Below are 72,089 nucleotides of genomic sequence, written 5' to 3'. Positions count from 1 at the left end.
TCACAAGTAGGCCGAATTTGTTAACCTCACATTCTTTTATTTACTGTCAGTGTACTCAACCGTGACCCCTTGTTTACATTGATATTAGTTTAATTAGATTAAGACAGCTTGTCTTAAGTAGTTTTGAATTCACATTTTCCCCTTATCTAGAGTTAAGTCTCTTTTGCAAATTAGTTAAAGTGCATTATTTTAATTAGCTAGTTTTTTTTCTGAGTTTACGTGGTTCTTGAATTAGATTTGTTAATTTGTTTTATTTCATCGTAGTTAGATTTAATCCAATAATTTAAATCTAGTTGATTTAGATTCATGTGTTTCTTAATTTGAGTAGTTAGTTTGTCATGAGTTTGTTTCAAGGTAGTTAATAGTTTGTTACATATTAGTTTGTTACAAGTTTGTTAGAATCTTGTCTTTTTTCTTGTTTTGAATTGACAAACCCTAGTTTTAAAATTAGCTTTTTTTGTTTTGCTTCGTGTTTTGCATTTTTGTTTTACATGGAAGCGGTTGGACGTGCGGTGAACCCTCAAAAGTACTCTAAAAAAGACCCTTTAAGCTCTTCAAGAAAATCAATGCCGAAGAAACAAACAAAAGAGTACAACCAAACACAAATAAGTGATTAAAAGCTCGAGCATTGAAGACTTTTTATTTTATTTTATTTATTTAATTAATTAGGTCTATAATAAATTCATTTTTTTTTGTAAGCCCTCCGCATAGATAGAGCCATACTTTTATTTTAGTTATTTAATTAATTTATTTTATTTTGGCAATAAAAAATAATTTAGCTTTTGTGAAATACAAAGTATTTTATTCTGTTCTCTAAGATCGACCTGAACTCCACCACTTGTATGAACAAGTGTTTTATTATTTGGTGTCTGACTTGCATAAATCATTTTCATCAAAATTCTTTTTTAAAAATTTATTTCATAAAACTTACACCAAGACCCCTTAGGTCCCACCCAGATTTTAATTAGAACTTCTTGTTTATCTCCAAATCCTAACCCTATATGGTATGGTACGAATCAGGTCCAAGTCAAAACCAACATTGACACCCCTAGGTTAGGATAGGCAGCACCCAGCTTTCAAAAGCCTGATTTTACTTGGGAAAATGAGAGAGATCTTGGGATCTCTCTTTCCACCCCTCTCCAATCTCTATGGAATAAGAAATAGTCGGATCTTAGATCCAAGGATCTCCCTCGGATTTGAGATCCGTGGGTTCCTCACGGGATCTGGGTCAGACCGGGCCATGAATTACCCAGTGTCCACCCCGAGAAGAGTGGCATTGGCGTCATTTCCAAGAGAAGCAAGCCTGTATTCGAAATTTTGAAATTCGTCCACTGGCGCCTCTCCACTCGATCGATCCCCAAAACCCTTAGAAACAGAGAGAAGAGCAAGCAGACGCCCCCAAACACCCCCTCTCTCTCACTCTGCAATGGCGGGCCGCCATGAGAAGGAGAAGGGGGTCAATGTTCAGGTTCTACTCCGTTGCAGGCAGGGCCATGGGGATCCATTTCTGTTTCCCTCTTTGCTTATTTCGATGCCTTTCTTTGGATGCGGGATCGGTTTGATTGCGTTTTATAGTTTTCTGATCTTGTTGAGCAAAATTCTCAGGCCGTTCAATGACGAGGAGTTGAGATGCAATGCGCCACAGGTTATCACCTGCAACGAGTACCAGCGGGAGGTCGCCGTGTCGCAGAGCATCGCCGGCAAGCAGATCGACCGCGTGTTCACGTTCGACAAGGTCCGGCTTTTTCCCCTTTATTCCTCTTTCTTTGATGAGCTTTGGTTTGTTTCCTTTTCTGAATTAGGGTTTTTATTTGCTTAGATTGCGTTGCTGTGTCACCGATTGGGCGATTCCGACCTAAGAATCGATCTTGTGGTTCTTTGCCCATCATCGTTGTATTCTGTTGATTGCTGTGTTTATTGTTGTTGGTTTATCAAACGGACGCATAACAGATAAGGGAGTAGGTGGAATTGGGATTGAATTTTCTCCGGTGTCTGTCGATCAAAGGTTTGTTCAGAGGATGGCGTGAAGAATTGTTAGGTTTAGCACAACCTCCGGCGAGTTCTATTGCTTCAAGGTGTGCATTTTTGGCATGCTGATAATGCGCTAAAAGATCGACTACTTTAATGCCCATTTCAAAGATTGATAATTTGGTGTATATCTGTATAAAAGCGGGTGTGGGTCTATGGATAGGAGATGTTGTGCGAGTATAATCATCTGCCCTTAATGGGGTGTTTCAAGTTCAGCTCTTGGGGGTTCTAGATCTGAATGTTGGGGTTTGGGTCACATCTGTCTGAAACTCCAGCAGTTCTGGGTTGTTTGAGACGCACACGAGCCCTCCACTTTACATCTTTTCGTTTTTCTTCCAGGGTTTCTGTTATTTTCTTCGCTCTTTTTATGGGAATTGTGGTTCATCTTATGAAATTGGCTTCCAAATGCAGTTCAACATAGAAAATCTGATGAAGGTATATGAGTTTCTAGTTGTTTGTATTTGATATGTGGTCGCTGAGGCTTGGGAGTTCAAAAGGAACTCTTTTCTGTTATTCTCTGGTCCTGCATTTTACACCACATATAATGGAGCAATTCTTGCCAAAAGAAAAATAATGCAAATTGAAATGAATTGATATTGAATTTTTTATAGAGAAGGGCTAGAAATCTTTAGTTTTATGAACACTTAAGTTGGTACTAGTTTGGCTTTAATAAAGGCCCAACTTCTCTTTCTTTTGCAACAGGGATTGAATTGGGTCAATCAGTGGAAAGATACACAAAAAATGATGTTGGGTGGATTTGGAAATTCTATTTCATCAGGAATGCCATATACACAGTGATAGATGCATTACTAATAGCTCCTTAGGGTGCTTCCTTGGGCATCTTTTCATTGGTTTGGAGGAAGCTTTTAAGCAGACATCACTGTAAGTGATGAAAATAAGTTGCCGACAATCACGCTCTGGTTATGGCTGTGGATGCATTTGTATAGGGAAGATCCAAAACAAATCTATTGTAACAGACTGCCCATATTTATCTTTCCTTATCCTTGTAGTTGCCATACTTTATCCACTTACCTTTCGTGTATATCACGAGAGTCTATATACTCACTATAAAAAGGATGAACATGTCATGAGAAATGAACTGTGGAAATCATAGAGAGTGGTTGCTTTCGTGGATGTAGGATCTCAAGATCCGAACCACGTTATATTCTTGTCTGTCTTCTTGATTTTCTTCTCTAATATTTCTTCATGGTATCAGAGCGGGGACTATAACGTCCAACTTGAGTTGAAGTGTTCGGTGCATCATGGCTAGTTCAACTGAGTGTGCAACTTCTACTGATAACAATGGAGCATCGACCCATGAGAAGGTAGTAATGCAGGAGCAGGTAACCCCCTATCTCAAAATTACCTCTATATTGTTGAATGAAAGTAATTACATTTCATGGGCTAAATCAATGAGATTGTATTTAAGTGGGAAATCTAAATTGGGTCTTATTATGAGAAAGTGTTCAAAGCCAGAGGATACGGACCCTAAGTACGAGGAATGACAATCATCAAATGATATTGTTATGTACTGGTTATTGAATGCCATTGAATCAAATATTGCTGAAGATTTTCTATACTTCGAAAAGGCTCAAGAGATATGGGATTTTGCTCGAGAGTTATACAACGAGCAAAACACTATTGCCCACATGTATCAACTCACTCAGAGCATACATGAATACAAAAAGAATAATTTGCCTTTCAGAGTATATCTCGGGAAATTAAAGAGCATGTGGGACGAACTTGATGCTCTCACAAGTCCCTATAAGGATGTTGTTGCTCTAAAAAAACTTCGTGAACACGAGAAAGTGTTTCAATTGTTGGCTTGCGTAGGAGAAGACTATGAACATTTACGTAGTCAAATTCTTATGGCAAAAGAATTACCTCTGTTGGCCAATGTTTGTTCTGCCATCATGCACGAGGAATCAAGGAGAAAAGTGATGAACAAGAAGCCTGCGACAGAAGATCAATGTGATAAAGTAGTGTTTGCTGCTTCTGTGAATAAAAGCTCAAAAGTTGAATATGCTAAAAGTAAGGGACACAGGATGTGTTCACACTGCAAGAGAGAAGGCCACACTAAAAATTGTTGTTGGATATTACATGGTAAACCAACTAACATAAATAAAAATGACAAAGACAAGGATACGGGTAAGGCTTAGGCTGCTTGTGTTGAAGAGAAGGGCGATCAGGTTATGTTGAAAATGATCGCTGAGATGATTAGAAGCATTGGGAAAGAGAAGGGCGCATTCACTACTGAGTCTGGAGTGGAGGCATCGGCTTTCACCTCTCCCGAGTCAGGTAAGGCTCCTTCCAAGACTCGTTCACATGTATGGATAATAGATTATGGTGCTTCAGATAATATGGTCTGTTCGAAACCTAGTTTACATGATATTGAAGCTATTCATAATTATAAAACTGTTATGGTGGCAAATGGAGTCTTTGTTCCAATTCAAGGTACAGGTAAAGTAGACTTATTTGAAACTCAAATTGATGCTTCATATATGCCCGGTTTGACTTCAAATCTTCTCTCCGTTTCTAAGATTTCTCAATCTTTGAAATGCAATGTTATATTCTCCTCCACTGGTGTGACATTTCAGGACAGGTTAACAATGAAGATGATTGGTGAAGGCAGGATTAAAAACGACTTGTACGTGCTTGATCAAGAAGTGTCAACTCTCACAACCCAAGTTATGAATAATGGTAGTCTCATGTGGCACTACAAATTAGGCCACCCGTCGAATAAAGTTTTGTCTAAATTATTTCTTGAAATGTCAATTGATTTTCATATATGTGATGTGTGTCAATATGCTAAAATGACACGTCCTCCATTTGATACATTAGAGACAGTTACTAGTAAACCTTTTGACTTGATTCATGCAGACGTTTGGGGGCCAGCTCCAATCATTTCTTATAATGGATTTCGCTTCTATTTGTCAATTATTGATGATTTCTCGAAAGTGACATGGATGCATTTGCTCACGTCTAAAGACCAAGTATTTGAGAAATTTGAGTCTTTTTATAACATGGTGGCAACATAATTTGATACAAAAATCAAAGCTCTTAGAATTGACAAAGTGTCTGAGTTCAAGAATAAATACTTTGAGGCCTTTGAAAGTTCTACAGGGTTAGACCATCAATACACTTGCATCAAGACTCAGCAAAATGGGGTGGTTGAATGGAAGAATAAGCACATCTTGGAAATCACACGGTCTCTCATGTTTCAAGCTAATGTACCTAATTTTTTTAGAGCGATGCAGTGCTTACTGCATGCTATACTATTAACAGGTTGCCTAGTAGTCGGTTAAAGGGAAAGTCACCTCTTCAAATGTTATATGGGAAAAAGATTAACATAGAACATTTGAGGGTCTTTGGGAGCACCGTATATGTCTGGGTTGATAAAACAGAGAGAGATAAGTTGAGTCCACGAGCAAGAAAATGTGTTTTCCTCGAGTACTGTTCAAATAAAAAAGGCTATCGATGTTACAATGTTGAAGAAGCTCACATGTATATTTCACGAGACGTTAAGTTTGATGAAACAAATATGTTTTTCAAGAATAAGCAAACCGGTGCATGTCGACAAGGGGAGATAGCATTACCTAACATACACACTTGTGATGATTTGTTGATCCCATTTAAAGAGTATATTATGCAGGATGAACCAACTCAAAATGAACAGGTGATTGGTGAAGAACATAATGAACAATTTGCTGCTTTCGACGAGTTTGAACATGAGCCAGATTTGAGGAAATCTCAGAGAGAGATCTGACCACCAAGGTATCTTAGTGACTATATCACATATAGCTCGGTCACTCATCCAATTCAAAGACAAGTCTCTTATGATCGTTTTTCGAAGTGTCATGTTGCTTATCTTAGTGCTTTGGAAAATCAATGTGAGCCAGAAACTTATGATGAAGCCAAAAATGATCTGGTGTGGGTTAAAGCTATGCAAGGAGAATTAGACGCACTGCATAGAAATCACACTTGGGAAATTACCACGTTACTTGATGGAAAACAAGTTGTAGGCTGTCGATGGGTGTTTAAGATTAAGTATAACAACGGCAGTTCTATCGAAAGTCATAAGGCGCGGTTAGTTGCAAAAGGGTACACTCAGACTCTGGGATTGGACTATGAAGAAACCTTTGCATCAGTTGCTAAAATGAACACTGTCCGTATACTTTTATCTATTGCTTGTAATTACAATTGGCCTCTTTTTCAATTAGATGTGAAAAATGCATTCTTGCAGAAAGAAGTTTATATGAGACTGCCTCCAGGACATTCCTAAGAATCTTCATCCGTGGTATGTAAACTAAAAAAATTGATATATCGATTGAAGCAATCTCCTAGAGCATGACATCTGAAATTGAGTAAGGCCCTTGAGCAAATTGATTTTTCTAGATGTGCTGCAAACAATTCATTGTTTATTTACAGAAAAGGTGGTGATCTTATTCTGATTTTAGTATATGTCGATGATATCATAGTCACAAGAAATAATGTTGTCAAAGTTGATGAAACAAAGAAATTACTTCGAAAAAATGTTTGATATAAAAGATCTGGGGCGATTAAAATATTTTTGGGTATTGAAGTTGCCCATTCAAAAAAGGGCATCTTCATTTCTCAGCGAAAATATGCTCTGGACGTATTGAAGGAGACAGGCAAGCTAGGATGCAAACCAAATGATACTCCTGTCGAAGCAAGAGCAACTTGGGAAGAAGGTGAATCTGCGATTGATATTACGAGATATCAAAGATTAGTCGGCAGATTAATTTAGTTAACAGTAACACGACCAGATATAACATACGCCATGAGTCGTGTTAATCAGCACATGCACAAACCATGTCAGAATCACTGGAAGGCAGTAAATCACATCCTCAAGTACCTCAAAAAGGCTCTGGGACAAGGACTCTGGTATAAAAGAAATAATCATGTCGATATTGAAGGCTTTTCTAACGCAGATTGGGCCGGTGGTTTGGATCGTAGATCGACGACGGGCTACTGCATATATGTAACAGGCAATTTGGTATCTTGGCGAAACAAGCGATAAAGGGTGGTTTCCAGGTCTAGCGGTGAAGCAGAATATAGAGCTGTGGCTACTATGACGAGTGCAATTACTTGGGTAAGGACCCTACTAACAGAAATGAAGCTTGTTTCTAAATCTCCTGTTCCTATGTTTTGTGACAACAAGGCAATAATCTACATAGCAGCCAACCTAGTGTTTCACGAAAGGACAAAACATATAGAGATCGACTGCCACTATATCCGAGAGAAGGTGCAGAATGAAGAAATCCAAACACCCTATATCCACAATAACGAACAGGCTGTAGATGGATTATCGAAGCGGCAACTTATGAAGGCATTAAGCAAGTGGGTCTGTTTCAATGCATGTGCCCCACTTGAGGGGGAGTGATGAAAATAAGTTGTCGACAATCACGCTCTGGTTATGGCGGTGGATCCATTTATATAGGGAAGATCCAAAACAAATCTGTTGTAACAGACTGCCCATATTTATCTTTCCTTATCCTTGTAGTTGCCATACTTTATCCACTTACCTTTCGTGTATATCACGAGAGTCTATATACTCACTGTAAAAAGGATGAACATGTCATGATAAATAAACTCTGGAAATCATAGAGCATGGTTGCTTTCGTGGATGTAGGATCTCAAGATCCGAACCATGTTATATTCTTGTCTCTCTTCTTGATTTTCTTCTCTAATATTTCTTCATGGTATCAGAGCCCTTTCTGGAGCATAGTTAACAAAACTCCATTTGAAACACATCCTTTTCAGTAATTTTTTCAAACCGAATGAATCCTTATGTTCCTTGGGATGCTGATAATAGAACTGTTCTCGTGGGATAGATGCTTATCACTCAAAAAATTGTATTAACAAAGGCTTCTTAGAAAACTCCAATATGGATCCAAATTTTAGCAAATCTTGTTTTTGGGTCTCAGGTTCAAACTGTAACCTATCTCGGTTTTCAAGAAAAAAACAAGATGCTTATCTCCTTCTTTGACCTCATTTGATAAATCTAGAGTCGAATCACCGAACTTTTTTACATTCTTGTCCTTGAAAAAAAAAAACTCTTGCTGTATACCAAACATTTTAATCATGCATTATGATTTTTTGCCATTTTTATGTATTTCTAACTCTGTGGTCACAATAGAGATTCTGTCAAATTAAGCTGCATATATAATTTACATTGAAGGAATTTCAGGCTTTAGTGGAAGTTCTCAAGGGCTTTCTTCTTTAAACATGCATTACTCTTTTTCTTTGCTGTTTTTGGTTTTCTACTTCATTGTCGATGGTGTTCTCTTTGCCAGTTCAGCAATATCACTGCCCAGCCCACTTTATGCACATGATTAGGAAAGTTGCATCATTTATCACTTTCTGCATCTCACTGTATAATACATTGTTTTGTCATTATGTTATGTTGACAAACTTAATATACATTCTGTCGCTATCTGCTTCATGGGAAATTGGTATATTGACCTCTTTCATTTGGAATTTGGCATGCTTCCATTCCTTGTTTTTTATGTATGATTGATCAAAGAATGATAATTTCTGCACATATTTTTTGTTATGTAGGTTTTTGGTCCTGGTGCTCGGCAGAGGGACTTGTATGAACAAGCAGTTGTCCCTATAGTGAATGAAGTATTAGAGGGATTCAATTGCACAATATTTGCATATGGGCAGACTGGAACAGGAAAGACTTACACAATGGAAGGTGATTGCAAAAGGTCAAAGGTAATTTTGAAGCAAAAAGTTATCTTCATATGCCATCGTTTATTTTCTGTGTGCTCCTTAGTCCCAAATTTGATTCTTTGAATCACAGCAGCGCCGGTATTTTTTTCCTTGGAGACAATTCACAAAAGTACATTGCTTTTCTTGTTTCTGTGATACTCAGGGTGGAGAGCTACCTGCTGATGCTGGAGTAATTCCTAGAGCTGTAAAGCAGATTTTTGACACCTTGGAGAGCCAAGGGGCCGAGTATAGTGTTAAAGTCACTTTTCTAGAGTTGTATAATGAAGAGATTACTGATTTACTTGCGCCAGAAGAGATAACAAAGATTACGTCGGATGATAAGCAGAAAAAACCATTGCTTCTTATGGAGGATGGGAAGGGAGGGGTCCTAGTTAGAGGTCTTGAGGAGGAAATTGTGACAAATGCCAGTGAGATATTTTCCTTACTGGAGAGGGGGTCATCCAAGCGGCGTACTGCCGAAACTCTTCTGAATAAACAATCTAGGTACATTCTCGATCTAGTATCTGTGCAGTTATTCTTATGTAGATGCTTCCTTTCACTGTTTTTAATGTTGTATAAATGTTTCCTTCAGCCGCTCTCATTCACTATTTTCTATAACTATTCACATCAAAGAAGCAACACCAGAAGGTGAAGAACTTATCAAATGTGGGAAATTGAATTTAGTTGATCTTGCTGGATCTGAAAACATATCAAGATCGGGGGCTAGAGAGGTAAATTAGAGGGATATGCCATGCACTTTCTGATTTATTTTGCATTAGAATTTGGAGCTACTATGGTAGTAGAAAGCCAATGTCTTGCATAAATACCACTGAATTGGGGATGTTGATCATTTGCCAGCATTGCCTATTTTCCTCCTAAATTGCTAAACTTATGTAATTGAAGTGGTTGTTCTTTCTGATATCTTAAATCTAGGGTCGTGCAAGAGAGGCTGGAGAGATCAATAAAAGCTTACTTACTCTTGGTCGTGTTATTACTTCTCTTGTGGAGCATCTTGGCCATGTCCCTTACAGGTTAACTTGCTAGATCTGTGTATGCTCGTGTGTATGTTATGTGTCCATGATTGTGTGGGTGCACCTGCATGCATTTGTGCTTGCCTATGTGTGCATATGTTCACGTGTATTCTTTCTGTGGATGCACGCGTGTGTTGTGTGTCCATGCATGTGCATGTGTGCATCTGCGATTCTGCATGCATGCCGTCTATTGTGATAATCTGCTGCTTGACTGTGGTGTTTAATCCATCAGAGAGAGCAAGATTACTAGGTTGTTACGGGATTCTCTTGGCGGAAGGACTAAAACTTGCATAATTGCAACGGTTTCACCATCTGTTCATTGTTTGGAGGAGACACTTAGTACTCTGGACTATGCTCACAGGGCAAAGAACATTAAAAACAGGCCAGAGGTTGGAATCCATATTGCTTTTGACTTTGGTAATTATTATTGGTCGTGTAGTGGTTTTTTAATCTTTTTTTGCTCTTCGTTCCAACAATCGAGATGATCTTTTTCCCCCAAATGCAATGCTTCATTCTAAGTCGCATGTTAATTCGAGTGACTAGATTAGAGTCCCAAGTCCCAATTGACAGTTGCCTTCAAAATCATATTGCATATCATGAGTAATGGTGTTTTTGTTTTGGAAAATTTACATAACTGCCTAACTTTTCATGAAAATACGGATAACTGCCTGCCTTCTCAGGCTTTTAAGATAGACGCCTAACCTTTTAAGAAGTTGCTCGAGTCACCGTTTCTGTCAGTCTTCATCGAATTGCCTGTAGATAAACCTTAACTCTTCCTAGCTAAACATAAAAAATGACAAAGAATACCCTTTCCGCTTACTTTTCGAATTTTTTTTAGCCTTCGTTTACAAGTGAAGCACTGCCAACTACGATACTAACCCATGTTCCATGGCCATGCCATTTATTTAGAGGATTGAGGGCATCGTGTTAGGATGAATCCTCTCAAGCACCCCTAGTGAATAAGAGGGCAGATTATAACTCTTGACGATGTTGCCTTCGGGGTTTCCTTTGGCTGCCATTCAACCCTGCAATGAACAATACCCACTAGCCCTCTTGGTTGTTGCCATCAACCGCCCATTCAATAGAAAAACGAAAGACCATCTATGGCACGGATGATCATCCATGGTGGTTGAGTACTGTTTGTGCAAGACATCAAATAGATCCTTAGCAAGCAGCTTCAATGAAGAGAAAACCTCTCACCATCTACTGCCTTCACGAGAGAGAGAGGTGTTGTCTAACAATAAATCTTCACCCACCTCTGCTAGCTGTAGGCATTTTAACTTCAATAGCGAGGAACATTCGAACCTCAAAACAAAAACCCTAACAGCCTTAAATGAGTTATAGAGGTTGGATGACAGAAATAAAGGAAACCGTTGATCATTGGAAGGAGTAAGGGTACATCGGTATTTTTATATCAGAGCTAACGTTTCCGTCTCTATTTCAAACAAGGGGAAGCCGAGGCGTCCACTTGAGAAACTTCTCAAAAGGTCAGCCGTTTATCTCAAAAGTTTGAGAATGCAGGCTGTTATACGTAATTTTGTGATCAGTTAGGCGGACATGCATAAATTTATCCTTTTTGTTTTTTAAAACTAGAATTCTGAGTCTTCTTGGAGTTGGAAGTCCTGTTTTGTTATTTTAATGCCTATATTTCTCTTGCTGGATCTTTCTACTTATTTTTGCATGGAATTTATGCTTTATCTACATCCCTTTCTCTGCTATATTGATCCTTTTCTCTTTCTGTATTCTGGATCCATTGTCTTTTCCTACACGTGCTGCGGCAAATGCAATGGCTAGATTCTTTTGATTCTCTTTGATTGCTTTCTTCTGCTAGATTGCGTGGTAATCTACATAATGTGTTCAGTTGAAGTGCAAACTATTTTTTCACTTCTAACATGACCGCTGCAATTACATGAGATTGCATATGAATAACTCAGGACTTGGAAACTTGTTTTTTTATGTTATTTGATTAGTTTTCTAGGCACCTTTGGAATAATACATGGAACAGCATGGCCTTCAATTGGAAATGATTGTTCAGACATATTCTTGTTGATAGTTTAATACTGGCATTACTACTTGTTATTGAGTTCCATGTTAGTACTGTTTGTTGCTTTAGGTTTTGCATCCTTTGTTGACAATTGCAGCTTTTGTGAAAAATTTTCAGGTAAATCAGAAAATGATGAAATCTACCCTAATTAAAGATCTTTATGGGGAAATCGATCGCCTAAAATCTGGTAATTTTGCTGCTTGATAGTTTAGTTTGTGCTATTTGAGGTTGATCTGGTGGCTTCTGTGCTGTTGAAAGAATTGTTCCTTTGTTACGTGATGTGGACCATCATCATCATCAAGCCTTATCCCAACTAAACGGGGTCGGCGTTGTTATATGATGTAGACCAACAGATCTATTAGACTCTCACTGTTACCAAAATCTTTTGTTTGCTTTCTACTAGAGGTTCATGCTGCTCGGGAGAAAAATGGCATCTTCATTCCTAAGGAGCGCTACTTTCAGGAGGAAAGTGAAAAAAAAGTAGGTGGTGTTTTTCTTTTCTAGATGGTACATGGTTACTGTTGTGATTTTATCCAAGGTTGTAAAAAGTGCCTCGGTGCCTGTATCGGTCGGGCCCCAGAACTCTTGCGTTGCACTAACGACTGCTTCAACAGTAGGCAATGCTATTATGGCACGTTGATATTGTAGAAAGCCTTTTAGTTGTTAGGCCTGCTGGTGGTAACTTTTCATTAGCAGGAGTGTATATATATATATATATATATATATATATATATATATATATATATATATATATAGAGAGAGAGAGAGAGAGAGAGAGAGAGAGAGAGAGAGAGAGAGAGAGAGAGAGAGAGAGAGAGAGAGAGAGCATATCGGTCGTTGATGGCGTGCATGATCAGTGGGAGTGCTTTTTTTTACGTTTCCACCCAGACCTTTAGCGGCGGTCCAAGACCGCTGCTAAAGGGTCCAAAACTAAAAAAAAGAAGACTCACTCAACAGAGCTTGTGTCTGATTTCGACCGATGAAAGGGGTCCGATGATACCCTTTTGTGTGTGTGTGTGTGTGTATATATATATATATATATCCTGGTAAATTTGCTGTGTCAATTTTATAAATTTCTGCGTTGTATGCTATGATATTCGAGAATATGCTACAACCAACCAATTCATATGCATCTCGAGTTTTGTTAATATTTACTTTCACTTTTATATGCTTATTCTTTTATGAGTTCATTGCAGTCAATTTTTACTTTAGAATCCTATTTATGATCCAATGCTTGGCTGTTTTTTTGCAGGCCATGTCTGAGCGCATTGACCAAATGGAGTGTATGCTAGACTCTAATCAGAAGGTATGCTAAACCTTAATGTCAATCCTTGCTTACTATTTGTGTGTGAAATTGTGAAATACAATTTTGCAATACTTGCTTCATACCTTTTTGATCCTTCATGAAGCAAATAGAAGAATTGAAAGAGAAATACAATGCTCAAGCTGAACAGTCTCTTGATTTGCGGACCAAACTTGATTCAACACAGGTTTTTATTACGAGTATTTAATCCAGTGGATTAGTCCATCCAATACACTTCATTTAAATAAATTAACTTTTACTCCTGACCTTGTAGAAAACTTTTGAAGAAACGAAGAGGTTGCTTTCCATGGCTAAGGAGGGTTTGAGGAGGCAACAATATGCTCTTCAAGAGAGAGAATATGTTATATCTCAACAAAGAAAATCAGGTTTCAATTTTCTAAATAGTGTCCTTGAATATTTTTGTTTGGGAGCATTAGAAAAAGCAAATGATGATATTTACATATTTTTGGACAGAAAATGCTCTAGCTGATCAGGCATGCATCTTGCACTCTGAATTGGACAAATCAGTAAGAGATGTATCTGCATTGTTTGCCAAAATAGGTGTGTCACCTTTTTCGACTCATGGAGCTGCTTTCTCATACTTGCGTTCTCGCACTATTGTGCATGCTAGTAACTTCTCGCTGGGCTTGTATACTTTTGTCAGAGAGAAAGGAGAAGCTGAATGCTGGAAATAGGTCATTGGTTGATGAATTTAAAATGGAACATTTACATAAGCTTAATGAACTGTCGAGTATTGTGTATGCATCCTTGACTCAGCAAATGGAGTATCTTGAAGCTGTTGAAAAACAGTGTAATTCTTGCCTAGATTTACATGATAAGGTTTTCTTTTGTTTTTATTTATCCTTGAAATGTCCCTTTGAAACTCATTTCAGTATTTTGATACCTATATTACTAATTCATGTCAGTCTGAACTGGAATTGAAAAAGAAAATGGTGGCTTTGAAAGGTTTGTATGCTTCTCATCTGGAAGCACTGCAAAATGTCGTCCTGCTACATAAGGCAAATTCAAATTCTAACCTAGAAGAGGTTGCATCATTATGTGCAAGTAGCTTGTCTTCTGTTGAAGAGGTAAAGATTTTCCTGGTCGTTGCTGTTTAAGTTCTTTGCCAAGTGAATCCTATGATTTGGTTTGGTTTAGATACTTAATGTGGAGGCTGGAGAAGCAAACAAGATGTTCAAGGATATCCAAGCTACGTTCTCCAATCACCAAGGCGAAATAGCCAATTTTGCTAGAGAGCTGAAGGAGGTATATGGGCGTGTGTTGCCTAATAATGCTTTGTGCAGTTGTTGCAAGATATGGCACTGTCTTGTAAAGCTTGTTCTGAGTTTGATCCATTATTTTTTCTGCAACAGAGATCTCGTATGAGGATTGAGCTTATTAAAGAAGCTTCTATGACTACATCTGGATTTTTTGAGAGGCTGGGTGAAGAATCACGAAATCTTCATATCCATCTTTCCCAAACACACGAGGCATGCGTGCAAAGCATTGTTGATTTTCAAACGGCATTTGAGGTATAATTTATTCTAAGCATTTCATTGGTCGTGTGATTAGATTTTCTGCTTGGTTACATGTCCTGATTGGTGCACACTGCACAGGAACAATCAAGATTGGATGAAGATAAGCTGCTGCAAGGCATTAGCAATCTGATCTCTTCATCCCTGAATCAGAAAAAAGAGTTGGTATGCAATTATCATCATAAGACTCTTGTGCAGGATTGTCAACATGGTTCTTGACTGGGTTCTTTTTGTTTCAGGTGAATATGAGGCTTCTGAGTTTGAAGGATGCTCTTTCAGAGGAAAGGCTATCATCTCAAAAGCATGTGTCTGTGATAGCAGGCGTTACATGTGATGCAAAGCGAAAATGGGAGGAGTTTGCAGCTCAAGCTGATGGCGATGCAAAGAACACTGCAGATTTTTCTGCTGCAAAGCATTGCCGTCTGGAGGAGTATCTTCAGCGATGGTTAGTGCAATCAGGATTCTCCTGTAGAGTTTTTCTCCATTTCATGTCACTTACATGCTGTAAGGTAAGATGAGTGTTAAGATTAGTTTGTTCTTGGTTTTGGACTCTGCAGTGTTAGTATGACAGATGCAGTTTCTAAGCACTGTAGGAGAACTTATGACTCGGTTAAAGAGATGGGGATAAAACATATTTTGGCAGTGGAATCTCTTGCAAGGTTGGCAGTATATTCTATGTAACCTTTTCCTTTGCTATTCACCTGCTTCTACTCTAGTTTCTTTCAAGATTAGATACTTAAACTGCTGTCTCTGTTTAAAATTATTTGAAGTGACAAACTCCACCTTTTTTGAAATAAATTATGGTCACAATTATGAGATGTTAGAATTCAGAACACTGACCTAAATTCAAAAACTTCTATCAGCTTTTGTAGGCCATCATTTAGTGTCAATAAGATTATCCAAGAAATCAATAAAAGCTTAATTTTTGCTGAACATTTTGAAATTTTTTGCAGATATTTCTGTGCAAACTGTTTCCCTTTGTGCTTTTGTAGGTTCTGATTCTGTTCTTTTTCTTGATGTCAATTTGATATTTGTTATTTTGGCATTATTGTGCAGGGATGCAGTTAACTGCAACGAGATGCATGATGCTGAAGTATGCGCTAGCCGAAGTGCTGCTGAAAAAGATGTTTCAATAGAAACCGAGTGCCTTGTCCAACACATTGAGGGTGCGTGCTTATGTGTGATGCTGTGGTTAGTTTGTAGGAATTTCTAAAAGCAGTTGTTATCGGTTGAACAGGTTCATCTGAGAATGTGCATGGTAGATGTGGTGAGATGTTGTCAACTGCAGCTGCTCATTCTAGTGCTCTCACAAAGCTTCAGGATGATCATGGTCGCTCTATCCTTGACATTGAAGACGATTCAGAAAGATGCTTTTGCAAAAAATACATGGTTTGTCATCAACTCATCATAATTCATACACATCTCAGTGTAGACATGCCTAAAAAGTTTGCCAATGGTTGATGGTGCTGATCACTTTCTCATTACATTGTAGGATTATGAGCCAACAACAACAACACCGAGAAAGAAGGATGTAATCTTGCCTAGCAAAGAAATGATAGAACAAATGCGGACATTGCCATTTGATACATTGATTGAGGAGTTTAGTCATAAACATCCCTATGAGTCAGATGCGAAAGACCATGCTGTTAACGGTGTGCTTAAGGAGACAAAGTTTACATGCCTTGAGGATTTTGTGGCTGTTCTTGATTCTAGAGCACCGTTGAAGGAGTTAAACTGAATTGTGTGTTTTTTGAGGTGTGATTTAAATTGTAGCTATGTTGGCATAAAATCTGCAACACATTTTTTTTTTTGAGAAATTCATGCGAGTGTAAAATTATATTGTATTTCAATGAAGTATGGAATGTAGTTTTCATGACAAGGGTTCAAATTGTGATGCTGGCTTGAATTATAACAGGTCAATTATGGATCGTGTCAAGCGTAATCTGATACCAGATTCAAATTTCAGTGGCTTTGGTTCTGGATCCATGACTCAACTCACATTAGTGTTGTAGATCTTGATATGATTTGATGTACTGTGTTGATCCATTGAAAACTGGTTGAATATCATGATTTGCATGGTGAATATGTGAAATGGGTAGGCTTAGACCCTGGATTGACCAGGTTTCAAACATGCATATTTACTTGATTTCCACTTAGATCCAACTAGACCTGACAATAGTTCATTTTGGTTCTGACCAAATTTTGGTGTGTATTATTTGGATTCGACCATATGGGCTACATCCAGTTTAGAAGCGTCACTTTATACTCATTTGCACTCCTAGTTGGTGAAGGTTGGCTGAGAGAGAGCACATTGGAATCTGGCCATTGGATAGAGAATTGAAAAGGCATGTCATATTGATGACAATTGGATATTGATATGGTTTTGCAGTGTTTGAATAAATCCAGCTCATATAATTTTACATGCCAGTCTGAAAAAAAAATTTACCGTTTGATAATTTGCAAAAATATTTGAGCATGCCATTAGTGATACATGTCATAGAAGAATTTAACTTGAATAAAAAACGCATCACACTGCTATCGACCTATTTTAAACACTTACACCATCGCTACCCTCTAGTTATTTGAGTATAGGACTAACTATGAAAGCTATATATGAATTTAAATGCTAATACACTTTAAACTCCAATTTAAATTGCCAATTGCAATCTATTAAAAGAATTTTTCTTGGCCTATGCCAAATGAATTAAATGATTTTGTTGCGCTTCATATCATAGTGAGAAATATTAAAGATATTTTGAAAATATTGTGATCTTGTCATGATATATATATATATATATTATAATCTCGAACATACGAGAGTAAATAGCTAATATCTGAAAATACTACGATGTCTTCAAAATCTTGCCTATTTTGAAAATGTGATGATTCCAATATCACGATACTAATGCAACAGGACCGCCTTTTTAATTTTTTAATATATTGTAATAATTTTATATGTTTATTACATTTCATATATGTTTTAGAATTATGTATGTGCAGATATTTTTTTAGGTTTTTCCATTTCTTTAAAAATTTATTGCAGGAATTTCCCTTACTCAAAAGATCTCGACACAAAGATCTGTGACGATTCTCCAAATTTAAGAATTTGTCAGAGAAACAATACTGCTCATTCATGACATTCAAAAGTGCTATATTATTGCGTTATAGCAACAATACTTTCACATTCACCATGTAATTCATTGCATGACATTTCTGTGATCTGTAAAGATCTTCGATTTTTGTGAAAAAAAGGAACGCTACAGATCAAGAGCATTGTCTACTTTATTTTGACATGAATAATCACCGCTATGATGAGCCAAGTGTTACCAACCCTCAACCCATAATGACACGTTAAGATCCTCCAGGATGACATCACAATATTGACTCCTTCAATGTACCTGGAGATTCTACAAATGTAACAATAATTTCCTCTATTGAAGGCCAACTCGTCAAGTCCAGCTGCCATTCCTAAGATGGTGTAATCCATTCCTCAAATGTCGATATTCTATCATGATATAGTGTTATCCCTCAAATGTCGACATTTTAGGATCGTGTATGTAGCGTCATCCAACCGATTCTTCAAATGTTGATATTCTATTATGATATAGTATTATCCCTTAAATGTTGACATTTGAGGATTGTGTGTGTAATCTCTGTATAATTGAATATATATAATAAAGCCCTGCACTCACGAAAATTCGATCGAATGAAAAGTAGGTTTCTCTATTATCGTTATTGAGTGAGTCTTATATATCCATTATCGTCACTATTGTAATCTTTATATAGTATCAGAGCCTCAAGCTCATTCGAGCAATTCAATGGCTTCTAGCATTGCCGCAACCCAGTGGAATGTCGTAGCAAGTCTTGTATCAATCAAGTTGAACAAAGAAAATTACCTTTTTTGGTGATCTCAGCTTGAATCAGTAATGTTGAGTCAAGATTTTTTCAGATTTGTAGATGGTGCTTCTTCTAAACCCCTTGAGTTCAACCTCTCAGAAGGCAAAAAATAAGAGGCAAATCCCGAGTTCTATGTTTGGCACAAGTCCGATCAACTTGCCTTAAGTTGGATTAAGGCTACAGTTTCTGAGTCTGTACTTAGCTAAATCATGAGAACTAAGACTGCACGATAAGCCTGACTCATGCTGAAAAAATCTTATGGATCTCAATCATCGCTGAGAATCATGCTTTTGAAGAGGGATCTTACCTTAATTAAGAAAGAAAGCATGGAGATGGACACATATCTAAACAAAATCAAGTTTCTAGTCGATTCTCTTGCTACTGCAAATAGTTTTGTTGACGACACTGACTTGGTGAAAATCACTCTCAATGGACTCTCCATCTAGTATAAGAGCTTTGTCACCTCCATCACCACTAGCGCCACCTGTCACTCATTTGCTGACCTGTATGATCTTTTGATTAATCAAGAAATGAGAGTTACTATGCTTTATCCTAAGCAATAAGAAAATCAACAATCTTTCCAAACTGCCTTTACGGTCTCTCGGGGAAGAGGTCGTGATTGTGACTCCTATAGGTGTTGTTGGAACCCAAGTTGTGGTCGAGGCAGGGGACCCTCCGATAACTTTAATCCATCCTTCAATAACCCTCAATATCAATGGGGAGCGTTCACCTGTCAGTGTTGTGGTAAACGCAGTCATATAGCAAAAAACTGTTGAGATATTTCCAAAGCTTTTTCCACCATGTGGTTACACCAAGTAACAGATGACCATTGGTATCCTCATACTGGTGCCATCAATCACCTAACTATGGATGATCAACAGCTTGCAAACAAACCCCCCTATCAGGGCAATGATTTTATTATGATCGAAAATGGTAAGACGTGATCTATATCTCATATTGATGATTTGGTTTTATTATCTCAAGGCTCTAAGTTTGGTTTAAAAAATATTCTCCAAGTGCTCGAAATTGCAAAAAATCTATTATTTATGAGGAAATTCATGAAGGATAATGATTGTGTTTTCAAATTTACTCTCTTTGAATTTTTTGTCAAGGATCGGCAGACAGGCAAGATTCTTTTTCGGGGACAGAAAACCAATACAAGATTCTACCCAATTAAGGCGAGTGAAACTTCAATGATGACAACATATATAGGACCTTTAGCTTCGTTTGATTTGTGGCACCAGTGCCTCATGCATGCAAATAAGAAGATTATCTCTTTTCTTAAATCCAATAATGTTATTTCTTTTAATAATAAAAGCACTTCAGTTTGTGAATGCTATCTTGTTGAAAAAGCAAAAAAACTTTTATTTGATCATTCTCTGTTAGAGAGCTCACAACCTCTTGAACTCTTACAGACCGATGTCTAGGGCCTCGCTTCGATTGGCTCACATGAAGGGTTTTACTTGTACCTATTAATTGTGGATGATTTTAGTCGATTTTCATGGCTCTTTCCCTTAACAGCCAAATCTCAAGTATTTGACTTTTTTAAAGTTTTTAAATATATTGTTGAAAGTCAAGTTGGGTTTTCCATCAAATCCTTTCAATCTGACAATGGTATCGTGTTCATAAGTAGGGAGTTTAAAACCTATCTACAAAGCCATAGTATTTTTCATCGCTTGTACTGTCCTCACACGTCGGAACAAAACATACTGGTAGAGCGAAAGCACCAACATGTTGTGGATAAAGGTCTCAGTCTCTTAAGCCGTGCATCCCTACCCTATGTCTTCTGGACAGATGCCTTTCACACTGTAGTCTATCTTATCATCCGTTTACCCACTCAAGTACTTCATCGCCAAACTCCCTTCGAACGTCTCTAAAATCGATCCCCTGAATATCATCACCTTCGTGATTTTGGATGCGTATGCTATCCTCTTGTTACTTCTTACAACTTCACCAAGTTTCATCTGAAAACCAAATCCTGCATCTTTCTTGGTTATCCTCCTCGTCATATGGGTTACATTTGTTTTCATCCCTCTACCTCTCATATTTTTATCTCTCGTCATGTGCTCTTTGATGAGTTTCAATTTACTCCTCCTAGTCTTTCCTCTCTTATCTCTCCGTCTAGTCTTCCTCACTGGGTTATTTTCCCTATAGTGGTGTTAGTTAATCCCTCACCCTCTTTTGATTCCCCACTTTCTTCATCCACTCATGATCGTGTGCCTGACCCAACTGATTCCTCTTCTTCTCCTGCGACCTGTTCACCCGATTCCAACTTAGCTGATTTTGTTTCTTCTGACCCTGTGGCCAATTCTCTAGCGCCAGTACTGTTCGTCCCTACCTAGCCCATTGCCCGTCATACTAATCATGTTCATCCCATGATCACTCGCTCAATGACAGTCTCACTTAAAACCAAGCCTTTCTCTACGTCTTTGTACCCTATTGCTCACTCTGCAATTAGTGCACAACTTCTTGAGCCTAAGCCCATCACCTACAACTAAGCTATAAAGCATCCACACTGGCGTTCTTCTATAGAAGATGAATATGCCGCTCTCTTACAAAATCACACCTGGCATTTTGTTCCTCCACAACCATAATTGAATGTAGTAGGCTCTAAGTGGGTCTATTGCATCAAAAGGCATGCCGATGGTTCTATTGCTCGTTATAAGGCCAGTCTTGTTGCTAAAGGGTTTCATCAAGAAGAATGTGTTGATTTCTTTAAAACCTACAGTCCTATCGTTAAGCCAACCACCATTCGCGTGGTTCTATCCATTGCGATCTCCTTCAAGTGGCACAATCCCGAACTGGATTTCAACAACGCTTTTCTTAATGGGTTTATAGATGAAAATGTTTATATGAGCCAACCACCTGGCTTCGTGCATCCCCACTTTCCTTATCATGTTTGTAAACTTGACCGTGCTATCTATGGTCTCAAGCAGGCTCTGCGAGAATGGTACCAACGTCTCAGCTCTTACTTGGTTTCTCATGGTTTTATTATCGCTCAATCAACTTCACATTTTATTTTTCAACAGGGTAGTCTTATTATTTATATTTTAGTCTATGTAGACGACATTGTCATCACAGGCAACTCACCGGTCGAAATCGCTCATCTTATTTCGCGTCTTGGTGTGACTTTCTCTATCAAGGATCTCGGGCGACTGAGTTATTTTCTTGGCATCGAGGTATTCTATTCTCCTACGTATGTGACTCTCTCCCAGTGGCTATATACGCTAACTTTACTTCAGTGGGCCTGCATGACTGATGTCAAACCCGTTTCTACCCTTATGAACTCCTCCTCTAAGCTCTCCAAAGATAGCTCACCACTTTTTTAGGATCCTACACTCTATCACAACATCGTTGGTGGCCTATAATACCTGTCTTTTACTTGTCTCGACATTGCCTTTGCGGTCAATAAGGTATGCCAGTATATGCATCAACCGACTAATGCTCACTGGACAACTGTCAAAAGAATCTTAATTACGCTACTTAAAGGAGACTTTGCATAATGGCCTACTTCTTCAAGCCTCTTTGATGCAGAGCATCTAGAGACAAAAGCGGATTTGGATCCCAATCTAAATATCCAAACCTGTTCCGGACATCGCTACCCAAGGAGATCCACACGCTTACAGGACATTCGTGGTCCTAGTGGATCTCCCAGTTAGTTGATGCTCATCGTGATCCTTTTATTGCTTTGATTCCATTACGGAATCATATTTTTGGATTTTACTTTATCAATAGTTATTTCATGTATTTTTTATTATTTTTTTAGGAGCCGGATTCTACGGATCCGGATAGTTCTGGTACCCTGTAGGATCTTTTTGTGGTACTAGAGGGTGTATGGGGTCCAAGGGTAGTTTTTATTTTTTCGCAAATTCGCTTCTCTCTTGGTGTTGGTAAATGATTCAATTCACAGCCTATTTGGATCCGGATCTTGATCCGTCTTCATGAGGGGGGGTCCTAGGTGGCACCACTTTAGTGTGGTCTATCTTGGACCTCATTTGAATTCATGTTGACCAGCCCAAAGTAAAAAATGGACTGTTGGTGGAGTTATTAGCATTTGACAAAATCTAGGCTTGAACATTCGTTTTTGGTGCAAAGCTTGGGAAGACCAAGGTCTCTTTATTGTGGCTCTTCCCAAGCAACCTAAGCCCTTAACTAGGGAGGTAGTCCAAGGGGTGGGGGGCCTTGTTCAATTTCGAAATTGGTAGTGTGGCTGGTTCTAGAGTGAGAAAAATCAAGTTTTTGGTGTGGTTGGTGCTAAAAAGAAAGCTATCTTGGTGTGAAAGAAAAAACCGAACTTCATTTTTGTGTGGAAGGTGTTCTTGTGAAGATGTTTTATTCGTGGTGGCTGTTCTAAGTTTGTTCGTGGTGGTTGCTCATCCATCCCTACTGTTCGTATCTCTCTTGTGGCGTCGGTTGCTTTCCAACGACGAACAATATCGATTTCAACCTGGATATCTCTATCGGTTCTTCGTTCTATTTCTTTAGCTACTTTTATTCACATTTGTTGCAATTGTTCATGATTTGATATTGCTAAATTGTATTTGACCATTAAAGAGTTAAGAAGGCATGTTAGAAGTATTTTTTAATATTAAAACTTGTCTCATTTGATCTTAAGTTATTTCGGGTTGTTGATGTGTGTGAATGAACTCGGGTTCTTTCAAAAGGACCAAATCGCTATTACGAGATAATAGAGAAGTCTCTGATAAAACATCCGTATCGGACTCAATATTGAGCGGATTTTTGTGTTCTTTAGCTATCTGGAAAGCTAAGAAGATTTCCTACAACTTTGTAGTTGAAAGGTTTCTGCGATTCGTCCATTTGAATCCCTGAATCTGTCTGTCAAAGTTTCGGTATGATAGTCATTCACTGGCACCAGTTTGGTTCAGAACCAACTTAATAGTGTTCGGTATTTTCTGATTATCTGGAGATTCTCTGAATGGAATTTCGATTTTTTTAATTCTGTAAAAAGCTATAATCTATACCTATAACTTTCATGTTTTTGGTTTTGATTGAATCGTTGCTTAGTTGCCTCAAAAATATTGATCTTTTCTGCTACTGTCGAATCTTTGAATTTTATTTTCTGAAACAATAACTCATACCATTCCGAAATTCAAAAAATCGTAGAGGACTTTAGAAAATTCCAAAAATTGCGATCTTTAGTGTTATGGAAAGGTCTGGATTTAACCTTCATTTCGTCAGTTGTGAGTTTGTCCAAACTCTAACGTTTGACGGGTCAAAATTCCCTTCAAACAGTCTACCTCTGAATTTTGATAATCTGTGTTGGACTTGTTTAGCAGTCCCAGTGTCGAGTCCGTGGAGCGGTCGTTCTTGCTCCGAATTTAGTATTTTTGAATTCGTTGGAAAGCTGTGCAAATCACACATAACTTTTTTTTGGATTTCCTCTGTCAAAACAGAGCGCACAGATCCCAAAAATTAGTTTTCCAGAGTTCTGTCTGGGCTCTATATCATTTCAGCTTCCGCGTGCGTTTGGATCTTGGATCGTGGATCATGGATCGGTGTGTACCGAGTCCACCGTAGCATTGCATCATTTTGGTATCAAAGCGGGTTGTTGGATTTTTCAATCCGACACGATTCCCTGTGTTGTGGGGAGTTCAAAAAAAAAAAAAATTTTAGGTACCATTCACCATGGCGGGTCGAATGGGCGGTCGAGGTCAAACTAATTTTAATAGGGGAAACGATGATCGTGAACATCGATATGAGGTGCGAGATCTGCAAAGACAACTGGCTGAGGCTAATCGTTGAGTTGAAGATTTAACTCGTCAAATGACCGAGAATGTTAGATTTAACGATCGGCGTGAGGAAAGGAGTTCGCATAGTTCTCGAGGAAATCGAGAAACCCAATCGTATGATTCTGATGATGACTTTGAGTCACATCGACGAAGTCCAGAAAGAAGAGATAATCTACAACCACGAAGATCCCATTGGGATTCGGGCTTACGTTTTGATATCCCAGAATTTAAGGGAACTGGAACTCCCGAGGAATTCCTGGATTGGATTAGCGAAGTTCGCGAAATCCTTGAGTTTAAGGAGGTACCTGAAGATCGTCGTGTGGGATTAATATCCCTCAAATTAAAGGGTCGAGCTGCAGCTTGGTGGCGTCAGCTCAAGCAGACACATAGACATCTGGGTCGAGCTCCGATTGAGCGTTGGGAGCATATGGAGCAGAAGCTTCGTGCTCAGTTCTTGCCATTAAACTATCATCGTGAGCTATATCAAAAATATCAAAGTCTTAAACAAGGAACTAGATCGGTGGATCAATACACCGAAGAATTTCATGATCTTGTGGCACGAAACGACATTCGTGAGAGTGAAGAACAATTAGTTTCAAAGTATATTGGAGGACTGAACTTCCAATTACAAGATATGTTGAACTTCGTAGAGTGCTGGACTGTGTCTGAAGCACATCAAAAGGCACGTCAATGGGAGAGGTCTACCCAGAGAAAGACCTTGGTATGGCCTAGTCCTGTGACTAGACCCGTAGCGCGGGCTCCTACGGTCCCCAGTGCAAAAGTTGTCCCACCCTACCGTCACCCCAATGCTTCAAATCCACCTAGGGATGCGAGTCAGAATGGTTCGATAGGAAACCAGCTTAGAACCACTAGTTCGAGCACTCCCATCAAGTGCTATACTTGTGAGAAACCCGGTCATAAGTCCACTGAATGTCGTGGCAAAGCCCTATTCGTTGAAGGAATTCATGAAGAAGAGGATGTTCAATTCAATCCTGAGTTCGATCCCATTTATGACCCAGAGATTGAATCCTTTGAAGAAGAACCAGAAGAAGAGTTTGTGGAAGAGGATATATTGCTACCTGATCGAGGTGAAGCACTCATCACGAGGCGAGTTTGTTTGGCCCCGAGGCAAGAAATGAGTGATCGATGGCTAAGAACTCACATATTTGAGTCTGCTTGCACCATTAATGGGAAAGTGTGTCGGTTCATCATAGACTCAGGTTGCTGTGAGAATGTCATTTCAGTTGAAGCCATGACTAAGCTAGGTTTGAGTTGTAAGACTCATCCCCGTCCGTATCAGATGTCTTGGCTCCAAAAGAGTGTTGATGTCCGTGTCGACTGGCAATGCTTGGTCAAATTTTCGATTGGAAACACCTATTTCGATCAAGTATGGTGTGATGTGCTTCCCATGGATGCTAGTCATATCATACTCGGAAGACCATGGCAGTATGACCGTTCCGTTATTCATAATGGTCGATCCAACTCATACTCGTTCACATTCAAGGGGCGGAAGATCCATTTAAAGCCATCCAAGGATCTACCACCTTTGTCTTCATCTTCGTCATCTGCTTCATCTTCTCGTACTCCAGTTTCCACCCAAATTTCTCACCCACTTCATCCAAACTTGCTCCTTCAAAAGTTAAACTTTCAAGTGCTTTTATTGCTAGACACGAGCTCCAAGAGGCTCTGAGTCAATCTAGCATGTGTTACTTCTTGTTCTCTGTTGATTCTGATTCATCTCGTGGTGAGTCAAAGTCTGACACCATAGATCCTAGAGTCACACCCCTTTTAGAGGAATTCCGTGAAGTCTTTCCAGATGAATTATCGGACGGATTACCCCCTCTGCGGGAAGTCCAACATCATATTGATCTACACCCTGACGCAGTATTGCCACATGCTCCGCATTATCGCATGAGTCCTACAGAGTATGAAGAGCTTCGTAGACAGGTTGAAGAATTGCTGACTAAGGGTCACATTCGTGAAAGCCTTAGTCCATGTGCGGTTCCTGCTCTTCTTGTTCCCAAGAAGAATGGAACGTGGCGGATGTGCATTGATAGTCGAGCTATCAATAAGATAACCATCAAGTATAGGTTTCCGATTCCGAGATTGGATTATCTGTTGGACCAATTGACTGGTTCAAAGATATTTTCTAAGTTAGATCTGCGTAGCGGATATCATCAAATATGAGTTAGGCCTGGCGATGAATGGAAAACCGCATTTAAAACTCGTGATGGTCTCTATGAATGGCTCGTAATGCCATTTGGTCTATCCAATGCTCCATCTACCTTCATAAGAATCATGAATCAATTTTTTCGACCTTACATCGGTAAATTCCTGGTCGTTTATTTTGATGACATTCTCATATATAGTCAAACCGAACCTGAACATCTAGAACACTTACGTTTAGTGTTCGATATCCTCAGAAAGGAATAATTTTATGCATCTATCGATAAGTGTGTCTTTTGGGCTACTGAAGTTTTATTCCTTGGTTACGTGGTCTCGACGTCAGGTATATCTGTTGACCCTTCGAAATTCGAGTCGATTCGAGATTGGCCTGTGCCAAACTCCATTACTGCCGTGCGTAGCTTTCATGGGTTAGCTTCCTTCTATAGGAGGTTCATTCCACATTTTAGCAGTATTACTGCTCCGTTGACCGATTGTATTAAAGGTAAGACCTTTCAATGGAATCCGGAGGCTCAACAATCATTTGAGCGTTTGAAATCCTATCTCTGTTCGACATCAGTGTTAGTATTGCCTAATTTTAATCTTGCTTTCGAGTTGTCATGTGATGCATCTGGTGTAAGTATAGGTGCTGTGTTGAGTCAAGAAGGGAAACCTGTGGCTTATTTTAGTGAGAAACTGAATGAAGCCAAATTGAAGTATAGTACCTATGATAAGGAATTCTATGCTATCGTCAGAGCATTAATGCACTGGAGGCATTATTTGGTACATCGAGAATTTATTCTCCATAATGACCACGAGGCTCTCAAATATATCAATGGTCAGCATAAGTTGAATGCCTGTAGAGCCAAATGGGTAGAATATCTGCAAGAGTTCACATTCGTTCTGAAACATAAGGCAGGAAAGGACAAAGTTGTCGCTGATGCCTTAAGTAGGAAAACCATTCTCCTGTCTACCATGAAATCATCTGTTTGGGGTTTTGAGGAATTTGCGTCATTATATGAGTCAGATAGCTATTTCTCAAAAATTATTAATGAAGTGACAAGTCATCCTCATGACAATTTCTCACTGGTTGATGGGTTTTTATTCAAAGGCAATTTACTTTGTATCCCAAACTGTTCCCTGAGGCAACGTTTGATTTATGAGATACATAATGAGGGACATTTTGGTCGAGACAAGACAATGCATTTAGTGTCTTCAACATATTTTTGTCCCCATATGCGAAAGGAAGTGAATAGATTCGTGAAAAAATGTCATACATGTCATATCGCGAAAGGAAATGTCACAAATGCTGGGTTGTATTTGCCGTTGCCTATTCCTGAAAAACGTTGGCAAGATATAACCATGGATTTCGTTTTAGGATTACCTAAGACCTCTCATGGTCTTGATTCTGTCTTTGTGGTCGTCGACCGATATACAAAAATGGCTCGTTTCATTCCGTGTAGAAAAACCATGGATGCATCTCATATTGCGGATTTGTTTTTCAAAGAAATCTATAAATTGCATGGCATTCCAAAAACTATCACTTCTGATAGAGATGTTAAATTTGTAGGTCATTTTTGGCGTCAATTATGGAAAAAGTTAGGAACCAAGCTACAATTTAGCATTCTCCATCATCCTCAGACCGATGGTCAAACTGAAGTTGTTAATCGATCTTTAGGAAATTTGTTGCGAGCTTTAATTAATGATAAACCTATGTCATGGACTCAAATAATTGCACAAGCTAAATTTGCTTTCAATAAATCTGTGAATCGTTCTACTGGATTTAGCCCTTTTACTGTTTTGTATGGTTTTAATCCATGTTCTTTTGTTGACTTAGCTCCTATTCCTATTGTTGGTCCTGTTTTAAATTTTGTTCAAGATCGTGTTTCTTTGTTGTAAGATATTCATGAACAGGTACATTTGAATTTTCAAGACAATATCAGTAAGTATAAAGCAAGCTATGATAAGAAGCATCGACATGTATTGTTTGAACTTGGAAATTTGGTATGGGTTACTCTTACTAAAGAACGTTTACCTTCTGAGTTGCATGGTAAGTTGGCGCCTAAGCGCATTGGTCCTTGTGCAGTTACTAACATCATTAATTCTAATGCTTACAGGGTTCAGTTGACACCTCAATTCAAAACTTCGAATGTGTTCAACGTCAAACACTTGGAGCAGTACCGTGGTGATGCTGAAGGCGAGGAGTCGACTTCGAGGACGAAGCCTTTTCAACCTGGGGGGGATGATGCAGAGCATCTAGAGACAAAAGCGGATTTAGATCCCAATCCAAATATCCAGACCCGTTCCGGACATCGCTACCCAAGGCGATCCACACGCTTACAGGACATTCGTGGTCCTAGTGGATCTCCCAGTTAGTTGATGCTCATCGTGATCCTTTTATTGCTTTGATTCCATTACGGAATCATATTTTTGGAATTTACTTTATCAATAGTTATTTCATGTATTTTTTTTAGGAGCCGAATTCTACGGATCCGGATAGTTCTGGTACCCTGTAGGATCTTTCTGTGGTACTAGAGGGTGTATGGGGTCCAAGGGTAGTTTTTATTTTTTCGCAAATTCGCTTCTCTCTTGGTGTTGGTGCAGGATTCAATTCACAGCCTATTTGGATCCGGATCTTGATCCGTCTTCATGAGGGGGGGTCCTAGGTGGCACCACTTTAGTGTGGTCTATCTTGGACCTCATTTGAATTCATGTTGACCAGCCCAAAGTCAAAAATGGACTGTTGGTGGAGTTATTAGCATTTGACAAAATCTAGGCTTGCACATTCGTTTTTGGTGCAAAGCTTGGGAAGGCCAATGTCTCTTTATTGTGGCTCTTCCCAAGCAACCTAAGCCCTTAACTAGGGAGGTAGTCCAAGGGGTGGGGGGCCTTGTTCAATTTCGAAATTGGTAGTGTGTCTGGTTCTAGAGTGAGAAAAATCAAGTTTTTGGTGTGGTTGGTGCTAAAAAGAAAGCTATCTTGGTGTGAAAGAAAAAACCGAACTTCATTTTTGTGTGGAAGGTGTTCTTGTGAAGATGTTTTATTCGTGGTGGCTGTTCTAAGTTTGTTCGTGGTGGTTGCTCATTCATCCCTACTGTTCGTATCTCTCTTGTGGCGTCGGTTGCTTTCCAACGACGAACAATATCGATTTCAACCTGGATATCTCTATCGGTTCTTCGTTCTATTTCTTTAGCTACTTTTATTCACATTTGTTGCAATTGTTCATGATTTGATATTGCTAAATTGTGTTAGACCATTAAAGAGTTGCGAAGGCATGTTAGAAGTATTTTTTAATATTAAAACTTGTCTCATTTGATCTTAAGTTATTTCGGGTTGTTGATGTGTGTGAATGAACTCGGGTTCTTTCAAAAGGACCAAATTGCTATTACGAGATAACAGAGAAGTCTCTGATAAAACATCCGTATCAGACTTAATATTGAGCGGATTTTTGTGTTCTTTAGCTTTCTGGAAATCTAAGAAAATTTTCTACAACTTTGTAGTTGAAAGGTTTCTGCGACTCGTCCATTTGAACCCCTGAATCTGTCTGTCAAAGTTTCGGTCTGATAGTCATCCACTGTCACCAGTTTGGTTCAGAACCAACTTAATAGTGTTCGGTATTTTCTGATTGTCTGGAGATTCTCTGAATGGAATTTCAATTTTTTTGATTATGTAAAAAGCTATAATCTAGACCTATAACTTTCATGTTTTTGGTTTTGATTGAATCGTTGCTTAGTTGCCTCAAAAATATTGATCTTCTCTGCTACTGTCGAATCTTTGAATTTTATTTTCTGAAACAATAACTCATACCATTCTGAAATTCAAAAATTCGTAGAGGACTGTAGAAAATTCCAAAAATTGCGATATTTAGTGTTCTGGAAAGGTCTGGATTTAACCTTCATTTCGTCAGTTGTGAGTTTGTCCAAACTTCAACGTTTGATGGGTCAAAATTCCCTTCAAACAGTCTACCCCTGAATTTTGATAATCTGTGTTGGACTTGTTTAGCAGTCCCGGTGTCGAGTCCGTGGAGCGGTCGTTCTTGCTCCGAATTTAGTATTTTTGAATTCGTTGGAAAGCTGTGCGAATCATGCACAACTTTTATTTGGATCTCCTCTGTCGAAACAGAGCGCACTGATCCCGAAAATTAGTTTTCCAGAGTTCTGTCTGGACTCTATATCATTTCAGCTTCCGCGTGCGTTTGGATCGTGGATCGGTGTGTACCGAGTCCACCGTAGCATTGCATCACTCTTCCTCTCTTCGGCTCAATGCTTACTCAAATGCAGAATGGGCTGTCTGTCCAGATGATCGTAAGTTTACTGTTGGCTTTGTTGTTTTTCTTGAACCTAATGTGATCTCCTGATCATCCCACAAGCTGAAGATTGTAGCTCATTCTAGTATCGAGGCCAAATACAAATCCCTAGCATATCCTGCCTCTGATCTCCTTTGGTTACGTTCTCTCCTATGTGAACTCAAGTTTCCTCCCAACGCACCCCCTGTGCTATGGTGTGATAATATCGAGGCTCTTTACCTCGTTGCCAATCTTGTTTTTCATGCTCAAAGCACATTGAAATTGATTTTTATTTTGTTTATGATCACGTTTGCAAGGGCCACCTCTAAATCCAATTCATTTCTTCTCATGACCAGCTAGCAGATGGACTCACCAAACCGTTTCCACTAGCAAAATTCATCGATCTTTGTCACAAGCTCAACATGCGTGCACTCCCGTTGAGCTTGCGGGGGCATGATAAGCCAAGCGTTATCAACCCTCAACCGATAATGACACGTGAAGATCCTTCAGGATGACATCGTAGTATCGACTCCTTCAATGTAGCGGGAGATTCCACAAATGTAGCAACAATTTTCTTTATTGAAGGCCAACTCATCAAGTCCAGCTGCCGTTCCTAAGATGGTTCAACCGATTCCTCAAATGTCGATATTCTATCGTGATATAGTGTTATCCTTCAAATGTCGACATTTGAGGATCATGTATTTATCATGATGCAGCATTATTTAACCGATTCCTCAAATATCGATATTCTATCATGATATAGTGTTATCCCTTAAATATCGACATTTGAGGATTGTGTGTAATCTCTGTATAACTGAATATATATAATAAAACCCTATACTCACAAAAAGTCAGGTTTATCTATTATCATTATTGAGTGAGTCGTATTCATTATCATCACTATCATAATCTTTTTACATTATACTTGTAAATCCAAGATCCCCTCTGAAAGAGGGTGCTAAATCTCTCCCACAATTGCAAGGCATGACATAAATCTGAGTTGCATGGTGAACTGTAAAAAAAAGGTAAAAGGCTGCACTGCACTGTTTCTGAGAAAGTGAGCTTTTACAAAAGCATAGGGTGTAGGTCAGGTCAAATAATGGCTTCAAGGGGCCCTCCTTCAAGCTAGAAAAATTGTAGGATCTTTCGAGATTCAAGCTAGGAAATGTGAAATTTGCCTAAAGCAAAAACATGTTCTTGTTTGTGAATATCTGATTATGCTGGACTTGAATTGTTGTGTCATTGTCAAGTTCTTTATGGGGTCCGAGCATCACTCAGGTCTATGACCCTTTGTCTAGAGAAAAAAGGAGATACTATTTATTTTTGTTATATAGAACAAGTAGGGTAGCCTTCATAGAACATAAATAAAGACAAAGCCAAGCCTGATCAGGACAGGACTGCTCCAAACGGGCAGGACTTTTGGTCCTGATTACCTAGCTACTTTTGGGGTGCTAAACATTCCCGAGGCAGTTAGGGTTGGAGTAGTCTCTCTCAGAGAGAGAGAGAGAGAGAGAGAGAGAGAGAGAGTGAGTGTCCAACCAAAGAAGGTACAAATCGTCCAGACCTCTTTTAAAAAATTTATGTAAAAGCGTTTTTGGCAAATTTGACTACATGGATGTCATTTTCATGATAAAAAAACCTTTTGCAAAGATGAAAATTTTATGATCTAGAAAATTTCAAAATTTTCAAATAGTTGATTTTTTAGCACATTATAAGATCCTATGTACACATTAAAAGAATTTGCTACAGGAACTGGTTCTTAGGTTTTTGACTATAAAGATCGCATCCACGCAGTCAGACTTGCCAAAAAAGCACTTATAAAATTAATTTGTGAAACTGGTTTGGACTGTTTATACTTTCCTTTGGCTAGGCAGTCCCCTTTCCTTATATAAATAAATAAATAACTTTATTTATTTCTTTGAAAGACAGGATATTTAGAAGTCGTTTTTGTGTTACTATAATCAATAAAATTTTGAACTTTTCCTTTTTGTTTTCTTGTGAATTTAAGGTTGCCTTCTAGAAACAAGATTTTGGCCTTGAAATACTTCCATCATGCTTATATACTCAGCCTAAACTGATTCTTGAAAATCCCCAGATATTGCTAATATCATGTACAGACTCTAAAATAGGAGACAACAGCCGGATTATTCAGATTTTACAAAATGCTCACTATTTCCCTTTATCTCTTTTTAATTTTTTTAGGGTAATTACCTTAATTTTCTCATATAAGTTCTACCCATTTTAGCAAACAGAAGAATACCCCTGATTGCCTTTTTGAACTTTAAGAAAAAGGGGACACCTGATTGCTGCTTTCTGACAGGTAAGACACAGGAGAATCACTGACAGATCTTGAAAAGTTAACTTTGGTAATCTTCAAACCACTGTTATGTCTATTAGCAGGATCAGTCAAAGAACTTGTGGTGATTTGTAAGAATACAATTTCATGGCAGGATCCTCAGTTTGCTCCCTCTGCATTGGATAACTGGGATGTGAACATAGATAGTTCTTATTGACTATTTGGTTCAGTCAGTTTGTACAATATTCCAGTTCTAGCTGCTTGGAGAATGCAAATTTGCCCAAATGAATGGTCGAGTCTGTCTGTACAAAATGGCCCCTTGTGGACCAACTGATGGCTCTCAAACTTGGGTCAACGTGGGCATTGTTCAAAAGGAGCTTCTACATGTACTACAACAGATGTTAAAGTTAAAAGAAAAAGAAAAAAAGAAAGATACTACTGTGCACATTCAAGAACCAACCTTGCTTGCCCCATAAAAAAGAAAGGAAGATTGGATTTTATTTGAACTAGTGAGACAAGCAGGACTTTGTTGTCACTTTATAGTTTGCATAAACGACGAAAATATCCTAAAAATTGTGGGCCCAACAATAAATGGAGATGAAACTAGAGGTGTCGAATTGTCTCATCCGTGCAAAAAAAAAAAGGACAAATTTAATTGTCAGTTTCTTTTGAAGTCCATTGCCTATAAGCAAAAAAAAAAAAAAAAGGCATCCGTATTTATTTATTGAAGAATTTGGCTAGTTCTAGGGTACAGTACTCTCTAGCTGAATTTCAAGGTGTAGGCTTATTTGGTAAATTGATCCCATGAATGCGTTAAACTAGCCTATTTACTATGAAATTCACTCTAGTTTAGGTTGTGTGGTTTGGATGTAAAAATATAATTATATTAATATTGAGACTTTGAGGCACTGGTAAATTGAACCCATTGAATTTTGTAAGCTCGTGGGTAAAGAACCTCCTAGTTGGAACTCATAGAGAGGTTATTTTGATCAAACCTGTCCTTATGGATGTGTTCAGCGGTCAAAATAGGAAGAATCAACCCTTGGATAATAGTTTTTTGATATAAAAATATAGACTTTTGAGGTTTGAAAATTTGGTATATTGTAGGCCGTTGATTTTTCAACCCTTGTAAAATGTAAAATCCGATGTATGCGTCAAAAAAACATGATCCAAGGCTAGTTTCTACTAAACTTGATATGTAAATCACATTTAAAAGATCACGTGCAAAAAAAATAAAATAAAGTACTGCATTTTTTTTCACTAAGGGGTTCCTTGCCCACAATGGTAGCAAACAATACCATTTTGTAACCCTTAAAAAAGTATGCTTATACAACATGAACGATCTAAACCATATTTTTGAATAAGCCATATAGATAATAGATGGCATCCGTAGGGCTTGATTTAAAAAAAAGCAAAAAAGAAAAGAAAAAAAAAGAACAAGTGGTTTCTACTAGAGGGTATGGTACACTGAAGGGTATCCAATATTTTCCCTTTATCTATCATGCATGAAGAATTGAATGAAATCCTAGTTATGGACCATGGCTATACTATTAGAATGAGTACCCAAAAAACTTGTCCACCTAGTATTTGATGCATTTAGCCGTAGACAGCTGTTCGTGCATTGCTCTGAAGGTCAGTGTGACTCATGATATTCACGAGAGGACGATCCATTTCAGGTTATCTTTATTTTAATTTTATTTATTTTTAAATATAGATATTTCAGAGCCATTCATGATCTTGGTTCTCTCTCTAGCCTTAAGCTTTGCACTTATGCTACGTGGATATGGATAAAGATATAGATGCTCATAAGTTGTCAAATTGAAATATCAGTACGTGAAATTTATGAAAAGCAGGACATGAGGATACATTTTTTAAATATTTAGCATATCAAATGTATTTTAATATTTTTAGTATATAAAACATATTAAGATTATTAAGTACCGGAAGGGTTAATAAATATATGGCATAAGACACGTGTCATATTGTCTAACGTGGCATGTCCGTTTGTGTCCCGTGGTGGACCCCAACTGACACTAACACGTCCATGTGACAACTTGTGATTCACAGCAACCCACATGTGAAGAGGAGGTGCAAATTTTTGTTGGCAGGAGAGGTGCACACTTGCCCTATCCTGTTCTGGTTGTCCCTCGCCGTAACACCTTTCTGGTACTCCCTCCTTGCTGACCAGGAAAGTCTCTCGATTCGACTTTTCAATGTATTTTTTGATCCGAAATCTGAACCGTTTGCATTCCTAGCATTAAGCCGACCCACCTAGTCAGGTGTGTGAGAACTTGTATTTATTTGAAATAAAAGTTGGTTTCTAAATGGGTCCCAAACAGCTATACAAACAAAACGTCAAAATCAATAACACGGGCTTGAGAAGAATATCAGCATCACAACACTGGTCTGGTCCAAAGCAAAAATGGTATGTTTGGGTTGAATTGGTTTGCCTAAAAAATTGAGACAAAGTGGAGAAAAAGTTTACAATGACTTGAAAAGATAGAGTTAGTTCTACACATCTATGCCAGTATTGAATCACTAGAATATGAGAACTAATGTGAACCATTATTTTCATGGATTTTTTTTGTTATTTTCTCTTGGATGTGACCTACATGTTTAGTTTTATAAGAACCCGCTTTTAAAGCATCCAATTTTGATGCATAATGCAATTTTTAAGGTTTTAAAATCAATGACTAATAATCTTCATAAATATTCAAGCATTCAAAAGCTGTCCTGACAACGTAAAACTTGGTGAGCTTATTTGTTGATATTTGCTTCACAATTGTTGCTTCAGTTGCATGAAATTCTTGAACACTGCTGCTCGAATCATACTTCACTTGTCTCTTTGTCGCACTTACTTATTTTGGTAACTATGGTCTGAGGTTATCGAAGGACAAAACCGCCTGATTGTTAATGGCGAGAGTAGCCAATAAAGCCCCTTAAAAAAAAAACTCCATATATATATATATATATATATATATATATATATATATATATATATATATATATATATATATATATATATATATATATATATATATATATATATAGAGAGAGAGAGAGAGAGAGAGAGAGAGAGAGAGAGAGAGAGAGACTGGAATATAAGAACCTAAATATGAGAACTAGAATATGAGAAACAGAAATATAAACATTTTCAACTCTTTTTCTGCAAATCCAACCATATAGATGTGCTAGGCATGGTGAATTTGCTAAGAATCAACCATTTGATCATGTATTTTTTATGAAAAGCTGCCGACAAAGCCAGCATGTCTAAGTCTGATCATGATGATGTTTCTCCAGATACATATTAAAAAACATAAAACCCAAATGGTTAAAACTATTTTTTTTTTAACTTAAAGTGAATTTGAAGCCTTTTTCATAAAAATGGAAATATTTATTGATAAATATTTAAAACGACAATGAAAACTTAAATTTTTTAAAACAATGTATAATTGCTTTAAGATGAAAACATATTTCCAAATATTGAAAATGTTCACTGTCATATTGATAAAAGTAGGCTATCCATTTCTCGGAAGTGATTCCTCATAAAGCTTAAAAAGTGTGAAAGAATCATGTAGTTTACAGGCTTTTGAAACGAACTTCATGAGAAAAAACGAACATCCCAGCTTCAAGAAAGAAGCTTTCTGTGTCTATGCTTTTAATTTTTTTTTCTTTTTCGAACAGAAAATATAGGTTTAGAATTGGTCCGAGTCCGGTCCTGGGTGCAGGCAGCCTGGTACCACTTAGGGATGCAAATGGGTCAGAAATCAGGATGGAGCTTTGACAACTTTTGGCTATTCCATATACGATTCCGATTCGAATCTCTATGTAAATATTTAACTGTTCCGGATCGAAACTGTTTGCATCTCTAGTACCCACCAGACCACCAACTCCGAGCTCACCCGCACCAATGGATCTGGAATCATTTAAAAACTCGAGCCCGACCGATTCCCGAGTCACCTACCTTCCCAAGTCACGACCCTCAGAAAAGCAAAAAGAGAACAGTTGTGGGGGTGGGGATTCCGAGGCACCAAGAAAAGCAGACAATGGAGAAAGGACGCCGTGGTTGAGTTTTATAATGCTCAACAATCAAGACAACCTGCTTCCTTGAGGGCTGCAAGATACATTTACACCTCACTCTCTCTCTCAGCGCCTGTAAACGAGCCGATCTTGGGCTGTTTGGGCTCGTGCGTGGTACGGGTACAACCCTGATCGGGCTCGGCTCATGAGCTTGTCACGGGCTTAGCCAAGCTCTGGGGGACAATCATGAGCTGGCTCATCTTTTTTTTTTTTTTAAATTTGTTTCAAGTGTTTTTTAAGCTTGATAATATATAAAATATATATAATATATGCAAACTGTATAATACATGTATAAAATATAAATAATATACCTATTATATAAATATATAATACTCAAAACAAGCTTATACAGGTCAAGCCAAGCTTGTCATGTTCGTGCTCAGCTCATTAACCTAAATGAGATGGCTCGTAGCTTGGCTTGCCGAACTCAAAATTTGAGCAAGCCCAGTCGAACAAAGAGCTGTTTTCTCCACCCTATCATATATATACATATATATAGGATAGGCTGATCTTTAACTGAGATCCAAATGCAAACGTAAAAAGGAGAGAAGCATGGTTGGTTTTCTCGAAACTCGGTATCGGATTGCCTGTTTGCAAATTGGTGACTCGTACATGTCAATGTTTTTTTAATTTATTATAAAAATATAACAAAATCATATATTATTTTTGTCTCTTGTTTTTAGGCATAACAAAAGCCTAAAAACAGACTAAACAGTATTTTTGACTCAGATCGAGTCCCGAGTCAACTATGAGAAGTAGAGCTAGTAAACAGACTAAACAGAGGTGTGCTCAAGATTGGCTTTTTTTTTGTGGCGAGCTGAATTGATCTTGAGCTTACGGTGAGGACAAATTAAATGATCTAAGCTCGAGTTGACTCATATAGAAAAATATATTTTTTAAAAATTGGAACTAATAAAACTTGGATTGTAAACCTACTGAACGAAGCTCAAACTAGTCATTTACAAAATAAATGCATTGTTTAAATCTGTATGCGATAGGATCCGAACTCTAAAATTATTGTTTGCAAGCCTAAGGCTTCGACCATCTCCATTTTTATGATATGAAATAGTAATAACAAACATAAGTTGAGCCGAGCCGAACACCCGGCAATCTTGTTTAGCTTACTAATGGATAGGATGGGAGAGGGCAGGGGGCAATGTGTAATTTGGGGAGAGTAGGCTGGGAATTTCGAGTGTGATAAAAAAGGGAGTATGGAAGAAGGAAAAGCGTGTTGTACGAGATACCATTATCAGCAAATTATGGATAATAGAGCAAGTCGGTGTGGTCCGGGGACGGTGGTGCAGTGTGGGCAGAGACGTACAGCTGCCAAAATAACGAAGAAATAGAAACTTTGAAGGCCGTCCATACCCTCTCCTATCTCTCATTTCCATAAACAATAAAAACTCCAACCATTTCTTTCCCTCTCCTTTTTCATCTTCCCCTCTACGTGCATGGTTTTCTCTCTCTCTCTCTCTCTCTCTCTTTCACTTCTTCTGTTTCCTTCTCTACCTTTTTTTGAAAAAAGGTGCAGTAAAAACTCTCAAGATTTCCTGTGGTAAAAAGTTAAAAACACACCAACGGGGGCTTTTCACGTCACCTTGTGTTGGGACGTCGCAAGTTCGAATCCCAATGATATCATTGTATAACTGGTAGGGGGTCTGCCTAACCCCAGCTTGCCTTTCAAATTTTTTTTTTTTTTAAAAACACACAAGACAGTTGGGGGTGAAAGTTGAGTTATGGGGCAGGGCTGGGAGACAGACGAGCCGTTCTTGACTCGGCTTATAAATGAAATAGGATCCAGAAGCGGCTCCACTCTATACTTTATATCCTTGAGTATGGATCTTTGAAGCGTTTGGCTTGCGAGCAATAAGTTCAAGAGTTCAAATCTTATTAATTATAGCTTTAAAACTGTCGTGAGGGCGTCTTGTATTCTGGGTTCCATTCAAAAATAGTTTTTGGAGATAGTATGATAGGAATTTTTAATGAGGTTTGTGGTGGGCTTCGGGCTTGGATTTAGTTTTATAATTTTCTCTTTTGTCCTGACTAGGGTTTTGTGTCGTTCCTCATATATATTGTCGCCTTCTTTTGGAGTTGGGTATAAGAATTTTCGGGTGCATTGGAGATTAGAATTTAAAAATCTCTCCATTGTATTTCTCTCCATCTTGCTAGTGCAGTTTTTGCTCCTCCTCCTGTGGATGTAGGCCTGGGTATCGAACCAAGTAAATCTCGTGTCTTCTCTTTCTTTATTTTTATTTTTATCTTATGATTTACTTCATATTTGCATATAAAAAGTAATGTATTTATTTTGGAATTAGCCACTTAATTTGAATTTGTTACATTGAGTATAGAGTTTAAACTCTATTTATTTTAACTTTGAAAAAAATATGTTTTATCTTTTTTTTTTTTTGTAAATAAGCCAGCTCAAGCTTGGCTTGTTTTAACTCAGGCTCTCCATGAGCTTGAGCTCGACTCAGCTTGACTTAGCCAAACCTGAACACCATCTGTTCGGTTCGTTTAGTTTGTTGACCAGCCCTAGCACTCTTTTGAAATTACCGAAGTGAAGGCCTCCATTCCTCATTCTCATGGAACCATTCTAGTTTCACAAGAGTCCAAGGAGATGTTGGTCATTCTCCTTGTTGAAGAAAGCATCACCAACTTTGTAGAATTTCGTGCAGAGGCAAAAATAAAATAAAATAAAATTTTTCTCAAGACTGACAAAAAGAACCAGGTTTAGTCTCCGTAGGGCTTGCTGACTGAGGGTGCAGAAGTGCACAGTTGAGAGAATGGACGCCCCGATCACTCAAAGCTTTCACGTGATGACAAAAACTGCCCCAAGATGCATCGGTGGCCTTCATGTTTTCTGGTGAGCATTTATGATTTAACCTCCTCATTTAGATTCCCACAGGACACGAATCCCTCATTTCCTTGGCAATAATAAATGAAGGTCTCTTTCTTATACAAAGAAATAAATGGCTGCCTAGCTTTTCATTTACTCAAATATAACGTATGGGCTCCATCAAAGTGCACTCAGTCTGCATGTAAATTTTCAGTTTTATCATGTTAGACGTTTAGTAGGTCCTGAACAGTCGTATGAACGTTGATGACATTTTTGAGAAAAAATAGTTGCAGGTGTTTTTGACTTAACTTAAAATTGTTGATGTGTTTATCATTTATTTAGTTTTTTGCAATGTTGTCAGTATCCTTGCGTCATGACCGATACGTATTGTATCGGCAGAAAATAGATACACTTTACCCCTGAATCTGTTATTTTTAATAAATGTAAAAAAATAATTAAAATTATGTTTTAAATTTTTTAATATTATTTTAATAGCTTTAACACACATAATATTTTTTTAATTATTTTTTGACCAATTCAGATCAATTCACTTGAGTATCAGTATCGGCCAATTCACCGTAATCATTGCTTAAACGATACGGGGCCAATACCCATACTGACAACATTGTTTTTTTGGTGACGAGGTTTCCTGCCGAAGCGGGGTAAACTCCGGGTGGGGTCACTGACACCCAAGCCCCTTTGGAGCTCACTAGATTGAATCAATTTAGTAGAAAAAATTTAATTTTTATTTCATTAAGTTTTAGTACAATACAAGCTATTCCAAAACTTTTTGGCTATTAAACTGCACCCAATATATAACCAGATTTCCCATCGAAGTGGGTAATCTCTATGTGGGGTCATCGATACCCAATCCTTATGCAGCCCACCAGTTAAGGACACCCACATACCCAATGGTCCAACTTGTTTTGATCTAGCACATGTTTTTCTTGAAATCTAAGAGAAGGTGCAGCTGCTAACCGGGCTTTCCTTAAATCGAAATGGGTAATCTCTCTTGTTTTTTTTTTTTCAGGTTTTCCTTTAATCTAACTGTACATAATATATCTATGAATTGAGATTAAGTAAACATTCAAAACTTTATAATTAATTTGAAACCATTTACAATGGTCAAGAGAAAGAACGTTTAGGAATAATTAACTTATTACTGTTATATGCAAAGGATCGATATACCACACTTTTTTCATTTTTTGTAGTTTTTCATAAGAGAGAGTATGTGGGTGCAGTTCAATAGCCAAAAAGTTTTGGAATAATTTACTTAAAACAACAGATGAGCTAAGAAATAACCTGGGCTATGATGGTTGTGGTGAATATCGACGCTCAGAAAATGGGACACATTTAGGGCAATTTTCACATAAAATATGCTGTAAAGTATTGAACGTGATCCTGATTCAAATAAGGCAGCTGGATCAATTACAGCTGGATTGACTAAGCAGTCCACAAATGACAGCGTGAAACCGTGTAAAGCAATATGCGTGGAATCAAATAGAGATAAATATAGAAAACTGATCCAACAGAATTCAGATATTCGTGAGATATGTGTAAAAGAATAAACTCAACACAAGATATTAACGTGGTTCGGTGAGAAATCACCTACGTCCACGTCCACGGTACTCCACTCAACAACTCATATGTGGAGTTTTCCACTATTTAAGAATGTTACATGGACAGCTGTTGACTAATCTTAGTCGATTCTCTAGATTATTCTTTTTGTTACATTTGATAACATCATTACATTTGATAAAAGTATTATCTTGATCTCCTTCACATCTAACGGTATTTCTTCTTCTTCTGAGATTATCGAGATTATCTATAATCTTGGTCTTCATCATATTAGCTTCATATTTGTCCCTATCATAACTGCCTGGTAGAGTCCCATTAGCATGCGCAATATCATCGTGATTTTTATTGTCAACGTAACCGTCTAGTAGAGTCCCATTGGTGACACTATCGTGCTCATCACGATCTCTATCGTTACCAATCCCTCTCAAACTGATTGCAGGCGGAGTAGAGAGACCCAGTTTGACTCGGAGATCAAGAAAATGAGTGCATGACAATGGCTTAGTAAAAACGTCGGCAAGTTATATGGAGGACATCACATAACTAGTGACTAGAGTTGTCATTGGTGACACCATCGTGCTCATCACGATCTCTATTGTTACCAATCCCCCTCAAATTGGTCGCAGGTGGAGTAGAGAGACCCAGTTTGACTCGAAGATAAAGGAAATGAGTGCGCGCCAATGGCTTAATAAAAAATGTTAGCAAGTTGTTTGGAAGACAATACATAACGAGTGACTAGAGTTCTCAGAGCAACTTTTTTTTTGAACAAAATGATAGTCGATTTCAACATACTTCATGCAAGAATGAAATGCATACTTGATGGTAGTCTGAAGTGCCAAAATATTATCACAAAAGAGGACAAGAAGTTGATGACGGAACAAGCCCAAGTCACGCAAAAAAAAATGTGAGCCACATAAGTTCAACAGTAGTGGATGCCATCGAGAGGTATTCAACTTTGAAACTGGATATGGCAATAATAGGTTGCTTTTTGGCACACAAGGAAATGCAATTGTTCCAAAAAAATATGCAAAAATTGGAGGTAGAGCCCCGAGTAATGGGGCATTCGGCCCAATCGACATCTGAGAAGGCATATAAGGACAAGAATGTATTGGAAAGCAGTCAGATCCCATGATCAATAGTGCCATGAACAAAACGAAGAATGCGCTTCATCATTTGAAAATGAGTATTTGACGAGTTCTGCATGAATTGACTGATAAAATTAACATTGAAAGAGAGATCATGATGAGTCATAGTGAGGTATTAGAGATGGCCAACCAGACTGTGGTAAAAGTTAGCATTCCAAAAAGGCAAATCATCATACGTAGTGCTAGTAGCATGAGTCACCATTGGCGTAGAGACAGGCTTGACGCCAACCATTTGAGCTTTGTCAAGAAGTTCATAAGCATAGCGCTTCTGATTACGAAACAAGCCTCTGAAGGACCTGTGAACTTCAATGCCCAAAAAATAATGCAAGAATTTGTCAAGAGTCAAGAGACCACTTGACAACTTGGAGAGATGAGAAGTGGCGTGCAACCATGTCAACTAAAATCCAAGCTCATATCCAAATATAGGCGTCCATTCGTTCCTGTTTACGTTGATGATGTTATTATAACCGACAATGATGACACTATGATACATCGATTAAAGCAAATTTTGAATCAGTTCTTCCATATCAAAGACCTTGGCAAATTTAAGTTCTTCCTTGGCATAGAGATAGCCAGATTGAGGAAAGGTTTTTTTTTGAATGAAAGAAAATACACACTCGAACTACTACAAGTTGTTGGTTGCCTGGGCTTGAAGCCTATTGAGAGGATTATGGAACAGAACCACAAACTGGACCTGGTGACATCCTCAAAGATCCCATTGTTTATAAAGGACTCGTGGGAAGATTGTTATATCTCACAATAATGTGACTTGATATTACATATGTGGTTCATATTTTAAGTCAATTCATGCAAGAAAACCACGACAACCGCAGTGGGAGGAAGCCATGAAGCTCGTGAGATATTTAAAATTCACCCAGGTCAAAGGATTTTATACTAGAATCCAATAACAACTTAAATTTATTTTGTTATGTAGATTCAGACAGGGCAAACTGTCCATTTACGAGGAAATCCTCCACAAGATACTGCACCTTCCTTGGAGCCTCACCTATTTCTTGGAAAACCAAGAAGCAAGAGTGCAGTATCAAGGTCTTCCACTAAAGCAGAATATCCTGCATTGGCTTCAGGTGCTTGTAAAGTCACATGGTTGAGATACTTGCTACATGACTTGGGATTTCCACAAAAGGAACCAGCTCAAATGTGTTGTGACAATCAGCACTTCACATAGCGGCCAACCCTGTGTTTCACGAAGGAACAAAACACATAGAGCTGGATTGTCATTTTGTGAGAGAAAAACTGCAATAAGGCATCATAAAATCAGAGAGCTGACATCTTTACTAAAGCCGTTGGACGTGACCAATTTATTTGGCTAGTCAGCAAGATGGGTATGATTAACCCTCGAAGGCCCATCTTGAGGGGGAGTGTTGAAAGTGATCCTGATCCAAATGAGGCAGCTGGATCTATTACAACTGGATTGACTAATTAAGCAGCCCGCAAAAGACAGCGTGAAACCGTGTAAAGTAATTAATCTGCGTGGAATCAAATGGAGATAATATTAGAAATATGATCCAACATAATTCAGATCCTAAAATCAAGGATTCAAATATTCGTAGTTACCAAATTAGTTTAGTAAGGATTTCCAAATCCTAAATCTAAGGGATCAGTCTCTATCTTGTAACTATACACATACATGACTGTAACCGTGTATATCATATAAGAAAATTCAACTTATTTTTTACACCTCATTCAACTCGTTTTACCACTCTTCATAAAGTGAATACAATATAAACGAAAAATAAGAAAGAACAAGAGGATGAAAGCTAATGACGTTGTTATACGATAATGAAATGAATTAAAAAACATTTTTTGCCTCTGAAAAATTACAAAGTGAAAAAGAGAAGACCACCATCGTAAAAAAGGCAATTGTCTTTTCCTGCCCTTGACACGTGCAATTATTAAAATCTTAAATGACAAAACTACCCTCTTCTTGTGGGTGATGGATGGATGAGAGAGAGAGAGAGACGCAGTAAACGAGGGAAGGGGATGAGGAGTGGAAAACTTTTTGTTGTTTTTTCCCGTTATCTGGCCATGAATTAACTCAACAAACCCTCTGACCGACACACACATCTCTCTCTCTCATCACATTTTTATTATGGTTACTGCACCCTTTGGATCTCCAAGAACTCGGACAGAGGTCTGCAAACAAAGTTACACTCAAGAGACAAATCCCAAATGAGCAGAGACGTCCTTCACCATCTTAAAATAGTAACAAGGAAAATGAGGCTGGTGCCCAATGTAATTTTAGCGCCAAAAGAATGGTCGTTTAGGAATTCAAGTGTCTGCTACATCTTAACGTTTTTATAAACGAAAGGTACTATAAGGGAGTGTGATCACGTGTGTAGAAGAAAGTCATATATATATGAGAGAGAGAGTGAAAATGAGTTCTAAGCAGTCTTATTTTTTAATCTATCTTAGCTTCAAATAGCAAAAATTTTGCATTTTGGCTTCATTTAAACTTAGGGTTCACTCGATCTAAAAAATGGTTTTCAGTAAATAAGTAACGATAAATGCATTTACATGCTTGGATGAAGCAAAAAAACACCAGCAGCTATGTTTTCTAATAAATGTTTATATAAGACCTTTGGGATATAAAACTGTATAGGAGATACTAATTTTCACACACACACACACACACACACACACACACACACATATATATATATATATATATATATATATATATATATATATATATATATATATATATATATATATATATATATATATATATATGAGAAAATTTGCTACAATAGGTTGCATGTGCGTTGACCTGGTATTTCATCATGTAGGTTGTTTTAACTCAATCTAACGTCATGGACGTGTTTAATTAATATGGATGATTTGATAGGTATCGACCTTTAGATTGCATTTTCTCGATGAAAAATATATTTTTTGAATCAGGCAAATTCAATGCATTTACAACCATTAATGATTTTTCATTCACCAAAAAAACCTATTTGGGTATCAGAATCTGAAAATCCAATTGTTGTTCCCTACTAAACGAACCGTGTAGATCACTTCTATATGGTCGAATTCACTACAAAATTAACAAATAAATTTTTTTTTGCTAAGTCGTTTGTACATACAAACCATTATAGAAAATATACTCTCTCTCCACAATCATAAATTTAATGACCACAATCATAAATTTAAGGGGAGAGAGGGGTGTGGTCATTCCTGCAACTAGCGGAAGGCTAATTGTCCCTTTTCGTCTTTTCTCTTATACATCACCTATTGATTTCTACCCCCTTCCCTTCTCTCATCTCTTTCTCTATCTTGCCTTGTGTTTGGTCCTTCCCAAACCCTCTACCCCTCCTCTCTCCCCCCTTATCATATCATCATTTCGTGATGATGGTGGTCATCATTTTCTGTTGCAGAAGAAATCAGGGAAAGCTTTTTGCAGCGATAGCGCCGGGAAGAAAACTCTAACCTTTTTAAGCTTGACTTTTGGGAGGTTCTTGGGTTTGTGGGGAATGTTGTCTGGCTCGAGGCCACTCGCACGTGTGGTGGGGAAAACCCCCGATGCCTCCTTTCCTCTCTTCCCCTTCTCTCTTTTTTTTGTTTGTTTGCTCGTGTGGGTGTTGTCGGACCAGGCTTCATTCCCCCCAAATCTCACTCCCCATCAACGGTTCTCCCTCCCCTCAGATCTCACAGCAGATTCTGCGATCGGTAATCATCAATCGATCTCATGATCTTTTTCTCTTGTTTTTGTTGGTTTATTTTTTTGATAAGAGTGAACCTAAAAGCCTATGGAAGGGAAAGATTGGCGTCATGATGGCTGTAAAAGGTTTTGCCATGATGGGTTTCTCTGGTGCAAGCGTTCGTGGTTTTATCATTGTGTGTACGTTTTATCATCATTTATTTTACAGGATCCATTGATTTTTTCTTTCTGGGTGACCGTGTTTTTCACATATTCATGAGATCTAGTTCCTTTTATTTTTTGGTGGAGTTTAAGGTAGTCATGATCGGCTAACATGGTGATTCTTTTGCTTGATTATGAATGAAGATGGTTTGATAGTTTTTCTTTGTTTTATTTCTCTATGGGTAACAGGTGAAGAGCAGTTATGTTTCGGTTGTGTTTTGTTGATTGTTTTAGATGATGGATAAACGATCTATTTTTTTGAAGCTTTTGGTGGGTTGTCATGTCCCCTGGTGTTTTTTCTTTTTCCTATTCGTGTGATGTGTGTTGCTGATTAGACGTCATTGATCTGTTCCTTTGTAGGACTGTGAGTATAGGTTGTACCTGAGATTGAATGCTGTGAATCTAAGGTTGCTTTGGAGTGAACTAATTGGTGATTTGTTGACTCGATGGTGGGTAGTGTTGTGGGAATACATTGTTACATTGTTCTGGATTAATTCGCGTTATCATTTTTCTCGTTATTTATTTGTATGTGTGAAGGCCAAGTAACCCTACTGCTTTTGAAGTGAGCAGGATTCAATCCGAATCATGGATGTTCATACTCAAGCAACGCTGCATTTATCTGCATTTTTAGGCTCACGCAGACACACACACACACACACACACACACACACACACACACACACACACACACACACACACACACACACACACACACACACACACACACACACAGATTGTTCCTATGCCATTTATTTTCACCATATCTTGATATTTCCTTACCTCCGTCGTTCGTTTTGTCCATCACACTGCCTTACAAACATAAATGCACATATACGCTTGTCTACTCACACACACACTGGCCATAAGCCAATCTTTGCAGTAGTTATCTTTCTCATATTTTGTTTTCTCCTTTATTTCCTTTTCCTTCACATCTAAGGCTTCCATTTTGCCCATTAGACTGCCTTTTTTCTAATGAGTACAAAGTTGGCTGAAAGTGGGTAGAAAAAGTAAGGGAAAAAGATGTGATGCGGATGGGAAAGTGGAGGAGAATCATGGTGATAACATGCGGGAAAACACATGGAAGGAAGATGAAACGAGGAAAGAGGGTATGGGAACTTTGGCCCCCCAAGCCACACATTCAAAGAAGGGCGCTACGTCATGGATTCCTGATCACTATCCCTGCATTAATGCGCATTTATTCTCCATCCCCTTTTGGCTCCCTTTGTGCCAAAAAAAGAAGAAAAGAAGGTGACCGAGTGGGAAGCCCACCGTGTTCGAGTTTAAATGTTGGCAAGCATGTTGAAAATTTGAATACTCCATTTCCACTCTTTGACTCATCCGAGATTGTTAGGTGAAAATACCTTTCTTTCCTTGTAAATTTCTCACCATTTTCTTACTGTTGTATGCATTTAACGTGAAGTTTGGCGCGCGCGCGCGCGCGCGAGAGAGAGAGAGGTTTTAAAAGGGGTGATGAAAACGATGATTAATTAATTAGGGAACCTTTTGAGTGTCATGGCCTCATGTGTTTAACTGCAACGTTAAGCGTGCAGCAATAAAAGAGTTAAACACAGGCGTGAAAAACCGAGGAAGACTGTCCTGTCGTTTATAGAAATATATTAGTTATTAGTTTTTTGAAAGCCGAGATGTGTTGACTAACTACAATGTTGATCGTGAGCTTTGACTTGTCTTTGGATTAGGTTTTTGTGAGGTCATTCGTTTGAGATGTGCAAAGCATTGTACTAGGCGGGGCCTACTCCGTTTTAGTAGTTGGTTGTCGTCAATCCATAAGATGGACGGCTGAGCTTAGTTAGAAGATTGGGAGGTGTAGTACTCTTTGATGGTAATCTTTGGTTGGTTGTGTAGCTGACTGCTATCTGATTCGTCTACATGTGCCTTTTCTGGCAGTTCAGTAACTCTGTTTTCTGCAGACTTTGAGTTGCAGAAGTTGCAAAGTAGTTGCTAACATAGATATGCAGGTTTTACGGAGGGAGATTCCGATCCATTATTGCATTATGTAGCATTATCTATTGATTGGTGACTTGCTAGTGAAAACGACGTATCATATGCAAGTTGCAGGCTGTATGATAATGGTCCTATCGATATGACGATTTTTTGTTTAGCAAGATATAAAAGTCCATGCTATCATTCAACCATTTGTATCTGTAGTGATAGTGGTCCTATCGACATGACGAATTTTTTTGTTTGTTGCATCTAGCTTTCGTGCATCTATTGGCTATTCATCTCGTTTGTGATTGAAAGCTACGCAGAAGGATGAAAAGCAAATCGTTGCAATATACAACAGCTGATTTTCTGAAGGAAAATTTTATAATTAATCAATTTATTTGTTGGATTAAACCCACAATGAGCAAAAAGTTGATTTGTGAATTCATGTTGTGTGGATTTTTGTTTTCTTTTTCTTACAAAATTTTTATTTTTCTCGTTTCAAAAGTGTTAATTGAGGCTACTGTTTTGAAACATGATATAATCTGTAAAGAAAAATTTCGTTACTACAGATGAATCTGGTTGGATGTATTCATTTGGTTAAACATGAAGTTATTAGATGCTTGTCTGAACGTTCAGCCTTCTGTTATGGGTAAGTCTGAGTTTTACAACTATTAACAATTCATTAGCAAGAAATGGAAACTACATCCAGCCAAACTACTCAGCGAGGAACCTCTAATGGCATTAGGTCATGCTTCAGAGCAACAAATAGGTTATTATTTTTTTGTCATTTTTTATATATAACAACAGATACGTGATTAGCTTTTAATTAACTGCAGCAGTATCTTGGGGTCGAATGAGATGGCGAAATGGTTAGGTTTCACTGTCTAGTTAGCAAAACTGCATTTATCTGCATTTTTTAGGCTCACACACAGACACACACAAAGAGAGAGAGAGAGAGAGAGAGAGAGAGAGAGAGAGAGAGAGAGAGAGAGAGAGAGGATAATCAACATTAACAAAAAACGAGCGAGATCAACAAATTGTTGAGCCCATGAAAACAGGGAAATAAGAAGCAAAGAAAGAAAAGAAAAAAAAAAAACAGGGGCCGATGAAGCAAAATCGGCGGCAAACTCAAGCCACCAGGACAGAGCACACCAGAAATGATTGATGGTCGCATCAGGGAGAGGGAAGATCGGAAAGATGGATATGCAAGATTGAAACATCAGCCATAATGCAATGTGCGAGCATCATTATGCGCCATCCAAACAGACCACCGGGCAGTAAGCAACCACGTCCTCTAGATCATCCTCCAACGCTTGCTATGCCTGATAAGAATGGGGCCCATGAGCAGATCTAACATGAATGATTCCTCTTTGATGATAACTTCTGGATGGCGCCACGTCCTTTTAAATAGCTCCCCAAATAATGGGCAAGACCAGAATAAGTGAGAAGTAAATTCTTCAGTCGCGTGCCAAAGAACGCACCAACTGGCGAGGTGGAAACCCAGCCTCTTAAGATAACTGTGAGTTTGGACCCTATCCTACAATATTAACCCGGCTAGGATGCAAGAATGGGAGATAGGGTCCTTAGCCCAAAGCACACCTGCAAGAAACCAATCGGCCCAGGAAGGCAGCAACGATCGGTACAACTTGTTAGTGCAGAACCTACCATTTTGATATAGCGCCCATTGCAACCACTGAGAATTAAAAACAGCATCCCCAATATGGTCTCTGAGAATTGATATTGTGGTCAGCCATATGCGACGCAAGTGAGAGATGGCTGACCCCCGTTGACTCGTTCTAAGCAAAAGTAAGTCCGGATCACCATATTTAGCGTGGAGCAACCGAGCACAAGGAGAATCCACGCACGATCTCTCACTTGCGGGTCAGACACACACACGCAGAGAGAGAGAGAGAGAGAGAGAGAGAGAGAGAGAGAGAGAGAGAGAGAGAGAGAGAGAGAGAGAGAGAGAGAGAGAGATCTGTAAGTTCGTTAATCAATAGGGTGCTAGGTTCATCTTCTTTCCCTAAATAAAAAACTCTAGCACGTCTTTTTTTTTATGATAAGGAAACACTCACCGAGGACCAAGTTGCTTAATGGGCTCATTCCCTACGAGGTAAAACCCCTGGTTTTTAAATCATGGCCAAACATTCAATTTGCTCGAATAAATCGCCAATTAAATCACAAGTTCGGTCAGATTTATAACCAGAAAAAAGTTTTCGTTCCTTGCATAGTAACAAATATTTGGTGTTTTTTTTTATTTAAAAAAGCAACAAAGTAAGCAATTGTTTACGTATACCACCCGTTCAAAACGGTATGTATTGCCAAAAAATAAAATTTGCTAATTTTTATTTTAGTTATTTTGTAAATATTTGTTCTTCTATTTTGATTTTTTATTGATATTTTTCTGATAAAAATGCTAGAAAAACTCTTGCCCTAGTGTCAAAATTAGGGTTGTCAACTGGTCGGTATGACCCAATTACCTGTACAGGACCTAGCAGCATCAGGGGTTTGGTAACAAAGAAAGATGCCTGATTATCTATTTGTATCAGACCCATCGGGTCTGGTTAGCAACGGAACCATGTATGGTTTATGAAATTTCATGCCAAAGCCGGGTCTGACTTGAGTTCCAATTAAGATCTGCAATTTTCAATGTAAAAAAACACAAAAATTATTTTACCTGGTATGGACGGGGTCTGGTTTACGTAATCCTTATTGGACCCTGGTATGATTTTTCCTGTGGTAGATCTAGTCGAATCTGGGCCTGAACCTGGTACCAGTATCTCTTAATCGAATCTGGTTTTGGACTCTGGCAGAGATCCAAGCCGTTGATACCCCTTGTCAAAATATACAGGGCCCTGAATAGATCCATATTCAAGGATAGAAAAAGAATGGCTGTGAAATCTTTGAGTGGTAAAACCCAGTGGGAAGGAGCTCGGATCTGGTGATATGCGAAATTACCGATGATGGTGATTTTGCATATTCACCGTGTGCAACTTTCACACCATCCATTGCGGTAACGGTCAGGCCCACCATAGATCGTGCTCCATGAACTCATCATAACTTCCCCAATTGCAGTTTAGAGGCGCAAATGGATTTGATATGAGTTAGATCATATTCGATCCAAATCCAAATCTGAATTTTGTAAAGTAGAATCAAATCCGAGTTGTATCCAAACAAGATCCAAGGATGTAGGATTGAATCTTGGATCTGAAATATATTTGGTAATACTAAACCCATCAAAGAAGGCCAAAATCAAGGTTTTCACAGGTAAAAAGCGAAAACGTCTTGTATATAATCGGAATCCAACTTAAAACGCTGATCCAAATCTGAAGTGAACCCATAAATAATCTGAATATGTAAATCGAATTTTGATCCAGATGGGCTTTTGAACCTTATTTTTAGAATCCATGTCCGAAAATAAATTGTCAGATGTGAAAGAATGGCCCCACATCACCCGATCCATTTACACCTTTATAGCCGTTGATTGTTACGATTAGCGGTTGATGAGATGGTCGTGAATTGCCACATCATCTGCTGGCTCACTCAGTGTAAAGTGTATATCTCTGCCTTTTAACTCTGAGAAGAATGACCAGTGAATAGTGATAGGACGGGTGCATGCCCTAGGGCCCTTTTTACCCACAGTCATCTGTCGCCGTTCATCTTGGAGATGTACGGCAAACAAAATGACATGGATGGACCACACCTGGATTTTGATGTTGTTCATCTGTAGACGTTGATGATAATTATTTTTATCATGAAAAAATCATGACAACATACCAAATGGACCATGTAGATCACATATATATGTAAGATAAAAAAATGCAAGAAAAATTAAAAAGATACGAAAATAAGATTTGCTAATTGTAGCACATACAATTCCACACATAAGGATCATTGGTCACTATATTCAGCCAGTTTCTTTGTTCAGAGGGAATTTGTTTCACCTCAAATTGTGGGAAGAAAGTATACTGTTGGGTGAAAGTGGGCTGCTTTCCTTCTCAAGGGAAGGAGTGCTCATGTGAGAAACAACTGGTGGGGCACGCACATTAAGGGTATAATTTTATGATTTGGTTGTGTTTTTGAAACGTGAAAATACTGTTTAAAAAATATTTATTTTTTAAATCTTACAAGTGCCAACACACTTTTTATAAGATTTGTTTTTAAAATTTTACGAAAAAAAAGTTTTATATGAGATGCAACCAAAAGTACCCTAAATGACAGAGCCAGTTTTGTTGTCAAAGTCAAGTCACACCCCTCCCCCTTTCCCAAGGAAGGGCTTTCCTTTCATTTTGCTGCTTTCATGGCTAAATGCTTTCCATCTTGGTGGCACTTAACAAATGCCCCATCAAAAAACTATGTCAAGTTGGAAAAGAATCCCAGAGTCGTTTTCCCACACATTAAATGGTGGAGATCTAATTTTGCTGAGAAAGACAAGTTGCACCCCCACTCTCAGGGAATAACTTTCCTTTCATTTTGTCACTTTCAAGGCAAAATGGGTCCCGTCTTGGTGGCACTAAGAAACTCTCTCTCAGAAAACTATGTTTGCGGGCCAATCCAAGCTGACCTGGCCTATCATGGGTCAGGTTTAGGTCAAGGTTTTATGTCCTTACCCATTAGCTACCGAGCGGAAACTGATCCCGTTTACATAGACCGGGTCTGAGTTGGCCCACGGGCTTCCCAACTAACTCGATGGGCCTCAGCTATCAAATTAATTTTTTAGAAGCTTGGTGACTATTACTATTTACCTAATTAGTTGCATTGATTATATGAAAAATAGAATGTTAATTAGATAGGTGAATTAATCTTTCTTTTAATTCAGAAAACTATGTCAAGATGGAAGCTCCCACCCCTCTCTCTCTCTCTCTCTATATATATATATATATATATATATATATATATATATATAGAGAGAGAGAGAGAGAGAGAGAGAGAGAGAGAGAGAGAGAGAGAGAGAGACGAAAGTAATTCAACATTACCACTCATGAAGATCAACAAAATGTTGAACCCATGAACTAACAAGAACAAAAGCCAAAACAAATAAAGAAAGCACAAGAGAAAAGAACATTAGACAAATAAAATGGGCTCACGCCGGAGCTGCTTGCCCAGATTGCGACAAAGGATAGGTAGCATCAGCAGGAGGGAGTGGAAGATCACGAAGATGCATACGCAAGATCGCATAAACATCTACCAAGATTTTATGCACCAGGTTTTGAATGTTAACTCGAATATGACGAAAATGAGCATCGTTTTGCGCCATCTAAACAAACCACTAAGAAGTAAGCAACCACGTTCGCCAGATGAACCTCCACCTCTTGCTGCGACTAATACAAACCGGCCCCAAGATCAGATCTAGCGCAAAGGACTCCTCCTTAACAAATACTTCTGGATGCCTCCAGGTCCTGCTAAAGATTTCCATAAATATTGGGCAAGACCAGAACAAGTGAAACGTAGATTCTTCTGCAGCTTGACAAAGCACGCACCAACTCGGGAGTTGAATGCCCCACTTCTTTAAATTACTGTGGGTCTGGATCCCATCGTGCAAAATTAACCAACCCAGGACTCGAGAACGGGGGGAAGGACCCTTCGCCCAAAGCACATCCTCGGGCAACCAATCAGCACCTGGCGGTAGCAACGATCTATAGACTTTTTTGGTGAGAAACTCTCCGCTTGGTGCCAACGCCCACTGCAACCACTGACCAAAATTTCTGGAGACCTCAAAATGGTCTCTAAAGCAGGCTAAAGCCCTCAACCACGATTTACGCAAGTGCGAGAGCGCCAAACCTCGGGTTCTCAGACGAACCAGAATAAGAGTTGGATCCCCATATTTAGCAAGAAGAAAACTAGCACAAGGGTTATCCGGTTGGTGGGCCAACCAACATTGCTTTGCGACAAGAACAATGCTTCACAGTCTGGGCACCGGAATGCCTAAACCACCCATATGCCGAGGTAGTACCACCGAACGCCAACCAATCAAGTGACGCTTACCTTTGAGTTTACATCCAGACCATAGAAAGCCTGCCAGCAAGCGCGTCAGTTGCTTCTCTACTCCCACAAGCATCACAAACAGAGGCATGAAAAATTCTGAAATAGTTGAAAGAACATGTCTGACTAAGGTTAGACGTCCAGCGTTAGAGAGATAAGACGACTGCCACGAAAGCAATTTGCGCTTCACTTTTTGAGAGAGAGAGAGAGAGAGACAAAAATGACCTGGCAAACTATATATATTTTAATTAATCTGACCCATGGATGTGATCTACGTACTTTGTTTAGTGAGGATTGATATTTGGATCGTCAGATTCAGACACTAGAGAAGGCTTTTATGAAAATTTAAGAAACAACAGTTTTAAATGACAGTTTTGGGTGTTTGCATAATCCCAACTTATATATGTATTTTTTATTGCTTACTTAGTAGAAAATATGTACTGAATTAGGCATTTGTTTATGTTTAAATGTGTACTTGGAGCCATTGAAAACCAAAGTCTCATATTCCACCGGGACTTGGTGAAATAAAAATCGTTTCTTAATTTTTAGTGTAAGCAATGATTAATGCCTCTACAGGTTAAGATTGAGTAAAAAACAAGTTCAACTATGGATTTTTTTTAAGTGTTTAGGACGGTAAGCTAATGTAACAAGATGTTGCAACCATTGTAAAACCCAGATGATTAAGAAATAGTTCTAAATTCCCATTTTTGCGAGTGGGGAACCACGAGCTGGAGGATCAGAACTCCTGTCAAGCCTCTGCAGAATTTGAATATTTTGCACTGAAACCATCTTTGAACAAACAATAATATTTTATAAATCGGTGGCTGCATCCAATGGGTGGTCACCAGTGTATGATATCCCTAATTAATGTAAAAGATATAAGATGGTTGTTTTCCCTTAGTGGGTCTTCAGGCATGTCGGAAGTGCCCTGCTATTCTTGGATCCTATGATTGTAAATTACGATTACCATCAAGGTTATAGGTTGTGGTTGTGATTCAGTTGTGATTATTTTGCCTATTTTGTTTTGAATCTTGTGAAAGTTGATTATTTTTGCCTATTTTTTTCTTAAATTACAATTACCTATTTTTTCTTGATTATTTTGCATATTTGTTGATAAGGTCAATGATTGTGGCAGCATCTGTGCAGCATGATGAAGCTGTTTGGGGTGCCATGTTAAGTGCCTGCAGGATTCTTGGTGAGGTGAAGCTAGGTGAGATAGCAGCAGAAGAGATTATGACATTGGAACCAACAGACAGTGGCTACCAGGTCCTGTTGTCCAACTTATACTGGAATATCATGTATTCTCACACTTGGTTGAAATTGAGTTTTTTTAAAAATTTAGCTAAGTATAAAAGAAAAATGGGGTAAACCTCGATAATAGGCCTATATCCTTTGAGTATGGAATCGACCCAGGTCTCATCTAGAAAAGTGAACGGAATCCGGAAAACCCTACAGTTTATCTGACCTTTTCAAATGAGGGTGTTCTCTGAGAAACATTTTGATAGGAACCTATCAGAGTTTTTCTGAGTGTCCCTTCTCTCGCGCCCTCGCCCCTCCTCTCCTCCTGCTCCTCTAGAGAGCATGGACCAAGAGTAGAGAAGCGTTCGTACGACCCTAGAGTTTTCGATCGTCATCTCCCCTTCGAGCTATGTACACCAGCACAACCTCTTGACTCAGGGATTTGAACGTGAGTCATTTTCTCGAGCCTCTACTTTCTGCATTCTCCTTCTCTCATCCATCCAGATACATTCTCCTTAGGACTAGATCCATTCCGAGCCATGGCGTTAAGGTTTTTGCATGCCTCATAGTTGGAGAAAGGCTATGGTTTTCAAGTTTGATCTGTGAAGCCTTTCCATTCAATTGCTTTGCAATTTGATTTGAACCTGTAATTCACGTTTTCTTTTTTTGTTTTACCTTTTACTGTTGATGGATGCTTTTGATGCGATTTGATTTCTTTTATGATCTTCCGATAATCTATTTTGTGGCATTTTCTGGTGTTTTATGCTATACATGATTGATCATCATGGTGGAATTTATAAAAAGGGGAATTGAGACAACTGATGATGTAGTGCATAACATATTTGTTTGTTATATGTATTCAGCCGAAAGGAGACGGAGGAGGCTTAGAAAATGATTTTCTATTCCTCTATCAAGTCAATCCTAATGCTTGATCTGATTTGATTGCCACACTTAGCATATGCAGGTGGTGGTTGAAGTTTGCTTTCCAAGTGTTCTATTGTTGAGTGACTATCTGTGTTGGACATGGGAAGTCCATTCTGTATTAGAAATTTGCCTAAGAATTTGAAAAATACAAATGGCTTATATTGGTCTCTCAGGTTAAGTAACTGATGTTCTGTTTTTAACATTGAACACAAAGAGCTTACTTGATATCTTTACTGATCTCCTGGGCTGTTTTATTATTTTATTTACTGCAAATTGAACAGTCTCAAAATTGCCATTGCGGGTAAGTAGGTTCAAAGTTAGTTTGTTGCTCTTCTTATTGGTGTCTACATTTGACAGTTTCTGCTATCCCTATGTAATGAGCTCCATGAATGTTTGTCTTGACAGTTTCTGCAATTTTAGTACCAACAAGCCTTTTTAGCACCGTGCCAGCAAGAAGATGAAAGTATGCTGTTGAACTTCATATATCGCTACTTTCTCAAGAAAATAAAAGGGGTTCAGTTGTTTGTCCTGTACATTGTTCTAGGCATTGTGGTTCTTTTGCTTTAATTTGCCTTCGTCTTTGAATTGCTTCTTATTCATGACTGCAACTGTGTTAGTGGGTTTGGGTTTATGCAAGACAGGCTTCTTTAATATATCATAGTGTAGACACCCAATTTTTTTATGGATGCCTAAAAACCCTGGTAAGTCCCTTTGTCCTACCCTGTGATGGTGCGTCTGAGATATTGACGGGACCCTAAGTCCTCCGGTTCAAACCCCTTTATTAAAGTTTATGTGGGTTGGATCAGTTTAGATCTGATCCAGATCCAAACTGCATATTAACTGTATTGGGCATACTCGTAATATTGTTTATGTGGTAGGTTTATCAATTATTGTATCATCTATATAAAGGAAAGAGAAATAGGTCACGACATTGAATAAAAAGGTCATGACTGGTTCAGCCCTAAACTTTGCGCTCTTTTCTTCTCCTCTCCTGACCTGCTTGGTGATATCTCAAAATCTGACATGGTATCAAAGCTCTACGCCAGATCTAGGGTTTGGTATTGTTTCCAAAAGGTGTGATCATTGAGATCGTTGTCTGATCCAAGTCAAAGGAACTTCTCCTCCCAGGTATCGTTGATTCTCTCTAAACCACAAAAAATAAATAAATAACGATAACTCATCATCTAATTGACAAGTTCTTCTTTTCTTTTGATTATTTCTTCATTCCCTTTGTCTTTCTCATATTCAGATTTATTGGATTTCTGTTTGTTTCTCTTAAAATCTTGTTTTCTTTGTTGGAAATATTTTTGATCATAGTTTTCAAAACCCTAATATTCCAATGTTACCAATAATTCTCATTTTCTATTCTCCGTTTTCAGCATCAGTCTGAAATACCTATTCTGCCTCAATTTTGTCGTGGATTAAACCATAATTCCTCTATTTCTTGTACTCTTAATCTGAAATCCTTTCTGTGCTTGTTGATCAAACACTTGTTGATTTGTCATCAGTTTATTTAGTTCTCAAATATCTCTGCATATTTTCTTTCACTGCATATTGACGTGATCTGATTTCTGCAAAAAAAAAAAAAGGAATTGTGACGAGATAAACTTTATTTAAAAGAATATGAAGAGTGATATCATGATAGTGTTTGATCGATCTCTCCATTCTTTCTTTCTTCCTCTTTGTTGTTGCCATGGACAACTCTTTAATTCAACCTGGATTGTCATCAAACTTTCTTAGTCAGCTCATTTTTGAAAAACTAAATAATTCTAATTTTCTGACTTGAAAGAGACAAATCATTTAGGAGTCAAGATCTCTTTGGTCACCTGGATGGATCAATTCGAGCCCCACCAAAACTAGTCACAAAGGAGAAAAAAGATGCATAAGGGGCTACATCTTCCAATCTTGTTCGAAATTCAAATTATATTTCTTGGATGAAGAAAGATCAAACATTAATTGCTTATATCACTTCTACCTTATCACAAGAGGTGCTGTCAAACCATGATTGTGAAGTCTGTTTTAAACCGTAGATGGATCTTCTTAGTCTGCATACATATGTTCATGGATCTCCTTCAGCATACCCAAAGGGCTGCTCCATGTAGACTTCTTCCTTCAAATCTCCATGAAGGAATGCATTCTTGACATCCAATTGATTCAATGTCTACCCATGATCAACAACTAAAGATAATAGATTTTTTATTCTCTCCATCTTAACAATAGGACTGAAGGTTTCATCATAATCCTGACCATATTCCTGATGAACCCCTTTGCAACAAGTCTGGCCTTGTATCGCTCTATAGTGCCATCAAGTTTGTACTTGATTTTGTAGACCCATTTCAAACCAACAATATTTTTGTCAGTAGGTCTGAGAATAACTTTTCATGTTTGGCATTCATGTAGGGCTTCTATTTCTTTATTCATGGCTTTAATCCATTTATGTGATTGCACAACTTGATAAAATGCCACGGGTCCATCATGCTTCTCAATCTAAGATAAAAATAACTGAAAATTTATAGAGAAATTTTCATAGCTAACCCACCTTTTAATAGGATGTCTGATTCTAGCTGACCTTCTCACGTTGCTTTCAGTCACATGATTATCTTGTTCTATATTCTGAACAGGAGGAGAACCTTTTCCTCTTCTCACATAGATATACCTTTTGAATTTATCAATATGAGAAGGTTGCAAGGTTGCACCTTCTTCAACACGTGAAGTTCCATCTTCTTGAACGCCAGACGAAGATAGGCCTACTTGACCTGGGTTGATATCATCCTTATCAACAGAACATGCCTCCCGAATACACTGGGATGAGCAGTCACCATTGATACTCACAAATAAATCTACATTCAACTATGGATGATAAACTTCTTCTCTGAGAATTCACTGGCAGAGATTAAAAAACACATCACCAAAATCATTCTCATCAAAATCAATATTTCTTAAAATTTTAGCATGCCTAGTCACAAGGTCATAACATCAATACCCTTTATAATCATTTGTATACCCCACAAACTTGCACTTAGAAGCTTTTGGTTGCAATTTATTTATGAAGGATTCATCAATATGAACATAACAAGTGCATCCAAAAATACGCAGAGCATTATAATTAGGATGAATTCCAAAAAGTAAGAAATATGGAGAGTTATTTTGTAAAACTGTCATGAGTAGACAATTTATAATGTAAACCACCAAATGAAATGCTTTTGTCTACAAACTGATAGGAAGATTGCTGTCGTGCATCATACTCATGGCAGTTTTAACAATATGTCTATGCTTTCTCTCATCAATCTCATTTTGTTAAAGCATATGTGGACAAGATACTCTATGTTGTATTCCATTACTTTGGAGAAAATCAATAAAGTCCTTTAACACGTACTCACCACCTCCATTACATTGAAAATGCAAGATATTGGTAGAAAGATGATTTTGAATAAAGGCATGAAAATTGTAGAATAGGCGAAAAACTTTAGTCTTGTGTTTCATAAAGAATATCCAAGTATAACAAGAATAACTATCAATGAAAATAACATATTATCGACTGTCAGAAGTAGACCAAACGGGAGCAGGACCCCAAATATTATAATAAAGAATTTCAAAAGGCCTTGAAGCTCTTTTATTGATAGAATCAAAAGGAAGAATACAACTCTTACATATTTGACAACTTGAGCACTTTTTATCATTTTCCTCAAGAGGCAAACTGGACTTGGGAATTAACTCACTGGACATAAGTTTCTCAAGAAAAGGACGACTACAATGACTAAGTCAACCATGCTAAATACTTGGCTTATTACATTTAGAAAGACTAAAAATAGACTCAAGACATGATGAAGATGATGAAGACTGAAATGACTTAAACTTCAATGAAGGCTTCAAGGCAGGATATGTACAGGCATGTGGATCTTCCTTAAAGATGTAGATGTTTTCTTGTCGCTTCCCTTCAGTGAATGTCTCTCCTGTTTAAAGATCCTTGACACATATAGAAGATGAAGTAAATTCAACAGAAGAATTTGTATCGTCAACAAGTATAGAGACATAAACAATGTTCTTTTTTATATTAGGGGCATGAATGACATTTGACAGATTGAGAAATGATTTTGACAAAGGGATGATTGCATTTCCAATATGAGAGATATAATGGTGAGATCAATCTTCAGTAACTATACTATTTCTACCAAGGTAAGGAACTAAGCTCGAGAACTTATCAACATCTCCCGTAACATGGGTTGTTGCCCCAGAGTCAACATACCATAAGCCTTGATCATTTTGCTTTAAGTGCAGCCCAGAGAATGCAACCAATAAAAGTTGTTTCACATCTCCATCAGCCTTGGCAACATTAACTTCATTCTTGTGCTTGTTGTTTGAAGACTTTCCTTTATTTTGAGGATTGAACCGACAATTGGCCTTAATGTGTTCCTTCTTATTACACAAATCACACGTTGGAACAACCCTTTGATTTTGATTCTTCACATTAGAGTTGGGTGGCATGTTAGGCATGGGAAGCAAACTTGGACCTGCATATCTTCCTCGTCCCCTTCCTCTTCTGAAGTAGTTTCCTCCATGACCACGACCAAAAGAAAGGTCAATAGCTAAAACATCATGAGAATCAGGCTGAATATTAGAATCTTAGGCAATGCCCTTTAATGGCATCTCATACTACAAGAGTTTTGCCTGTAGGTCTTCAAATATAGGGAGAATAGGTAAACATAACAAAGATGTCACCAATACATGACAATCTGGCCCCAAACCATTCAACATCTGTTGTACTTTATCCTTATCTTGTACCTCACATCCAATAATGCTAGTTGATCTGTAATGGACTTCACCTAATTCAAATATTTCATGATAGACATGCTGCCTTTTCTAATGAGTCGAAACCCATGCTTGAGGAATAAGACTCTGGCCTTTGATATCTAAGAATAAGTCTGCGTCAATCTGTTCCACAATTCCATAGTTGTGATACAAAAGCATGGGTTTTTCTGATTTCCCTTGGATCATTCACTATTCATTTTTAAAGGTGAAGGTACAATTACCTTGTTGATATATGTTCATGATATCATTGTTACAGAAAACTCAAAGAATCATATTGAAGAAATAAGAAGACTCTTGAGTCATAGGTTTAAGATGTAAGATCTTGGGAATTTGCGACATTTTCTTGGAGTTGAAGTGGACAAAAATGATGACCACTTGACCCTAACGCATCACAAATATACATTAGATTTGTTAAGAAAGTCTAGCATGAAGGATTGCAAGCCTTTATCTACAACAAGTGTTTTACACCAAAAACTTAGTTCACAGGATAGAGAGATCTATATGGATCCTATAAGATATAGAATTATAGTTTGTATGCTTCAATATCCTACTTTTAGTCATCCTGACATCGTTTATTCAGTCAACTAAATGTCACAGTTCATGCATGAACCATGAACATGGCACATGGATGCAGTAAAAAAACTATTGAGGTATTTAAAGGGTACAGTTGGAGATGGGCTTCTCTATAAGAAGAACTGAAAAAATAAAAGTATGCATGACATTACTGTTTATAGTGATGCATATTAGGGAGGAGACCGTGATAAAAAAAGGTCTGTTTTGGGATATTGCATTTTTCTTGGGAAACATTTGGTGTTTTGGAGTAACAAAAAACAGAAAGCAGTGGCTAGATCAAGTACCAAAGCTGAATATCGATTGATTGCTGCGGCAACTGCTTAAGTTACTTCGACAAGACATTTATTGAATGAGTTGGGGGGAACTGATCTCAAAATTTGCCTTACTATATGACAATCAGAGTGCCATCAAAATATCATTTAATCCTATTTATCACAGTTGGACAAAACATATCGAGATAGATCAACACTTCATTTGGCAAAAGGTTGAAGACAAAGAGATTAAACCTCACTTTATTTCTATAGAAAATCAAGTGCCAAATTTATTTACAAAAGGACTAACAAAGAACGGATTTTGGTTTTTAAAGGACAAGTTGTCCATGGTATAGAACCATGCACAACTTGAGGGAGACTATTAAAGTCTGTGTGGGTTGGATCAGTTTGGATCTGATCCAGATCTAAACTGCATATTAATTATATATTGTATGCCTGTGTTTACTGGGCATACTTCTAATATTGTTTATGTTGTAGGTTTATCAATTATTGTATATCTATATAAAGGAAAGAAATATAGGTCACGACTCTGAATTAAAAGGTCATGACCGGTTCAGCCCCAAACTCTGCGTTCTCTTCTTCTCCTCTACTGACATGCTTGGTGATATCTCAAAATCTAACACCCTTGTCCCCTAGGACAAACTGTCTTTCCCTGGGACAAGGCGTTTTGGCCAGTTCTAGGTATGGGATGGCACAAAATTTTCTATCCCCATCTTCTTGTCTCGGATGGCCAAGCTCTCTATCCATACTATCCTACGCCACCTGTTTGTCCCTCTTGTCTGGGTTGGGCTTGGATGACACACTGTTGTACCATCCTGCCCTTGGAATAACACATCACTGTGCCGTCATGCCCATGGGATGACACAATACTGTGTTGTCTCGATCCTATGATGGCACAACACTGTGCCATCCTATCCTCCGTCCTGCCCAGCCTGGGCTTGACTCATTTTGGGTGTATCTGGGATGGTATAGCCATTTTGTCGTCCCTATTTTGGGATGACAGAAGGTTTTGTCATCCCTGTTCTGGGATGACAAAAGGTTTTGGACAACATAACATGCTTTGTCCATCCTTTCAAACCCTAAGTCTGTTCTAGGACAACATTACAGGAATGTTGTTAAGCTTTGGGAACAACACACCTAGTGTCGTCCAGGTTTGAGGATGGCAAAATGGCTTTGCCGACCGGTACTCTAGATATGCGGATAAACCATTTGGCTTATCCCTATCTTATCCTTACCCCCCCCCCTCTTTGCATATTTCTAAAAAATGAGAGACTATCCCAGACAAGTCTTATCCTAACTTGGGGATAGAGTTGGACCCATTTGGGTTAGATCTAGACCTGAAAGAATTCAGTGATTCATATCTCATTCAAAATTTTATAAATAGGGTCCCACCTTTAGAGTCAGGTCATCTAAAAATTCCATACCTAATTGATGGCCCAGATAAGAAGCCTACCCAATTCGTGCCTGCACTTTGTCTCAAAGCCATCATAGAACCATCGTACCTACATGGAGGTGTTGATAAACTATAATATCCGACAATATTTCTTTGATTTTTATAGATTCTAGATAATGAAAAATTTTAAAGCACATTTTATATTATTCGAGTTCATGGTTGCATTCACATAAAAAATTTGAAGAGAACAAAAGTAATTTTGTCAAAATCAAGTTTGATTTGAGTTCAGAGCGCTCTCGACAATTTTTGGGGCATAGTGCTAATTTCAGATTGATTTCAGAGATATTTTTGACCCAAAGGTCATAGTCATCCAACCTGGTAGCTGACTCAGTCAACTACCTTTGGGACATGGTTGTCATTCTTACTTTTGATACATGGCATTTTTGTTATTTTTATTTTGAGGGATTTAATTATAATTAAATCTTTTTATAAGAATATTTTTTTGGACTTGGTTAAAATCCAACAAAAGATTAGACCCCAACCAAACCAGAACTAAGTCTGGTTGGATCCCCAATTAAACCAAAACTAGGTCGACCCCTATAATTCTGATCCTCTGGAGGGTCGACTCCTACAAGGATAAGTCAACCCCTTCTCCATTAAATGTTCGTATAACATGCCCTCTTATGAAAAATTAAGTGTAATGGCTCGTATGTCTTGCTACATGCACATCTGCAATAGCCTACATAAAATCCAGAATTCCCATATCATATTTCGTGCTTGCTAGTTTCACACTTATCATTTCATGCTTGCATAAATGATTGAGATCAATCATCAAGCTAGGTTCTCGAAACCCTATGGGCCATATGAATACGCATATACGTAGAGCTTGAGAATTCCGATATGCAAATATACATTCATCTTAAAGACAAAGCCAAGGTTCAAAGAAACCACAACAAGGTCAATTGAATATTATTATGTGTGTGTGACATATGACCTGTATTTTGTTATATTCACGTGTGCATGATATATGTATCCACATTCTTAGGCAAAATGCTCGAAAAGGGGCTAATGATGTCAGAGCAATTCTGAATGATAAATAAGATATGCATACACACACACTTAAAGTGACCCACCTTCGTAGGCAAAGTGCTCGTAAATGCCAGAGTAATTACTGAATCGGTGGGTACATATCATAAATCATCGTGCTACCCAGAAAAGGGTACACGGGCTATTAAGCCCTGGAATGCCTGAGAGGCATATGCATTAATTAAATAGAAAAACTGGTTACCCATTCGACTTTGTGATTACCTTGGAGAGGCTAAGTGGTACAACTCTGATCGATGCTTCTGTCAATGAAAACATGCTCCTCGAGTGACAATAACTTGATGTCCCTCGTCATCAGAGGTAGAAGATAGGATCTAACACAAGTATATCTTAGGTTGATAGTTTTCACACTTCTGCATAAGGTTATGGTGCATCCTTACTAAAACACACACTGAGAAAATCTGTCTCGATCATTATACTGTCCCCTGTGACTTTTACGGCAGGCTAGTCATATGAGTTACTAAAATACATAAATTAATAAACCCCTGTACAATCTCGGTCAAGACTCAGAGTAGATCCTATGAGTATCCATAGGGGGTTAAATAGTGAAACAAATACTTTTATGCTCACACTGATTATTATGGTGAATACTTGCTTAATGAAATGTGATTCCTAACTTGCATTATATTCATGCTTTAACTGTATTCATGCTTTACTATACTCATGCTTTAGTTGTACTCATACTTTCTCTAAAATCCTGTTTTATCTGAAACTATATGTGATTTTACTTGAAATTGGTATAATTACCTACAAGGCTTTCACCAGTCTGACTCTTTAAAGAGAATTTTTAGGTGATTAACTCATGAACAGTGGATGGTGCAAGACAGTGGCAACATCCTGAACCAGACTTCCAGAGGATCACATGCCAGTTTAGGGTGTTTTGTTTATATATTGTTTAGATTTTTTGTCTTATCTTTTTTTTGTCTTATCTTGTTTGCTTAACCCCAAGGTTAAAATAATAATTTTTTGTTGCTTAAAGATTAAAAAAAATTCAATTTTTTTTGTAAATTTTTTGGGTTAAGAATTTTGGGGCATCACACAAACGGTCCTCAAAACCCAGTGATTTTCAAAAACTAGCCCGAACTCATTTGGCGAGATAAAGAACGGTCTCAATATCCTAGTTTTTCTCCAAAAACACTGATCCAACCTCGTTCAGCGGGACCCAAATGGTCCCCCAAGCACAGTGGTTTTAAAAAACAGGCCCAATCGTGTTTGGTGAGACTAAGCTCGGTCTCGACAACCTAGTTTTTCTTCAAAACATTGGCTTGACCTCGTTTAGCAGGACCTAAACGGTCTTAAAACCTAGTGGTTTTCAAAAACTAGCCCGACCATGTTTGACGAGACCAAGCTTGGTCTTAGCCACCCAATTTCCTCTAAAAATATTGGCCCAATCTCGTTCAGCAAGACTAAGCGCAATCTCGATAACCTAATGTCTCAAAATTTGAGGGTGTCTATTTCTTTGTTAGAAATTGAATCACATTCGATTAATGATAAAGATGAGCATATGTAGACATCCATTTTTTCATAGATACCAAAAAACCTTGTAAGTCCCTTTATCCTACCCTAGGATGACACACCTGAAATATTGACCGGAGTCTAGGTCCTCCGGTTCAGACCACACATCCCCTAGGACAGAATGTCTTGCCTTGGGACATGTCGTTTTGGCTAGTTCTAGGTATGGGATGACACATACTATGCCATCCCCATCTCCCTATCTCGGGTTGGGCTTGGACAACACATTGTTATGTTGTCTTGCGAGTGGGACGACACAACATTGTGTCATCCTATCCCCTGTCCTGCCCAGCCTGAGCATGACCCATTTTGGGTTTGTCTTGCATGGGAGAGTCATTTTCCTATCCCTATTTTGGGATGATATAAGGTTTTGGATGGCAGAACAAGTTCTAGCCATCCTTTCAAATCTTGAATTTGGTCTGAGATGACATTCCATGAATATCGTCAAGCTTTGGGGATGACACACCTAGTGTCATCCAGGTTTAGGGACGACAAAATGGCTTTGTCGTCCGGTCGATGGATGATAAAAGTCTTATACCATTGTTAATAATTTTTTTTTTCGAATGTGGAAAAGAGGAGACTTACCTGGATTCATTAAAATACTTTCAAAATTGCGGAGATGTTGTATACGAGCCTTGATCATCCTTCGCCTAATGGGAGGGTGGGATCCAGGCAAGTTCTCTGATCTCTGTAGCCCGAATTGTACCGTCAGGGCATTCGAATATGTAATAAAGATCAAAGTATGATAATATCCATTCTTAGAATAATGAAAATTGAAATAAAATAATGAATGCGAATGAATGATCTAAAAATTTTACTTTTTCGGACTCGAGGGTCCATTTAGATTTTAGGTTCTTCCTTGATCCTGACAATGCTCCTGTGTGGGGATAAAAATGATCACAACTTTGGCAGCACCTCGACGTAGGTATGACACCTCCAGAGAGGAAGGTATAGGAAGACTTGGTTCGTTCTCTCTAGGGTCAGGGCTCAGACATGAAAATTCCAAATGATCAAATTTTAGGGGGAGACCCGTATTTATAGTTTTTTGAATGGGTCACAAATCATCGAGTTCTTTCGAATTCAGATTCAGTCCAAATAGATCTGAGTCTATCTCAAATGGGGATAGAGCTCATCCAAAAGAGTCTTTCACTCCTGGAAATCGCATTGGAGGGGGGTGGTTGGAATGAGATAGGATGAGTATAAGCCAAATGGCTTATCCTCTATTCGAGCAGCGAGACGACATAGCAATTTGCTCATCCCAGTCAGGGTCAGTAAAGCAAACTGTCATCCCATAGGTCGGATGGCCAGACCAACCACCGCCCCAAGATGGAACGGTGCCAGGTGTCATTGTCCCTAGGTGCGAGCGGAGACAAAGAGGGTCATCCTAGACTGGGACGACAAAGCATGATGTCATCCCGTACGGGGATGACGACTCATGGACCTCCCAACGCTTGGGTTTAGGTTTTTGGGAAAGATTTAAAAAAAAGGTGTCTACAATCTTTCAATAATCTGGATATGTGGATAAGCCATTTGGCTTATCCCTAACCGTCCTCCCCTTTCTGCACGTTTATCAAAAATGAAAGACCATCCTAGATAAGTCTTATCCCCACTTGAGGACAGACTTGAACCCATTTAGGTTGGATCTGGACCCGAAAGAATCTAATGATCCATATCTCATTCAAAATTCTATAAATAGTGGCCACCCCTAGAGTATGATCATTTGAAAATCTCATACCTAAGTGTTGACCCAAAGAAGTCTACCCAAGCCCTGCCTGCACTCTGTCCCGAAGCCATCGTACCTACTTAGAGGTACTGACGAAGGAAAAAAATTGTAAAAGCTAAATAGACCCTCGAGTCCGAAAAATATATTTTTCAGATCTTTAATCTATTTAGTTCAATTTTATTTATTCTTTTGATTGATGCTTATACATATTTTTATTGTATTAACATACCTGAATCTATGATGATGCGATTCGAGCTACGAAGATCGAAAAACCTGTTTTGACTTTACCTTTCTCTCGATTAAAGGATGGTCAAAACTTGCAAACGGCATCCCCACAGATTTTAAAAAGGATTATACAAAATCTGGGTAAGTCATTCTCCCCAACTTTCATTTTTTTTTTCAACACATAGTCATAGTTCTGTTGTGAAAAAAGGATATAGTCCTTCCCTCTATTGACTTCAATCATCAGGAAATAGCCGCTATCTCGCTGTTATATAGTCCCTCTATTGTCATACTTGATCTGATTTGATTTTTTATTCTTCCAAAATGAGTTTTTAGCTAGGAGGAAAATCACAAATAAATAAGCAAAATTTTCTCTTTTCGATTTCAGCCCATTTTTCTCATGCTACACAAACAAGCAAAAGTGTTTTTCTCGCTTCCAAATGTGCCCTCACAACTTCTACTTTCTCACCTGTGACCAAGGCAAACATTCATGAGGTCTTGGATCTTGCCTATGAAAAGTTTGTCTTTATTGTTCACGTAAAGCTATTGATTTTATAACTCATTGCCCTAAACGAACCTTAGGTGTGTTCCCTTAATTTGATCATTCTAAAATCAAGCATAAGTAGGTAGAATGAAGGAAAATCATGATGGTTCAAGTGTATCTCACTCAAAGGCAGTACTTGCAAGAAAGGATAGGCTCATACAAGTGGAATTCCATAAGAGTAGGCCCATACACTCATGTAAGTTGAGGGCATGTTTGATGGCATGTCCTGTGCGAAACACTGGACACAACAGACGTGCATCCATTGCGTCCATGAAACCGTTTCATGCCCCCTATCTCGTTGGGAGCAGGTGGTGGTAACACTACATAAAAGGGGGGGGGTACCCTTGACCCCCCCTCTCTTTCTCTCAACTTGTGCATCAGCCGAGCAGCTCGACACCGATGGTGAAAGACTTGATCTCTCTCTCTCTCTCTCTCTCTCTCTCTCTCTCTCTCTCTTCCCCTTCTTCATAGTTCTTTTTCTCTGATTACGACTATGAATAAGAAATTTCTTTGATTAAGACTTTGAATAAAATTTCTTTAATTAGAGTTTTTTATATTTAATTTGATTGAGTTTTTTTTATTTGATTGAGTTTTTTTATTTGATTGACTTTTTTTTTTCTTTCATTAGTTTTTTCTTTCATTTTCTTTAATTAGGACTTTAAATTAAGTATTTTTAATTAGAACTTTTGACATTTAATTTGATTAGGGCTTTCCTTTGGTTTGATTAGGACTTTTTTTCTTTAATTAGAGTATTTTATTTGTTTTTCTTTTATTAGGGCTTTGAATCAAATTTCTTTAATTAGAACATTTTATGTTAATTTGATTAGAGTTTTTCTTGTATTTGATTATGATTGTTTTTCTTTGATTTTATAATTTATTTTTCTTGTAGTTTAAAATTTTTTGGTTTATTAATGATTTGTTTTCTTGCATTTTATTGTTTTATGATTTATTTATAGTTTTTGCATTTGAATATAAAAATATGAATTCATATTTTTTCTCAAATCACCCAAATTTTGAACATTTTTTTTACTTTAATCGCTTTTGAGATCGATATTTGAGGCTAAAATTCATATTTTTTGATGAACTTTCATAATTAGATCTAATATGACACCCATTAAAGCATTTATATATAAAAATATCATTTTTTTTTCAAATTGCCCAAATTTTAAACATTTTTGATATTTAGATCCAATCCAAGATCAATATTCGAAGATAAAATCTATAATAAATATGTTAAAACACTCATATGGTGGGGCGGCTCAAGTTGTACGAATCAAAACAAAGTTATTTGACCCATTATCTCTGTGTCCAAGCTGTCCGAACAACGTAAAAATCAAACATTGTACAGAAGAAACACAACTTCTTGTCCAATCGAAACAAACACTGAACGTAGTACAGTGGTTCCAAAACAGACATGTTTTGCTGTTCCTTTCAATCTTGGACAATCAATCAAACACTCCCGGTTTGAACTAAAGAAAACAAAGACTAGCCAAAACTTTGTAAAGTTAACGAGACTTTATAGGAAAGCCACATATCAAAGATGTAGCTTTTGAAACAAGTGGATGTCAGTATGAGTAAAGCTGACATTATCATGCAAGGAGAAGGTTTACGATGATGGTGACATTGGGATGTGTGTTTGTATTCTTGTCAAGGAGTTTCCCACTTTTTTCCATGAAAATTTCAAATATCATGTTTGACACGCAAAGATGATTCAGTAAGGTAAAAACATATGTACTTGTTCTTTAACTATGTAGCCCATTAGTTTATATTATTTTACAAATATCAAAAAGTTGTTGGAGATGAAGACGCCACTATTTGATATTTTGAACTTTAGCCCAAAAATCTAATGAATCTGTTGCTTCTCACTATAAGGTGCATGAATGTTCCTTCTAAAATACCAATGGGGGCTCCGCGTGGTTGGTAGGAGCTGTCAGTGTATGTCAACTTGTGGTGAGACGTTGCAGGTTAAAAACCCAATGGTATGCTGAATAGTAACTGGTGGGGTTCTGCCTAACCCCAGCTTGCCTTTCAAAAAAAGAAAAGAAAAGAAAAGCAAAAATAGGAAAGGTCAGGGATCTGTCAATGATGCCTATTTTGGGTGGACACATCCATGTACACACACTTTCAGCTAGACACACAAGTTGCTGACCCACTTGATCAATGGAATGCTAACAATTTTACTGTAGAATCACAGGCTAACTCGAGAGTTCAGCAGAACGATATCCAAAGTAAAGCAGCTGACAAGGAGGATGAGGAAAGCGTTATTTAACAATCAAACAATAAGGGAAAATGAACTCTTGATCAAGACAATAATCACAAACAAGGAAAGAAGAGGGAAGATTTCTTGAATTCTACTACCCTTCTTTCGTTGTTCACCTAAAAAATTACATTTCAACACGTTCATACATATTGATAGGGACCCTTTTACACGCTTCTATGGTTATTATGATGATGACTTTTGGAATCTTTTCATTAGACCAATGTTGTCAGTATCGTTATCGGTCCTGATTCAGCTGTATCGGCCCTGAAGTGAATCGTTCTGTATGGGCCAAAATAATAATAATAAAACATTATAAGTCAATCAGAATGTGACACGTGTTAAAACCATTAAAACAATATTAAAAAATATTAAAAATTTGATTTTAGTATTTTTTATATTTATTAAAAAATATTCGATTCAGGGGTGATGTGTCTCTAATTTTTTCGGATACACGTAGCAGCCGATACAACAACATTGCATTACACCTTAACACTAATCATGAATTTGTAAAATTAATCTAAAATTAATGATCACTATGGTGCGATGCATAACTCCACACCTCAGATACCCATCACATGCATGACCAGTAAGGTGCGATGGATAACTCATGACACCTAAGACACTCATCACATGCATGTATGATCCGATCCAGATTGTCACTGCATTTTTTTGATAGTTGACACATTCTCACCATACGCATCTATCACACATTCCTATTAAGTGCACATTTGACCCTCACTACATACACATATAAGCACAATTATTATTCTCATGCTAAGTCAATGACTCCAATTCAATTCAAGTACTTTTTTTCAATTTAACTTACAAACTTGCTTCATGTAAAAAAAAAACTACACCAATAACATTAAGTTTGGGGGGGTTTATGGGTGTAATTTGCATCATTTTTCTAATCACCCAAAATAGATCGAGGAGCCTTCTTATTCTGAGAGAAAATGCATCTTCTTCTTCTTTGCCATATATTTGATCCCTCATTTGGTTTGC

At 38.0% G+C, this 72,089-nt stretch overlaps 2 protein-coding genes and 1 long non-coding RNA gene across 3 annotated transcripts in view; all 3 read left to right on the top strand.

Annotated features, from left to right (window-relative positions):
* Positions 1–15,197, top strand: part of LOC149836294 (kinesin-like protein KIN-5C) — a 16,531-nt gene extending 1,334 nt beyond the window's left edge. Inside the window, exons 2-20 of the mRNA XM_090009747.1 lie at positions 1,371–1,485; positions 1,606–1,735; positions 8,611–8,769; positions 8,930–9,270; positions 9,359–9,497; positions 9,700–9,797; positions 10,030–10,186; positions 11,959–12,028; positions 12,245–12,321; positions 13,094–13,147; positions 13,251–13,331; positions 13,419–13,530; positions 13,619–13,705; positions 13,809–13,984; positions 14,071–14,232; positions 14,303–14,410; positions 14,518–14,676; positions 14,761–14,844; positions 14,919–15,197. Of these exons, the coding sequence (XP_089865873.1) occupies positions 1,371–1,485; positions 1,606–1,735; positions 8,611–8,769; positions 8,930–9,270; positions 9,359–9,497; positions 9,700–9,797; positions 10,030–10,186; positions 11,959–12,028; positions 12,245–12,321; positions 13,094–13,147; positions 13,251–13,331; positions 13,419–13,530; positions 13,619–13,705; positions 13,809–13,984; positions 14,071–14,232; positions 14,303–14,410; positions 14,518–14,676; positions 14,761–14,844; positions 14,919–15,197 (2,588 nt within the window). The remainder of the gene's footprint in view (positions 1–1,370; positions 1,486–1,605; positions 1,736–8,610; positions 8,770–8,929; positions 9,271–9,358; positions 9,498–9,699; positions 9,798–10,029; positions 10,187–11,958; positions 12,029–12,244; positions 12,322–13,093; positions 13,148–13,250; positions 13,332–13,418; positions 13,531–13,618; positions 13,706–13,808; positions 13,985–14,070; positions 14,233–14,302; positions 14,411–14,517; positions 14,677–14,760; positions 14,845–14,918) is intronic.
* Positions 15,198–24,360: 9,163 nt separating this feature from the next.
* Positions 24,361–26,513, top strand: LOC149836293 (uncharacterized). The gene is made up of 2 exons (XM_090009746.1): positions 24,361–25,591; positions 25,831–26,513. Exons 1-2 carry the CDS (start codon positions 24,361–24,363, stop codon positions 26,511–26,513), a joined length of 1,914 nt encoding a protein of 637 aa, XP_089865872.1.
* Positions 26,514–46,032: 19,519 nt separating this feature from the next.
* On the top strand, positions 46,033–48,223 carry LOC149836292 (uncharacterized). Its single transcript, XR_016432688.1, has 2 exons — positions 46,033–46,393; positions 47,524–48,223. It is a non-coding gene; the product is annotated as an uncharacterized LOC149836292 (long non-coding RNA).
* Positions 48,224–72,089: the final 23,866 nt, after the last annotated feature.

The sequence above is a fragment of the Nuphar pumila genome, chromosome 6 (assembly GCF_984573655.1).
Source record: "Nuphar pumila chromosome 6, dmNupPumi1.hap1.1, whole genome shotgun sequence".
Lineage (NCBI taxonomy): Eukaryota > Viridiplantae > Streptophyta > Magnoliopsida > Nymphaeales > Nymphaeaceae > Nuphar > Nuphar pumila.
The sequence above is the reverse complement of the archived record's forward strand: the minus strand, read 5'-3'. Positions and strand labels throughout refer to the sequence as shown.

What these genes read in the sequence shown, in the direction of transcription:
- LOC149836293 (XM_090009746.1), top strand. Translation starts at nt 24,361, where the DNA reads ATGACCGAGAATGTTAGATTTAACGATCGGCGTGAGGAAAGGAGTTCG. An exon ending in TGAAGCCATGACTAAGCTAG is followed by an intron (nt 25,592 to 25,830) that starts GTTTGAGTTGTA and finishes TTCACATTCAAG; the next exon opens with GGGCGGAAGATCCATTTAAA.